General features: G+C 38.6%; 2 protein-coding genes, 1 long non-coding RNA gene, 1 other non-coding gene and 3 pseudogenes across 8 annotated transcripts; 2 read left to right on the top strand and 5 right to left on the bottom strand.

Moving 5' to 3' along the window:
- Window positions 1-1,886: 1,886 nt before the first annotated feature.
- On the bottom strand, window positions 1,887-1,993 carry LOC147950241 (small nucleolar RNA R71). The gene has a single exon (XR_015565115.1). It is a non-coding gene; the product is annotated as a small nucleolar RNA R71 (small nucleolar RNA).
- An 8,958-nt stretch (window positions 1,994-10,951) lies between these two features.
- LOC147950240 (uncharacterized) lies at window positions 10,952-12,546 on the bottom strand (annotated as a pseudogene).
- A 170-nt stretch (window positions 12,547-12,716) lies between these two features.
- LOC147950239 (uncharacterized) lies at window positions 12,717-18,661 on the bottom strand (annotated as a pseudogene).
- A 2,798-nt stretch (window positions 18,662-21,459) lies between these two features.
- On the top strand, window positions 21,460-23,877 carry LOC104699908 (uncharacterized). Of its 5 annotated transcripts, none has more exons than XR_015563642.1 (3): window positions 21,462-22,698; window positions 22,806-22,877; window positions 23,065-23,877. It is a non-coding gene; the product is annotated as an uncharacterized LOC104699908 (long non-coding RNA). The 5 variants fall into 5 exon arrangements; XR_015563641.1 differs by having other exon boundaries at window positions 22,810-22,902; window positions 23,065-23,740; XR_753466.3 differs by having other exon boundaries at window positions 22,806-22,902; window positions 23,065-23,740.
- A 9,942-nt stretch (window positions 23,878-33,819) lies between these two features.
- Window positions 33,820-36,863, bottom strand: LOC147950238 (uncharacterized). Its single transcript, XM_087512576.1, has 3 exons — window positions 36,413-36,863; window positions 34,325-34,631; window positions 33,820-34,057 (listed from the first exon to the last, which is right to left on the bottom strand). The coding sequence occupies exons 1-3, from the start codon at window positions 36,861-36,863 to the stop codon at window positions 33,820-33,822; spliced, it is 996 nt and encodes a 331-aa protein (XP_087368702.1).
- A 6,524-nt stretch (window positions 36,864-43,387) lies between these two features.
- LOC147950237 (uncharacterized) lies at window positions 43,388-45,634 on the bottom strand. Its single transcript, XM_087512571.1, has 3 exons — window positions 45,565-45,634; window positions 44,219-45,364; window positions 43,388-43,482 (listed from the first exon to the last, which is right to left on the bottom strand). Exons 1-3 carry the CDS (start codon window positions 45,632-45,634, stop codon window positions 43,388-43,390), a joined length of 1,311 nt encoding a protein of 436 aa, XP_087368697.1.
- A 9,676-nt stretch (window positions 45,635-55,310) lies between these two features.
- On the top strand, window positions 55,311-57,137 carry LOC147950236 (uncharacterized; annotated as a pseudogene).
- The last annotated feature ends 193 nt before the right edge of the window (window positions 57,138-57,330 follow it).

Here is a 57,330-nt window from a genome sequence, read left to right as displayed (position 1 = left end):
GGCCAACCGGTGGCCGAGTGAAGACCAGCGGCCATCCCAATCGGTCAAGAGCTGGCCAATGGAGTTCAGTAAGAGGAAGATCGTTTGGAGCAGCGGCCAAGAGCAGCGGCCAAACGGTCGCCGAGTGAAGAGTAGACGTGCACTGATCGTTTGGACCAGCGGCCAAAGCATGGCCGTGTGAGACCAGCGGTCAGGACCAGCGGCCAAAGCATGGCCGCGTGAGACCATCACCACACTTGTTTTAGTTTTGATCCGGGTTTCACCCGGTTCGAACTGGGTTGACCCGACTCCCTTTTATTTTGCTATAAATACTCTAACCATATTAAGGGGAGACTGATCTCTTATCTTATCTTTTGTTTAGCAGCCATTTAGGGTTCTTAAGCTTGTTTACACTTGGTTTGTTGAATGATTGAGTACTTCTAAGTTTTCTAATAGCAATTTCTATTCAAATCTCCTATTCTATAATCTCTAATTATGATTTCACAAAGATCAAACCTCTACCTTTGTGTGATCATAACCAAGAGTGAGTAGATCTTTTAGAACTTTGGGCTAGGTAGATTAGGGAGATAGATAATTGATCTTTGATGTCTAAGGCTTTATTTATGTATTTCCTATCTTGATTGGTGTTAATAATGCTAGATAGCCTTGAACAAGCTTGAATCTAGACAGTAGGATTTCCATGCATATAAGGTGTTTGATGAAATTCCTGAACCAAATTAATCAAGAGTTTTGCATTCCTAGCCAATGGAAATTGATGATTAGGGTGCTTAGTGGTATTTAGACTTGTGCTTAACGCATGCTTGCCTTGTGATTTCCTTTGGAAATTGTTGATTATCACTTGATTAGCATAGGAATCTCTATCATGGAAATGGATTGATTCACATAAATGTTCTTAGCCATAGGATTGTTCTTGTTTGTTGCTTAGACATCTAGGATTGGTTAGCTATCTCCCAAGTCAATAACCTTGCCCAAGGTTCACTTGTTTAATCTTGATTTTTAAAGCTTGTTGCTAGTTGTGTTCTGTTTCTTTGATTTTGCTTGTCTGAATTGTCTTGTTTTATTTCTTTGAATCAGTTTGTTAGTTAAGATTGTTACAAAAGAACCTTTTCCTGTTTAAGAATAGATTAAGCAGTTTTGTGTATTCTTAGTGAGTTGATTAATGCAAATTGTGGATTGATAATAATTGATAGCAAAAGTACTGCATCAATTTGGCGTTGTTGCCCATTTGCATTCAATTTGACCATTATGATTTCATCTTTGCCTGAGACTATTCATTTACTTTACATTGTTTGTCACTTGGTTTGCATTGGTGTTTTGTTTTCTCTTTTGCAAGGTGTATGAACTTGAGAAGTCAAGGCCAAGCCAACTTATTTGAGCCCGTTGAAGACATTCACCTTCTTGAACGAGAGAACCGCCGTTTAGCCCGCCAAGCTATGGAGAACAATCCTCCTCCTGCTGGTGGTCATAATGGAAATTATCAGCACAATGAAGACCAAGCTCCTCTCCATCCTCCAAGACAACCAAGAGTTATTGGAACTTATGATCAACCCAACATTCATGGGAAACGCCAAGGAATTAGAGCACCTCCTGTTGAGAACAATAACTATGAGATCAAGTCAAGTCTTATCAACATGGTGCAGAGCTCAAAGTTTCATGGTTTTCCTATGGAAGACCCTCTTGATCACTTGGATCAATTTGATATGATGTGTGGGACAGTGAAAATCAATGGAATCTCTGAAGATGCATTCAAGCTCCGCCTCTTTCCATTTTCTCTTGGAGATAGAGCTAGGACTTGGGAGAAGAACCTACCAGTGGGATCAGTCACATCTTGGGATCAATGCAAGAGAGCTTTCCTATCCAAGTTTTTCTCTACTACAAGAACAGCAAGGTTGAGGAATGAAATATCAAGCTTTGCTCAAAAGGGAAATGAGAGTTTTTGTGAAGCATGGGAGAGATTCAAGGGCTATACTATGCAATGTCCTCATCATGGTTTCTCCAAGGAGTCTCTTCTCAGCACATTATATAGAGGGCTGCTCCCAAAGATAAGGATGTTGCTTGACACAGCAAGTCAAGGTAACTTTCTTGGCCAAGATGTTGATGTTGGTATGACTTTGGTGGAGAATCTTGCTCAAAGTGATGGCAACTATGGGGAGGATTATGACAGAACTACAAGGGACTATACTGATATGAATAAGCAGCACCTCAAGGAGATTAAAGCTTTGAATGACAAGATGGATAAGACGATGATGGCAAATCAAAAGCAAGTCCACTTTGTCAATGAATGTGAACTTTATCAAGAAGGTATGGAAGCTTGTGTTGAAGGTCAAGCAGAAGTCAACTATGTAGGTGGCCAAGGGTATAACAAGTTCAATACCAATTACCGTAACCACCCTAACCTCTCTTACCACAACACCAATGTGGAGAACCCACAAGATCAGACTTATTCACCACAAAAAACTCCTGGTTTTCCTTCCCAACCCAGTTATCAGCCTCAACCTCAAGGGAACTACCAAGCAAAACCTCAAAGCTATTCCCAACCTCAACAACAAATGAATGCACCACATCCTCAAGGTCAAGTAGATGACACAACTGCTCTACTTAGACAACTCCTTGAAGGACAAGGGAGAGGTGCCATTGAACTTGCTACACAAATGAAAGCCATGCACAACAAGGTTGAAAATGTCTATGGTGAGTTAAATGCCAAGATTGAGAGGTTGCAAACACAGGTCCAGGGACAAACTTCTTCCTCTTCAACAAGACAAATGGGTTCTCTACCAGGAAAACCAGAACCAAACCCAAAGGAGTTTTGCAATGCCATCTTCAAGGAAGAAGTGAACAGGGTTACTAGTATGAGTTTCAAAAAATCAAAAATGGATAGCCATGCTGATGAGAATGAAAGGTCTATTGAAGTGATCTCTGCTCTCCTATATGGTTCTGCTGTTGAGAGTTTGGTGGTTGCTAAAGTTGAGAAAACTGAGAAAGGATCAAGGGGTAAGGAGATAGTTGCCGAGGAGGTTGAAAGAAAGATGAACCAAGTGTTGCTCTTCCTCTTTATAGTCCTCCAATTCCATTTCCACAAAGGGTCCTTACAAAGGCCAAAAAGAAAGTGCTCTCAAGTTTCAAAGCTAATATGAATAGAGTTGGAGCACCTTTGCCTTATGTGGATAGCTTGTCTCAAGTTCGTAGCCATATAGAGTTCATCAAAGCTATTCTAGCAAACAGAGAGAAGGTGGAAGAAATCATGGGAATTTTTGATTCACCAAGTGAACAACAACCCAGACCAAAAACACTTCCCAAGTTTGAAGATCCAGGCAGATTTACTATATCTTGCTCACTTGGTGCTTTACAACTTGATGATGCCTTATGTGATTCAGGATCAAGTGTTAATGTGATGCCACTTGAGATGGTAAAGAGTCTTGGGATCAAAGACATGAAGCGTCCCTCTTCTTCCATCATGTTTGGACATGATTCCTCAAACTCTCCACTTGGTTTGATTGAGAACTATCCACTCAAGGTTGGTGATTGCACAGTTCCAACAGAGTTCATGGTAGTTGAGATGAAAGAAACCAACAGGCTCCCTCTCATACTAGGAACTTCCTTTCTCAACACTGTGGGGGCAAGCATTGATTTCCCAAATAAGAGAGTAACTCTTCTTCATGTCAATCCCAACACATCCTATCCTATCAAACCTCCCTCTACAATGTATTGTGGAACAATCACTAGTGAAGAAGTGGCAACTAAGGAAGCCCATAGAGACTTGAATGATCAACATCAAGAGCTCCAAGTTGATAAAGTGGGGATTAAAGAGACTACAAAGCTTGATGAAGACATTTTGGATGGTGAGTGTTTAGACTCTTTATTTGATGACCTCAAAGGAGATTCTAGAGAAGGGGATTTGGGTCAAGCAAATAAAGTTGTTGACAAGAAGAAGAGGAAGAAGAAACAAAACCACCCTCCCACCATTGTTTCATCTCCTATGACTTTGTGTTTGCATCCTTTGGGGCTTGTTGATGGAGCAATAGAGTACAAAGTGAAGCACAAAGGTCCTTCTTCACCCTTTGCAAGTGTCAAAGCCAAGCTAGATCCCAAGTATTATTATGACAAAGATAAGCTTCATGAACTTCTCTCAGGTGTCATTACTATCAACCTCCACTCTCCTTCCAGCAATTCAACAGGATCTCAAGGAAGCACTAAAGCTCCTCCTATCACTCCACTCCCTAAGGTTCACAACTAGGGCCAAGGTATGGTCCTAACTTTCCATTGTATATATCATTTGAGTCTTGTTTTCTTTATTTTGTTAGTCTTTCTCTTGGACTTTTCTCACACAGGGACTGTGTGAATTAAGTTTGGGGGAGGGACTAACCATCTAACATTGTGTTTTGTTTTGATTTTCATTTTGTGTGTTGCATTGTTAATAGCTATGTTTTGAGAAAAATCAAAAAAAATTTGAAAAATTCAAAAACCAAAAAAATGCATGTAGCCTTGCATATTCATTCTTGTGTTTAGGATTGAGTCTAGAAGCATTTAGTATGCATTTGCATTTGGGGATAATGATGAAATTGCCTTGTAAAGGTAGAGTTTTAGGATTGAACCCACATCCCTCATTTATAGTTCATTGGTGCTTGTTTAATCTTTGCGAAAAAATGAAGAATCTAGGCTTAAAAGCATTGTGTCACTTGAAAGCATTTTCTTCTAGTGTAAAGCGTGCTATCATTGCTGCATCTCTATATTATCTGGACTTTAATTTGATCTTTAAATTATCTTGCATATGGACTATGAATGCTTGCTCATGGAACTTTCATTTGGGTTAACTATCCCTATTTGCCACTCTATTTTGTTTAACCCAATCTCTTGCCATACCTTTGAACCCCAGCTTTTTCTTTCAAGCCTTGTGAAATATTGAGAGTATTGAGAATGACAAAGAACTGGCTCTTGTTTTAGCTAGGTTTGGAATCTTTATAGCTAGCTAATACGACTGGTTTTGAAAGAAATAGGTGGTTAGAATGTTGATTTGGGTTCAAGTTTGGGAACAAGAGAGATTAAGAAGGGAAATAAAGGTTTACTTGGTCAAAAGAAAAGAAAAGTCTCTAAGGTTAAGTTTGGTTATAAGCTCTAAGTCTCAAGGAAAAGGGATAGAAAGTATTGTTATAATCTCCTAGAATCAAAAAAGAAAAGAGTAAAGGAAAATCAAATAAGATTGGGAGTATAGCAAAGAAAGAATAAGAAAGAAAAGGAGCTAGTGTTTAAAACAAAGAACAGCCTTAGAGATATACAAAAAGAATAAGACCTGAAGTTACAAAAAAGGGTTTAAGAGATCAAAGTTGAGTTTTTGGGTTTGAAAACAAAAAAAAAGAGAAAGAAAGTTGAAAAAAGGGTAGAAAAGCTTCTAGGTGGGTAGAACATCAAGAGCTAAGCTTTGTATGCCCAAATTATTCTCAGTCTTAGATAGGTTTCATGACTGTCTAGCATTCCTCTTTGTTTGAGAGTTAACCACCTAAAAGCACCATTTCCAACCACTTTATAAACAGCCTTTCCCTTAAACCAATTGAGCTTGATTTATTTTCCATTTGCAAGATCACACCAAGCACTTTAATGAATGTGAAAGAGATGTTCAATAGGATTGCAAGTCTTTGCCAATAGATAGAAGATGAACTAGAGTGGTGCATTGTGTTAAGCATAGAAAAATATTTGTAAGGACTTTGATTGATCTTAGCACCATTGAACTGCATCTAAGGACTTTGGTTTGAATCCTTTATTTCATACCTTTAGGATCTCAGTCCCATTTTTAAACCTCTCTCTCTCACTTTTTGTTTGGTCCTTGCTTGAGGACTAGCATGTTATAAGTTTGGGAGAGTTGATATCTTCTGTTTTTATGTAATTTTAGAGCTTCATTCTTCATTGTTTTGTGCATATTCATGAGCATTTAGGTTGTTTAGGTTGCATTTTGCATCAAGTTTGTTATCTCAGATGATGGAGTAGAGATGTACAAGGAAAGTGTGCTTTGGAGCCAAATAAGTCAATAATTAGCAATATAATGGAAGACACACATTTGGATGCACACAAGATGATTGATGATTCGGAACCAGTTTGCAGTCCCTCAAAGATCGACTCGTATAAAGACCTTTCCTTGGGATTTAGCTCCAGCGTTCTTCATCTACGTTATTGGAAATTGAGTAAGCTTTGCAATGGAGGTGATTTCAGGTCAATAAGATGTGCGTGTAAAGAGTTATACCTGTTTGAGTGAACGTATATACAGCCAGAGTGAAGACAGGAGCCACACGCGGCCAAGAGCAGCGGCCAAACGGTGGCCAAGTGAAGAGTAGACGTGCACTGATCGTTTGGACCAGCGGCCAAAGCATGGCCGTGTGAGACCATCACCACACTTGTTTTAGTTTTGATCCGGGTTTGACCCGGTTTGAACTGGGTTGACCCGGCTCCCTTTATTTTCCTATAAATACTCTAACCCTATTAAGGGGAGACTGATCTCTTATCTTATCTTTTGTTTAGCAGCCATTTAGGGTTCTTAAGCTTGTTTACTCTTGGTTTGCTGAATGATTGAGTACTTCTAAGTTTTTTAATAGCAATTTCTATTCAAATCTCCTATTCTATAATCTCTAATTATGATTTCACAAAGATGAAACCTCTACCTTTGTGTGATCATGACCATGAGTGAGTAGATATTTTAGAACTTTAGGCTAGGTAGATTAGGGAGATAGATGATTGATCTTTGATGTCTAAGGCTTTATTTATGTATTTCCTATCTTGATTGGTGCTAATAATGCTAGATAGCCTTGAACAAGCTTGAATCTTGACAGTAGGATTTCCATGCCCATAAGGTGTTTGATGAAATTCCTGAACCAAATTAATCAAGAGCTTTGCATTCCTAGCCAATGTAAATTAATGATTAGGGTGCTTAGTGGTATTTAGACTTGTTCTTAATGCATGCTTGCCTTGTGATTGCCTTTGGAAATTATTGATTATCACTTGATTAGCATAGGAATCTCTATCATGGAAATGGATTGATTTGCATAAATGTTCTTAGCCATAGGATTGTTCTTGTTTGTTGCTTAGACATCTAGGATTGGTTAGCTATCTCTCAAGTCAATAACCTTGCCCAAGGTTCACTTGTTTAATCTTGATTTTTAAAGCTTGTGTTCTAAGACATGAGTCTCAAAAAGACAGCCAAAAATGGGGCGTTGCTGCTGGCACCAAGATCTAAAGAGTTGCTGCTTATCTGGATTATTAATCCCACATATGTTCCAACAAAACATCAGCATTACAAAAAGTGTTAAAATGGTAACTAATGGCGGAAGGAAAACCTTCCCGCATATATAGAGCCATTATTGCGTTTGGCCCTAAGCTTCTTTTTCTGAATTTTGGATAAGATGGTGGTGAATCCTCCTTGGGATTCATCTGGCGGCTTTTCCTCAATAACTTCCTCCCTTTGCGGAGGATCAGCCCTCTCACCTTCGGTTGAGGTTTCAACTGTCGTCGGGTCAGGATCTTTGATAGGACTGCTTGGTTGGTTAGGATGCTCACATGACATCTATCACCAATTGTTGTAAGCAAAGAAGAGGAAGCCTCGATTGAGGTTCTCTGTACCCACTTTTGAGAGACATGTTTCACCTGGAACTCCTCAGGTTTGCTCAAATGTTGGGGAACCTGGATAGTGACCACCGCAAGATCTTTCTCCTTCCCTTTTCTCCATGGGCAGATAGCCTCTGAGTGAAAAGCGTTCTTGCAGCAAGAGCATAGTGGAGGGGCGTTAGTGCAATGCTTGGAAGTGTGTCCCACTTTGTCACAAAGAGGACAGATTGGGGGGTAATTGGGGGCAGGAGACTGCAACTCTCCTTGTTTCTCCCGATTCGAATTGTGAAGGGTTTGTGAAGGTCGATCTCGGTGAAGACCTTAGCCACTTCAAAATTCGTCATTTGCTTTGTTTCCTTGTGTAGGTTATTAGGTGTCCCACCAGGCTTGCAATTCTACTAAGAGCCGGCGGACAGTAGAATTTGTACGGAACATTGCCACTACAAGAAACCAGGGGCAACGGCCACTATAGTAATTGTCGCTAAATAGTCTGTAAATGAAAATTTACGACTATTTAGCGACTAATCACTGATGTAGTTAAACTTTTGTCGCTAATACATATAGTCGTTAAATAGTCGTTATATAGCGACTATTTAACGATGATATACTGTTGTCGTTAAATTGTCGTCGCACTGTCGTTATTTAGTAACCAAAATTGGCGACAATCTGCCGACAATTTAACGATTATATTAGCAGTAGTTGTGTATTAGTTGCTAAATTTAGCGACTAATTTGCGACTAAGTTACGACGTTTTTACATGAATAAAACTTGCAATACTTTAGTCTTAAATTAGTCGATTTTTCTGCGACTATTTACCTTCTATTTAACGACAATTTTCCGTCTAAATGACTTCTAAATAACGACTACTTTGTTTTAGAAAATAATGAAATTAACTGGTTCTTATTGTTTTGTAATCCTGATTTTAATACTGATTTATGAAATGAAAAATCTAATGAAAACACATTATAAACATAACCATCATTGTATTGAAACCAGAACATACACAAGTCCAAAATAGAATTCAAACCAAAAGCAAAGAAAGAAAAAGTTTATAACACATACAAACAGAAGAAAAGACCTTAGTTCATGAGTTAAGAAACAATATGAACCATATTGGAGTTGATCATGGAGTTGTTGATGGAACATTGTCCTCTTGGTGCATCACAAAACAAACATTTTTCTTTCTTTTTGTCATCTTTCCAGAATAACATACAATTGTTTATAGAAACATCAATTGTATGAAATGGGAGTCCTAAATTGCGCATCAATTTCTCTGTCTAGTAATGAGAACTTGTAGCCTGGTGTCCTTCTGGTAAATAATCACTCAACATTTCACATACTGAATCCACTAACTTTTCACTCATATTATAATCTGCCATATTTTGCATAACTCTAGCAGCTAAAGATAATTGTGAGTGACCTTCACGACAACCATCATATATTGAATTTTTTTCACCTTCGAACAAGTCATAAAAAAATTTTGAATGGTTAAGTATTGGTTCTTCTACACTCTGATAACCCCCATCCCATTGATAGTTATCATCAAAACCCACATTAGAAGGAAATGCATCATTCACCATATCCACATATGTATCTTCTACTACATTACCCACTTTCTCACTCCCAATAATAAATGTCGGATCAACAGTACTCGTTCCTATACCATATTAATTTCTTCCTCATGCTTATACCAAACATAATAATCTGGCATGAACCCATAACTAAAAATATGATTCCAAATTCTAGTCCCTAGAAAACGCTTCCCGTTTTTGCACTTACTACAAGGGCAAAAAAACTTACCCCCATTTTCTTGTGCAAAAGGCTGGCTATTTGCAAATTGCATGAACTGTTCCATCCCGGCTCTGAACTCTTATGTAAAATTTCCCGTCACCTCATCGATCCTCTTGTACATCCACTCCAGGAAATTACTATAATTGTAACTTCCTGACATTATTATAAAACTCTATGATCACGTTTTTTTTTGTTGTTTTGTGTTTCTGCGAGTGAGAAAAACGATTGGCGAGCCAGTTTACATAGGCATATTTAGCGACTAAAAAGTGACTATATCACGTAGTCACCAAATACTGGTACACCTACTCCGGAATGCTAAAAACGTGTTTAAACAACCTTTTAGCGACTATTTTGCGACAAAATTCCGACCCGCTGAAAATGTCGTAAAATGGTCGCCAAATTTACGACTACATTAACAACTACACAAATAGTTGCGGATTTGGCGACTGTTTGACGACAACATTCACAACTTATTTCGTCGCTTTTTAGTCGCTATTTAGCGACTAATTTAGGGACTAAATTGTTTTATCGCAAATAAGCGACTAATAAACGACTATAAAAGAATAGTCACAAAGCAGTCGCTAATTACACTACAATAAAAATGAACATTTATAGCATGGGATTTTCGCTATAATATGTTATTAATAGCGTTTTAGTAACTGATGTGTCATCCGGAGCTGTGGTAGAGGTCACCCTTACCATAGCACATTTCTAATGCAATGATATAAGTAGATAACATAATGTTTTCTGTATGCTGTTAATTATTATACTATAGCAATATATTTTTGGGTAATATTTTTTTTAATAACTTTTACTATGTTCTACGAAAGATCTCCATATAATGGCAAAGATTTTATGCTGTGATATATCTTATCATCTCATTTTTTTTTGCAAATATATCCTTATCGCTTTCTCAATTTTATTATTTAACAAGTCATTTGTAGTGCAATAATATATATTGATATAATAGCTTATGGATTTTGCCATACTTAATTTATTAATAGCTACGAATGTGCTGTAATATAGGTTTTGAGAGCTAATGTTTAGCGCTATAATATATGAAGATAACATTTTTTTTTGATGTTATATGTATTTTAATATAGCTATCTATTATTATAATTTGCATAATATTATTAATAAAATATAAATCCTTCACTACACAAGTCTGAATCCAAAATACCATATAACATAAGTCTGAAACCATAAAACATGTATGAATCCAAAAGAAGCAACATAAGTTTGAATCCAAAAGAAGCAACATAAGTCTGAAACCAATATAGCATAAATCATAAGTCTGAATCCCAAACACATAGTTCTTTAACATATTCTTAAACTAAACAAAAGTAGCTAGTTAGACTAGCTGGACCAAAGTTGCTTCACTCCCTACAAAGAAAATTTCTTTCATCATTAGTTTTGTAATAACATCTGCATAACATGTATACTCAACTCACAATCATCAATTTCTAACACTTAGCTTAGTTTCTACCAGTCAATAGACAACCAATTTATCTGTTGGGCAAGCGATAGGTGAACCAAGTGCATCTCTCATAAACTCGATCTCATCTGATGTCTTCTAGACTGCTGCATCATCCACCTTCACTTTTTCAATCCAAACACTAGTAGCATTAGGACCCAATGTAACAGAGTGGACCTTATGCTCCGGGTCAGTTTTATGAACACTTCCCTCAGCAACAATCCGCTTCTTTCCGCTAATATCCATCAGCGTACACTTCTGATTTTCCTTCATACCTCCACCTATGTTTTTCCTCTGACATGTTTACAATATAAACCATTTAATAAAGAGAGAATACTAACTATAATAAATTCATAACATGTGTTGTTATTTACCGGAGATCTCCGAAGAGGGGGCTGTGAAGTTAGTTCAATTTCAGTTGCAGGAGATTTTGAACCTTTTGTTAGAGACTTCTCTCCTGATGTAGGATCTGCTGCAAATGATTTCTCCTTTGATGTTGCTGCAGATTTTTTGACTTGATGTTGTAGACTTCGTCTTTGTTGCTGCAGATTTTTGACATGTTGCTGTAGTTGTATCAATATAGGACTTCTCACCTCTTTCTGTAGATTTTAGAACTGCTGATGCTGATTGTTCTCCTGACTGATCAATTGATGCAGATGAACTGGAGCTTTCTGACATGCTCCATCTGTGTTGGTGTTTTCAAATACAACTTTGCAATAAGGCCATGCAACAAAAGACAGTAAACAGTCCTCAAGGTATGCTACTTCCATCGTAGCCCTCCATATAAATGTCTCGGACTGATGCACCTCATCAACAAATACTTTAACAGCCTTTGGTCCGATTGGAAGTCCATTCACCAATGCCTTTGGATCTTTTGATAGCCAACGTCCTTCAGCAACAACTACATCATCATTCGAGTAGTTTGCATTTGTTCAATGAATCTTTCCTTGTACCCTGTCAAACACATTGTGACAATAACCTAAGTATGTTAACTGATACTAATCAAGTCATGACAAAGTAAACAAAAAACCCTTACCAGTGTTGCAATATCATCTTGCTGCAGCTCCTATTCAAGATTAACACACTTTTTGGCAGGCCAGACAATCATATGCCCAACAGCGTTCTCAATTGTGAAAATTTGATGGGCAGGTCTCCAAAAAGATGCTTCTGGTACAGTAGCAGTCTCAACAAGTACTTTACGAATGTGAGGGCCTAATGGACTGTTATTCACCATATCCTTTGGATCAGAAGAAATAATGCGTCCCTCAGCAACATTTGTATAATCACCAGCCCAATCAATCAAGACACACTTAGGTTGTGATCCTTTGTTCACACTCTACAAAATAGTTAGTAGAATAAAAACATGTCATATTCTAAGTAATTGTAAAGAAATTTGTATACTTACTTATAAATTACAATACACTCTTGCTGCTGAGTTTTCACCAGTCTCAGTTTCTTGTCTCTGTAACATATATAAAAAGTTATTAATTTGAACATATAATAATATAGCAGTTAACCAAACATAAAGAAAGCCTCTAGCTAACCTGGTTCTTTAGTTTGTCAATCTCATCTCGTAGCTTATGGACTGTTTGCTGGAGATGTATTTGATTCTCTTGCATTTCAGTAAAAATCTTATGCTTCATTTGGAAACAAGATAGCTTGGTTTTGTTCATGTTTCTACCCATTGCCCTCATTCGACCAGGATTATCAGGACCTAAAAGTTGGGTAAGAGCATCTCCTGGTCCATATGCTATACTTGATGGACTACCAGCAGACTTCATAAGTTCAGCTGCCTTTTTCTACAAATCATAATTTACATATATTTACATGCTAATATGTAACAACATTCATAATAAAATAAAAACTACAACTGATTTAAAAATAAGTTAATTTACAGATTTAAAAACAACTCAAAATCTTTTCAGCAGTGTATTCACTGGTGTCCCATCTTTTTTGGTACGTGACGTCACCCACACATCTAACCTTGTCACTTCATATGGGTCTGAACTATTTTGTTTCTATACCAAAAAACTGTCTTTATCGGTTGAAAGAATATTAAAACTTATGAGAAGTAGCAACATAGTTTTAGTATACTTACCAACTCTTCAGTTAGTCTAGCAATTCCTTTGCGACTTGTAGTATGAGGAATTTGTTTCTGTCTTCTTGCCTTGTAGCTATCGCTCACCACCTAACAAATTAAATGATTGTTAATATTGATATACTATCTCAGCAAAAACTTAACTGAAATTTAATACCTTAAATGCAGCACTTGTTTTGAGCTTGACAAATTTACACCAATCAGCTGGTTCCACATTCTTAGGCCGCAGCTTCATCCTTTCTTGGTGATTCTCAGCTTCCCTAATAGCCTTAACCAATATTGATTTCAATGACCTCCTTATACAATTCATCTGATGAAGCGCTGCAGTCTTTTGGTACTCCTAATCTAAATTCAAACCTGGCCTGCAATCAAATAAAGGACAAAAGTAGATTAAATTTATAAACTGAAATCCAGACATTATAACTTAATTAAATATCAATGTAAATAACCTATCACCTGGCCTGCTGGAAGGTATCTTCTTTTTCCTTGTGTTTTAGGATGCAAATCCTTTCTAATACCCATATATTCCAGATCCTTACGTGCCTGAAGACCATCCTTTGATTTCCCACAATGTAGCAAAGTAGATACAATACTTGCAGCCACATTTCTCTCCACATGCATTACGTCTAAGTTATGCCTTACCGGAAGATCCTAACCAACACATACAAGAACAAAACGAAAATTAAAAAAGGTTTAATTGATAAAATATGAAACAGAAATAATCACGATAGTAAATTATTAGCATACCTTCCAATAAGGTAGATTGAAAAAACTAGATCTTTTCTTCCATCTAAATAACTCATCCTCGTCTACTTCTATTTCCTCATCTTCATCCTCAGATGAATCAGTGGATAAATCCTCACTGTCATACATAATTCCAGTACAATCTGTACTTTTCCTCTTACGGACATATTTTTTCAGATTTTCAAAGTCATTCTTGAAATTTTTTAGATTTTGAGAAATTTCCTGGTCACTTAATATCCTTCCCTTTCTCCCATGTTCAGCTTTACCATCAAACTTGGATTGTAATGACTTCTTTCCTCTGAAACTATGTGTTGGTGGCAAACCCTTTCTATGACTCATGTAGACATGTTTTCGGCTGAACTTTAACCACATGCTGTTTGTATTTTTCCCACATAAAGGACAGCCCATTTGACCCTTTACTTTGCATCCTGCAAGATTCCCATAGGCCGGGAAATCACTAATCGTCCAAAGCAACATTGCCTTAAGAGTAAAAGTAGATTTGCTGAAGGCATCATATATCAACTCTCCATTGTTCCAGAGATGAATTAGATCCTCTATACATCAATGCTATTACCAGGTTGTTGTGGTCCAGGAATCAGTTGCGTAAGCATGATGTTCTCCTTCTTCATACACAAATCCGGTGGCAAATTGTAGTTTACTAGCAAAACAGGCCAGCAACTATACTTGGTGTTCTTTATATTGAATGGATTAAATCCATCTGTGGAAAGTCCAAGCCGCATGTTTCTTTCTTCAGCTGCAAAAGAAGGATACTTGTCGTTCATACGATTCCAAGTAACTGAATCTACAGGGTGTCGAAGTTTTCCATCACTGCTCTTGTTAGTGAAATGCCACCTTAAATCCTTGGCCATTCTCTCTGATCTGAACATTCTCTTCAGCCTTGGTATAATCGGAAAGTATCTTAATACTTTCTGTGGAACATCTTTGTTTACTTCACCAGTTTGCATGTTAGTCTTCCACCTGGAAGTCTTGCATTTAGGACACTTATCAAGCGTCTTGTACTTTTTTCTCAATAGACAACAATCATTGACGCATGCATGAATCTTCTGGTAACCCATGTCAAATGATTTCAGAAATTTCTTCACCTCGTACAGTGATGTGTGTAGCACATTATCCTTTGGTAACATCTTCGACAATGTTTCTAGCAGGTCATTGAAGCTCTTATCAGACCAACCATTCTGTGACATGATTCTGAATAGTGTTACTATAGCCGAGAGCTTACTATGGTTGACACAACTTGGATACAAGGGTGTTTCAGCATCTGCAAGTTTTGCAAGAAAATCATCTTCTTTCTTCTCTTCACCCTCTCCACTGTCACCTAAGTCAGCCATATTACCAAACTCGACAGCCATAAACTCATCAGCTGCTTCATATAACATAAAAATCTCATCATTCCACTTGCTGAATCTGCTGTCACTGTCACCTTCAACCGCTGAATTCAATTCTTCATGATGATACCATATACAGATTGTAGCTTATATGCCTCATCCATTCCCCTTATAACAAGATGATCAACTACAACAATTTTTCAGTGACGATCTATATTACGACAGTCAACGCAAGGACATATAATCAAATTCAACGTCTCCCAAAGATGCAGCCACATCTCTTACAAAATTTGAAGCCCCTCTTACATAAGCAGGATCAGCTCTTCATTTAAGAATGAAGAGAAAAAAAAAAATCCACAAACACCTTTTGAAAACTTTAACATCTATATATATAATTACATTTAATACCTCGAAAGATGCACCCAATCTTTATCCAGCATTATATGTTCTAAGCTTAATTCAAACCTTTAGTATCCTTAATATCTTTAGTATCCTTAATATCATATCATAACAGAGTTAATGAAAAAATCTTATAACAAAATAACTCCAGTATAAAACTAAATCGCATATATCAATATAGACAACAATCAAAAAGATATACCAGATCAGTACACTATGTCAAACACATATCAGACATTTTTTAAAACAATCACACCGAATAAAACAGAAACCAAAACAACACTACACCAATAGTTATTTTCAGCAACACTTTATACAATAGACCATTCAGACACAAACTATCATAAATAAACCACAATAACAAGACAAACACATTCACAGTAATGTTATAAATGAATTAGAAATCAAACACACAACATAACAAGGTAAGACATTGTACCAACCTGTCGTATGATTTCAGCAAAATAGTAGAGTTGCTTCAGCTATCCAATATTGAAATCAGCAAGACTTGCAAAAAAAGAATATTTGAATTACTCTATGATGAATAAGTTAGGTTGGTTCGGCATTCCATTGTATCAAACAGGTCTAAGAATGAAATCATGAATGTAAATTATAACCTAGCAATTAAATGCTACAGAAGCCTATGAATTAAATCTGTGATGTAGAGACTGAAAACTCCTTTATTGCACTCATCAACACTTGCAAAACATAAGTATTGAAAGAGTATAAGATTTATGAGGAAATCAAACAAATAAACAGATTTGAAACAATCACGGTAAACAAATAATCATCAAAACATGTTCTTAAATTAGATACACAACCTATATGTAAAAATGGTGGAGAAGCTTTACTCGGATAGACTAACTAAAACTCAGATCTTAAACTAATGTTCTTAATTCGGATACATAACCTAAAATTTTGTTCTTTTATTTGAAATTAATTTTCACATACTACGCTTACACAAAATCGCAAATCCTTTCACATACTACGCTTAAACAAAATCGCAAAGCCCTTATAATGAACAAATCAAAAGTACACAGATTGAGCAAATGTCTTGCATTTCCAAAACAACTATGAATTTATCCAATTTCTTGACGGAATCGAAACAAATAAACATATTTGAGCTTCAATCAAAACATATGGATGCAAATAAAAGAGGAAAACTATGAAATCACATAGAATCGTTGTTTACAATCAAAGGAAAAGAACCCATAGTAAAAGAAAGAAAGAAACAGTAAGAGGAAGCAAGACATGCCTTCGGTTCAAGATCAAATCCGAGATATACGAAATTAGGGTCGGCGACTAAAAGCTTGGTTGTCGCCGTTACTTTCACGGGTGTTTCCGGCGAGTTCAATTCTTGCCTGGTGAAGCAAATTGAGGGTCTGAGAGAGCGATTTGTGGGTTTGATTTGGTGGGTCTCACGAAAGCTTCGAGAGAGTTGAGACTTAGGGTTTGTCGTGAAAGTGACTTTCCTTTTGGGAAAAATAGTAAAGTGTAAAGTTTGTGAAATATTGGCTAAGTGTTTGGCGGACTAAGTGACTTTGCCGCTTAATAACAAAATTACTAACTCATCTACGATAGCATTGCAGTAAATTGTGCTAAAACGTAATGCTATCAATGCAAGTATTTCTTGTAGTGTTAGTGGGTAAATTGTCGCTAAATTTAACGACTACGCTTTTAGTCGCCGATCGTAGTCGGAAAAACCGTGTTTTCTTGTAGTGTGCGAAGTTTAATCCAGACAGGGGCTGTCTTATATGATGGCTTCTACGGTTGAACACCAGACATGGGCTGTCTTAAACGATGGCTTCGACGGTAGAACACCCGGAGTCCACTCTGCTACAAACATAGTCGAGCCATCAATGGACCAAATTCCTTCCTTCAGAACTCTCTGTTTAGCACTACTAGAAAACATAGAATTGCTGACTACAAAAACAGTCACTATACAGTCGCAAACTACCTAGTAGCGACTCATTGGCGACTGACGTCCGTAGTCGCTAAACAGAGCGTCCCTAAAATAATCAGTCGCTAAATAGTCGGTACGGAGCTACTATTTGGCGAACGATAGTTTTGGTCGTTGTTCCCTCGCCAAACAGTCGCTAAAAGTGGCGACAAAATTGCAACGCTTTAGTGACTGATTTCGTTACTCATTTGGGACTATTTTGGTCAATGATTTGTGTATGTTTTGATGACAGTTTTACGACTGTTTAATTATCGATTTATCAGGTTTGTTTTTTAAATCCGGTAAAATTGAATTACTTGATTTTGTAATACCAAAACTGATTTTAAAAACTATAACTAAAACATAACAAACATGAAATTAAACAAAGACACAAGTTTCAACATACATAAGTTCTAGAAAACATCCAAACAACCATTCATAAGTTCTACAAACAGTTTTAACATACATAAGTACAACCATTACAAAAGTTTTTAAGGTCATGAGGGAAGGAGGGATAGTGAAGGAACCTAACTTTGAACATCAGCAGGGATGGGGTCATTGGTTTGAGACTCGAGGAAGGCGACATTGGGTTAGTCTTGAGGAAGCTCACCAAGCGTTTGATCTTTGCTTGTTGCTCAGATGCAACCCGTAAAGCCTCAGCTGCAACCCGTGAAGCCTCAGCTTCACGCTCGGCTTGTAGAGCTGCTTGTTACTCTATTTTGTGGTTAGCTTCTTCAAGCTGTTGTTGCAGGCTTGTGAAAGAAGAAGAGTTTCCAAAGAACTTCCGCTTCCCGTTGATGTAACTCCCTAGGCTTCCAACTCCAAAGTATGTTCCTCTATCGCTTATGAAAGTAGACTGCATAACAAAACATAGATAAAGAGTTAACATAATTACTTAACAATGAAAAACTTAATAACTTATTAGAAAGAAGCAAATTACCTGAAGAAAGAGCTCATCATCCTCCTCGTGAGATAGCTCTGATCGACGTGAAGTACCTCATGAACCGCTTGTGCTTTCTTATCGACAAAGGTACCATCCTTTTTGGTATGGGTCCTGAAGAAAACTTCAGGAATAGTTAGCGGTCTTCCCAATTCTACTTCCTGAAATGGTAGACAATGAAAAGGTGAGGAAGTAACTTATTAAACAATGAAAAGGTAAAGAAGTAACTCACCATATCTTGTTCGATTTGTAAGTAAGACTTCGGCCCTGATACATGTTTGTGAGGACCAAGACCATTACGGTCAGACATTCGAGCTGCTGAAGTGGTTGCACTCTTTGCCATGGCTTCTTCGGTGTCCTACTAGTCACACATTTCTTTCCAAAGAGTACTCTCAATCCAAATCGGTTTTGCTTGATCTCGCTGACCTGCTGCCTTGGAAACCATGTCTTACATACGACTTTGACAAATGGTGTAGAACTTTTCTTCAACCACACTGGTAAGTGAGGGATCCCAGATGTGTGTTTTCTACAAAAGAAGAAGAGAGACAAGTGTTAGTGATCGAAAAACCAAAAAAAAACTATAAATACAGTAGTCAAATTGAAAGGAGTAGAAGTTTACTGTGAATTCCAAGAAGTATTTTTCTCTTCTTTGATTAGAAACACAACCCAACTGTAATATGGCCCATCAAACTTGTTTGTAAAAACCTTTGTAATCTTTCGGGTAAGTTTTGACTTGTCCTTACCAAACCTTCAAACACAAACATATCGGAAGTGAAAATCCTAAAAAATATATAATCAAACACAAACGGTTCGAAACACAAACACAAGTCAAAACTTCCAATCCAAATACTAATCAATCTAATCAAACACAAACACAAGATGTTCCAAACACAAACAAACCTAAAGATCCTAATTATAATCAACTAAGAAGTAAATCACCAGGTGGTCCAAGGCTATAAACAAGGAGAGAGGACTGGCTGGCTGGACAAGCATGTCATGTAAAGCAGCAAGTACATCAGCTGGGAGATTTGATTTCCTTAAACTGTCATCCTCAGAATCAGCTCCGTCTTCTTCTTCCTCATGTGAGTTTTACGCTTGAGAGCCATGATGCGATGCAGAGGCTGTTCGAGGTTGAGTATAGGGTCGAGGATGATTTGGGACTGGTTGAGTAGATTGTCGAGGTTGACTTGAGACTTGAGGAGACCTTCGAGGATGGTACATGACTGAAGGATGAGGAGACTCTCAAAGTTGACTTGAGAATTCTGGTGGATTCGTCACAGAAGCGAGAGGTTGAGGAAAAGGATGTCTGCTTGGAGTTACGTTGTAAGGCGATGGTCCAGAAAAGGATATCTGCATGGAGTTCCTGAACAGATTTGTCGGAAGTGGATAGTCCCTGTAAGAAGGTGTAGGTCTCACTGGAGGCTGGAGGATTGGGACAGGAATTCCTTGAGAATCAGTGTCCGGTAAGTGAGGGTTCGCCGGCGTGAAGTCATACTGGCTAAGAAGACTAGCGGGTCTTTGATTTGCCGTTTTTGAGGTTCGACCTCCTCATGTGAGTTTTGCGCTTGAGAGCTATGATGTGATGCAGAGGCTGTTCGAGGTTGAGTAAAGGGTCGAGGATGATTTGGGACTGGTTGAGTAGATTGTCGAGGTTGACTTGAGACTTGAGGAGACCTTCGAGGATGGTACATGACTGAAAGATGAGGAGACTCTCAAAGTTGACTTGAGAATTCTGATGGATTCGTCGCAGAAGCGAGAGGTTGAGGAAAAGGATGTCTGCTTGGAGTTACGTTGTAAGGCGATGGTCCAGAAAAGGATGTCTGCTTGGAGTTCCTGAACAGATTTGTCGGAAGTGGATAGTCCCTGTAAGAAGGTGTAGGTCTCACTGGAGGCTGGAGGATTGGGACAGGAATTCCTTGAGAATCAGTGTCCGGTAAGTGAGGGTTCGCCGGCGTGAAGTCATACTGGCTAGGAAGACTAGCGGGTCTTCGATTTGCCGTTTTTGAGTTTCGACTTGAGGGGTTTCTTCTTCCTCCTCCTCTTTTCTTTACTCCAGCAATCGAAATCGAGAGATGCAAGGGTTTGTCGATTGAGAGAAATTGAGATCTAGGGTTTTCAGGAATAAATGAAGAGAAATGAGAAGATTATGTGCTATGGTTTCTCGATTAAGAAGAGAAATGAGGGTTTGTCGATTGAGAAGAGATATGAGGAGATTAGGGTTTGTCAGTTTAGGAGAGAAATGAGATATTAGGGGCTAAGGTTTGTCGAATGATAAGAGAAATGAGGGATTAGGGTTTGCTCGGGGAAGAAGATGAATGAGGGTTTTGTGTTTTCGTTGTTTTGTTACGGCCCAAATTTTGTTTAAGGCCCAAATTAAAAAAAAAAAATAGTCACCAAAGAGTAGCTCTTTAGTCAAAACATTTGGCGACTGTTAAATTGGTCTCCAAAGTCGTCGCAAATTGACGACTACACTGCGACATTATGCATCAGTCTCGAATTAGCAACTACTCGGCGACTGTTTTATTTTAGTAGCCAATGAGTAGCAAAACAATCGCAATGTAGTCGCTAAATTTAGCGACTGTATTTTAAGTCGCATCTTGCAGTCGACAATTCCGTGGAGACATTTGGGATCTTGTAGCGAAAAGTATTTGGTGTGACGAGCTTCGTGATGGTGATGTCGTTATGCCATTTGCTCCAAATGAGGTTCACAATAGCTCGAATCTTACCAAATGATGGAGCTTTGCGATAAAATTGACCCACAACGAAGATTTTCCATAGAGGTTTGCTGTCTTCAATGACCTTAGTTGGGTTTTCTTACAAAGAGCTCACCTGAATCCAGAAGGAATGGAGAGCCACATTTCTTCAGAGCACAGGATCCACCGTAGGTACGCTCTGCCCAGGTTAAAGAACTAGTAAATTTGTATCATATAGTTACATTTTTTTGCTACAAACAAATTAGTAACAAATAATATCTACAAACTGTTACAAAATAGTGATAAAATTTAAATTAATAGATATTGTAGCTAATTAGTTATTAAATGTAGCTATATAATGACAAATAGTAACATATATAATTTGTAGCAAAATTGCTACATATTTTGTGACACAAAATATTGTAACATCGTAATAAACAACGCTAAATGTAGCAAGTTCATAGCAAAAATGACTTTGGAAACTAGAACCAACACTTAGGAAAAAAAATGTAACATTTCCCTTTGTTATACTGTTTGGACTTTGGAGACGGACAAACAAAAAAAAAGCTTAGACCCGAAAAACAACACTTCGCAGATCTCTCTCCTCTCTTTCACCATTTTCGCCGCCGTAACCTACGATTCGCCTTATCCATTCTACGCCATGGTCTTCTCATCTCTCCGGGCCGCCAACACTTCCTCCGGCCACTGAATCACCGTCGGAAGCTTCCTCGATGATTAAAACAACCGCATCGACATCTTCTCTTTCGATTCCGATTCGATGACCGTGAAGCCTCTCTCGAATCTCTCGTTCGAGCATCCTTATCTTCCAACGAAGCTAATGTTCAGTCATTCTTCTCTCTGTTATCCTTCATTCGGAGATCTACTTGATTCTTCTACCATTGAGCATTGAGCCTATCTCAGTTCTCAACAATAGCAAAACGAGCCTACTCTTCAGTGAGTTGTCTTATGTGTCTCTTGTCTATATTTGTCCTTTTTATGTCTCTTACCAACCTAGAACCTGAGTAGATATAACCTGTGAGATTCTTATTTACTCGTTTCTGTATGGAATGTGCTTGTGGCTAGTGAATGCTATTTGATATATCCGGTCATCTTTGTAGAAGAAATTGTTTTTTATATTTTTTCTATTGTTGAGATATCTCGATCTCCAATCTCATATTGAAATTTTTATCAAATCATGTGTTTCTAATAACTGATAATCTGAATTCATTGGATGTTGGAACAGAACATTCATAATTGGTCCTTGTTGCAAATAGTGTATCTGATTTTAACGAGAAGAGGCAAATTAAACATTAATTTTTGCTCCTTGTTAAACTTTTCTTAGATTGGCAAGTAAGAAAAATTTGCAGGTCTGCTAAAGCTTTGTAGTTTAGCTGTGCTTGTTTGTTTTTAGCTGCTAAAGTTGAAGAGATATTCGTTTCTCTCTCCGCAACCACTAGAAGAGTCTAAGCCTCTCTCACATGCGTCAAGAGAAGACATAACATTCCATGTGCGTTGATGAGCAGCTCCACTGTCCTAAAAGCTGGAATCAATCACAAAGTTATTAACTTTATAGTCTCTTATTTGTAATGTCCATTTCCTCTTCTAAACACACCACTTTAAATTTCATTTGACCTATGAGTTTTATGAATGATGTAACCTAAACACAACAACGATATTGCTCCCCCATGTAAGTGTTTTCTACGACTCTCTACTCTTTCCATGTATATATATTTTTGTTGTTGTTTCCCCATCTGTGTTGTTTAACTTTGTTCTTACAAATGTTTTTGGGTGTAGGAAGTTGCTACTTTTGGGACTGTAAGTCATCCTGTATTATCGTGAGGCTGAGTTTCTAATAAACTTGAGATGGTGAGTATTGATGGCTGCAAGAAAGGTATCTAACTTCTCTCAATGCGGTCTGATGTTCTTGATGTTTACTTGTTTAATTATTGGTCAAATTTCTAGTGATATTGTTCTTATACTAGAGGCTAAAGTTTTGAAAATTTCTGTTGGTCAAGTTCAGCTTATTTCAGTTTCCATTGGGTGGTATTCACAGGCAACTCAAGTGCACACGGTAGAGTTGGTGCCACCGCTGCCGTTTGCTGATTCAATCCTTGAGTTTGTGACTGCAGAGGTTCTTGAGTTAGCTGGAAACGCTAGCAGATATCTGAAAGTGAAGAGTATAACTCCATGGCATTTGCAGTTGGCCATGAGAGGATGTGGGAATGATAAGTTTAGGACATGATTCTGTCCACTAACACATAGGAATGATAAGTTTAGGACATGATTCTGGTCATGAATCATTTTTGTTTTCTCATATTTTATGACAACCCGTCCCGCGGACCCCACTAGCCCTCTGCTAGCTGCCCCAACGAACAGTCCGTGGACCCTGCTAGCCCCCAGCTTGTCCTGTGGGAAGGATGTTAAAGGGTGGGGACCAGGGTTTGAGGAACGCCTGGCGCACCAATAACCTACTGTGTATTTGGATGAATAGTTCCATTTGCCCAGTGAGGGGTTAGGATCGATGCCCTGCAAGGCCAGCTTGGGGTCCGTTGGGGCGGCTAGCAGTGAGGCTAGTGGGGTCCGCAGGACGGGTTGTCACATATTTAATTATCCACTAACACATATGTCTTCGTATTTCTTTTCACATTGATCGTTTTTCATATTTTCAGATACCTTATGATCATCTTCATTGTCAAATTTTCATGGTCATTGGCATTGTTATTTTCATCGTCCGCTTCTTCTTCCTCATCATCTTCTTTACTTTTTCGCATCCTCTTCATCTTCATCTATGTATGACATTCACTATTATGTGGTTAAAAACAAAGCAAGAAATTTAAAACCTTAACCAAACGTATAGTTCCATAAACTTATGAATTAGTTACTCGAAACAACGTCGTTCATTTGACCTTTCGAACTCGAAACTCAATTCTCTTTTACCATTTACTCCTACCAAATTGTAAATTATTTTCAGTACGTTTGGATGTTCGTTTGCTGCCTCCATGTACCTTGTAAGAATCTGAAAGTTAAGAATAAATTTTCTTGAACAAGTTGAAGAAACCAAAAACCTCGTCATGATATATATATAGATAGACACACACAAAGCCAGAAAAATCATTACATTATTTTCTCGTAAGATTTGTGCATTTCTTAAAGACCAGCATAGACACCAGCTACACTCTATTATTTTCAAAACAAGTTTTTAAAACTACAAAATTGCAAATTACTTGCAGAGAAAGTAACATTAACATGAACACATGTATAACTAATAAAACATATGTGTTGTCGTCCCTCCTTTCTTCTTTAAACCCAAAAATTATCCCAAACAACATCAATGAATGATGATGATGTTTGTCATCAATCCTTCTTCTTTTTTTAAACCCAAAAATCGTAGACTTTAAATTTTTTAATGGAGTTTGAATACTTATAATATTTTAAAATTTATATATAATTCAAATGTTTATCATGTTTGAAAAATACTTAGACTTATTTGAAAGTTTTAAAGTTTCAATATATTTATAATAGTTTCAAATTTTTAAAATTTTAAAAGTTTTTTGCTTAGAAAAATTAGAATATTATATTAAAACTTCTAAAAGTTTTAATTTGCTAAAACAAAGAACCGGATTAACCAAATAAAACTTTTAGATTTGGAAGCTTGATAAATCAAGATTCTTGCTCATTCGTAGTTTAAAGCATATATTACTCTTATTTATAATGGTTCTGAACCATTGTCTTAATTTTTTACGCGATGTGGGATATTGTACATACACTTATAAGTATATTAATATAATTTTTTTTCATAATTTCAAAAATGTTAAATACTGAAATCTCTGATGCCGATTGGTCTTTTAAAAAAACTTTTACCGTTTGGTTCTTCGTTATACTCTCTTTCTTTTTCTTCCTCGTCAACTTCTTCACATTCTTCCATTGAAAACCTTTTTTTTAGACTACTACACAACTTGTTAACCCATCAAAGCCAAGAACAAAATCATTTCTTTTCTCATAAAATTAATGAAATTCATGATTACGAGCATAGTAAACACATGCACCCAATTATTGACAATTTTATCTATATACTTATTTGGTTTTAGATCCACGCGTTTAGAAACTTCTCAAACCAAAATTCTTACTTGGTTTATAGTATTTTAAAAACATAATAAAATATACTAATAATTATTTATTTAATATGAATCATATGATTAATTATATTATATCATCAAATAATATCAACCGTATCATATTATCAAATAATCGTAACCGTATATAACAGTAACCGCTTGAACCATAACCGTATTTAAACAAAACCGTTTAACCGTTTGTTAAACGGTTAAGGTTAAAGTTACAAAAATTTCTAACCATAACCGATTGTTAATAAATCTTAACCGTGACAACCGTAACTCTGGTAATGCCTATGTATAGCTAATAAAACATGTGTGGTTGTCGTCCATCTTTCTTCTTTAAACCTCAAAATTTGACTCATACATCAAATTAAGGTCTTGCGATGTCAATCATTCTTCCTTAGACCCAAAAATAAAAAATTAATAAAAGAATATCAACTCATCTGTAAAATCATACACAAAAATATGTTTTACAGCTCATAAGAAATAAAAAGCACAAATGTAGAAAAATAAGATAATTTATGTTTTACATCAATATTTATAATATTTTAAAATTTTAAAATTTAAAACTTATAATATTTAACAACTTTTTAAAAGCTAAGAACTTTTAAAAATTTAAATATTATAATATTTTTTGAAACTTTTTAGAGTTTTAATTTGATCAAATAAAAAACTAGATCAAACCAAAAAAAACTTTTAAACTTGGACGCATGATAAATCAAGCTTTCCTGCTCATTCGTTGTTGGAAACATATTAATCTTATTTATACTGGTTTTGAACCATTGTCTAAAAAATTTTTAGCCGATGTGGGATATTGTACTTAGTTCTTTGATTTTCATAAATTTAAAATTTTCCTTTTTCTAAAAAATTCTGTAAATTTAAAAAATATTAATGAATAACATGTCAAATCATGATAGGTTGTTTAAAATAATTTTTAATATAGAATATGTCAAATTTCTATTGGTTGTTTAAAATCCTATGTGAATGGATTTAGGAGCTTATAGCTTCTACTTTTTATTAGTATAGATTAGAAGATAAATTGTGATAGCCACGTCACTTGGGTATAATAGGAGTCTTTTTCTTTTTTTTTTAAATCAAGTTTGGGATGTTGTGGAGATTTGTATACGTAATTTTGTGTATATTTCCTATATATTGTTTTACATGCTCTTTTGACTTTTTCTCTCATGAATTGTTTTTTTTTTTTTTTTTAGAGGTTTTTTATAGTGTTTGGTACTTTATTTCTTATTTTTTATTTTTAAAAGATAATAATATATTAACAATTTTGGATTTCTTTAATGGAATTAGTATACGTGATTTAAATCATATATATATATATATTTTTTGACAGCTAAATCATATTGTATTGTAATAATTGTGTAATAATTTTAACAAATCATACATGGGCCACGAACATAAACCATACAAATGAGAATGTTTACAAAAACTGGTAATGGGAGATGACGTAATGGGAGGTTTTTTTGTCATAAATGACCTAATATTAGCGTAATGGGAGGTTTTTTTGTCAAGTGCTTATCTCCTCCTTTACAGAACGGCGACATTTTTTTTCTTTCCAACATAACCGCAGCAGAGACACGCACTCCACCGTCGACATCGACGTCTCTGTCCCCTTTACCTGCGGGAATCAACCTCACTTAGATGAAGAAGACGAAGAAGAAATGAAAGAATTGGAGAGATGTGTAAGTCATTCGAAGCTCCAAATTGGAATGTAACAGTTAAAGGAATTTTAGTATGCTTCAAATCTTCTTCTTCTCTTCAATTCATTGCAGTATGCTTATTCGATTGAACCTTAGACAGCTCTTCAAGCCATTGCAGTATGCTTATTCGATTTCAATCTCATTAAGTCAAATTGATGTATAAGTTTTGTATAGCCATAAGGAAATTAGTGCGGAAATATAAAATATTGCAAAGAATTAATGAGATTCTGATATAAAATATTGATCTTTATTAAGAACAAAAGCAACAATACATTAAATTTATTGCTGTAATGAGATTTGTGTAGAATGGACTTGAACCACCGAAAAATGTGAAGATTTGAGGAGATTTCGATATAAAGTATTGATCTTTATGCGTTACATGTTTCAATTTTTTCTTTTGATTAATATATCTGATTCATTTGATATTTTGCAGTAAACATATTAGTCTTTTAATCTGGATCAGTTCCGACTTCCATGTGACGCTGTGAACTCTCAAATGAACTCTCAAATGAATTGTAACTATCTTTCAGTTATAAGCATGATAATATATGAATCTCGAATAATTCAAAAATGAAAATATTAATTAAATAAAACAATTTAAAAATATTACAATAATTTTTAAATATAGTATTAAGAAAAGAAGACGCATATGTTAATCTTTTTTTTGGGTTAACATATTAATCTTACATATTCCCAATTAGATAATTTGCCGAAGCTACCCTCTTCCGACTCAGAGCGTCTGCAACTGTGTTAGCCTTACCAGGGTGATAGGCTATCTCCAAATCATAATCCGCCACAAGTTCCATCCACCGCCTCTGTCTCAATTCAGCTCAGGCTGAGTGAATATATACTTCTGGCTCTTATGATCTGTAAACACATGTACCTTTGCACCATAAAGATAAGATCTTCAAATCTTCAGGGCAAAAACTACAGCAGCCATCTCCAAATCATGATTAGGATAGTTGCCCTCAGGCTTCCGCAACTGCCGCGAAGCATAGGCAATCACCTTCCCATGCTGCATCAACACACACCCCAAACCCACTCTAGATGCATCAGTATAAACCACATAGGGTTCTCCCTGCTCAGGCAAAGCCAACACTGGCGTAGTAGTCAACATCTCCTTAAGGATTTCAAAGCCCTCCTCACACTCCTGTGACCAAACAAACGGAACATCCTTCCCTGTCAACTTAGTCATAGGGCGTGCTCTACTTGCAAAACCCTGCACAAACCTCCTGTAATAACCTGCCAAACCAAGAAAACTCCCGATCTCTGTGGCATTATGCGGTCTAGGCCAATCCCTGATAACCTGAATCTTGTCCGGATCTACAGAGACCTCCTCTGCCGAAACAATGTGACCCTGAAAACCCATCTCACGCTGCCAAAAACTGCACTTGCTCAACTTGGCAAACTACTTCTGCTCCCGCAGCTTCTCCAGAACTGCCCTCAAATGAATTGTATGCTCCTCAGGACTCTTAGAATAAACCAGGATATCGTCGATGAAAATGATGACAGACACGTCCAGAAACTCCTGAAACACACTGTCCATCAATCTCATAAACGCTGCTGGCGCGTTAGTCAACCCGAAAGGCATCACCACAAACTCATAATGCCCATCCTTCTTCTTGACAAACAACACCGGCGCTCCCCACGGTGATACACTAGGACGGATGAATCCCTTACTCAACAAATCCTCTAGCTGCTTCTTCAGCTCTGCCATCTCTGCTGGAGCCATTCTGTAAGAAGCCTTGGATAACGGCGTCGTCCCCGGTTCCACGTCAATGGTAAAAGGATCCGACCGAGAGGGTGGTAATCCTTGCAAAGACTGGAACACATCCTCAAACTCCTCCACTACCGGAATACCGCTAACCGTAGACTTCCCCACTGACTCTGGCATAGATATAGTAACCAAATAAGCCTCACGGTCCTTCTCGATCATCTTCCCAGCCTGAATGGCTGAGATCACGAGACTCCCCGAAGTCGGTCTAATACCCTGAAAAACAAACTTCCCTACTGGACTCTCAAACTCCACTCTACCCTGATGGCAATCCAAATGCACCATATGCCGATGCAACCAATCCATCCCGAGAATAACATCGTACAACTCCACTGGATAAGCAAATCCGCTGGCCACGACTCTCGTGTGATCTGAATATCAACCCCTCTAGCTCGTCCAATAACTCTCAAGAACTTGCCTCCCGCAACTCTGACAACTCTTGTACGCTCCCCGGGATCCCCTCTGATTCCCGCGCTCTCTGCACACTCCGGAGTAATGAAGCTATGAGAAGCTCCAGAATCAAACATAACATGGGACTTAAACCCGCCCACCAACAAGGTCCCTACACAAACCTCATGTGTTGAGAACCTAATACTTTATCATAGGAAAAACATAAAATCTGAACCTACTAAAATTCACAAAGTTTAAGTACCAGAAATTATACCTGTGATCGCCCCGGCACTGGTTCCACCAGTCTCTACAGTCGTCTAAACCCGTGGCGCCTGCTCAATCCGTGCCACCTGTTGACCCCCAGGCTGCACCTGCTGCAACGCTGCCACTGCTACCGGTTGCAACTTGGGACACATGGGCCTGATATGCCCTGGCTCCCTGCAATGATAGCATACACGAGCCGCTGCCGTCGGAACACTTTTCTTGGGACAACTAGCAACCTTGTGATCGTTGCTCCCACAACTGAAGCAACTCGCACCACTCGGCCTCTGCGTAGCCTCCCACCTCCTCTTGGTTCCCTGTGCAGGCCTACCGCCCCTGCTAGAACCACCCTGCTGCTGAGCCCTACTAGGCTGAACTGCTGGACTAACCGCCACTGAATGTGCCCGGATATCCCCCTCAATTTCTGCTGCAGTCTCAACCAGCTCTGCACGCGCAGCATAACTCCGCCCTCTACAGTGAACTCTCAAATTATCACGTAGAGCCCTCAAGAACCTCCTGATCTGATCCTCCTCAGGCTCCATAGCCGACCCCCATAACAAAGAAGTCGACTAAACTCAAAGTCCAGCTCCCGCACTGACCGCGTTCCCTGAGATAACTGAAGGAACTGCACCTCCAACCGGTCCAATGCCTCTCTAGGAAAATACTTGCGGTTGAACTCCATGACGAAGTCAGCCCAAGTCATCTCCCGCTGCACTATCCTAGAAGCCACTGATCTCATGTTCTCCCACATCCGCAGCCACTGGCTGCCGCTCCTCCGCCACCACTGGTGGCACCACCTAAGCCTGAGCAGGTACCAAAGGTGGTAACCGCTCTAACACCTGTGCTAGCATAGCCGCAAAGTCAACTCCAGGGACTCTACCCACTGGGACTCCCACACCTGGAACCCTAGCATCACTGGCCACTGGAGCATCAACACCGCCCCCTCCGGCCACACTCACTGAATCCCTCGAAACATCCTGCGACTCGCCGACACCCTCAACTGTCACACTCTGGTCCTCGGTCTCACTAACCTTCGAGACTCTGCCCCTACCACGACCACATCCGTGTCCACGACCACGTCCCCGTCCATGACCACGACCAGCAACAGTACCATCTCTAGCCATCTGCAGTACCATGAACAGAAGACTAACCAAACAATTACTATTATAACACAGAAACATAAACTCACCGTGGAATCACACTATAGGCTCGAAGAGGATGTTCTAGGACTCCATGCCACACACAATTGACTAACTCACATAATCAATCAAGACATGCAATCACAAACATCACAACAGAAACCTAGTGAACCCAAAGCTAGAACCGTAAGGGCTCTGATACCAAACTGAAACGATCCGACCCGTTTTTTTTTAAAATAATAGATAAGAAATAATAATATAAGAATAAATAAACTACAACTAGTGGTCCCATACCCACTAGGCACCTAACCACAATCACAATCAACAGCGGAATAACAATACTAATAATAACCAATATTATAACATAATCCATATCCAATAACCAAACATCAGAAAACATGAAACCAGCAACCTAGCAATGTTTCTAATGACTCAACTCTAGCAACCTTGCAATGCGAGACAACATCCAATCGAGTCCCTAGAACATCTTCCTCTTCATTGCCTTGATTCCACAATCACACTTTGCCTTTACCTGCACCACAAACACGCATTGCAATGCATGAGTATTTTATAAACACTCAGTAAGGCAATCCTCCCATCTATTGGGCTATACACACAAGCAATAGAGTCATCTCTAACCATCAAACAACAATAAACAAACTACAAACGACAAACCAGGACTCTGCATCGACCGACACCAACATGCATCGACCGACACCACATGGGGATGCATCGACTGACACAGAAGCTGCATCGACCGATGCAAGTGTAACTTGTATCGACCGACACAGAAGCTGCATCGACCGATGCAAGTGTAACTTGTATCGACCGACACCCAGTCTGCATCGACCGACGCATGCTCGACATAACACGAAACCCTAGAGTTTTACGCGTCGTCCTCGCACTTGCATCGACCGATGCAAGATATGCATTGACCGATGCAATGCCGAGCATCTTGTTTTCCCCGAAGCTTCTCGCCGGATCTTCGTTCTTGCAACCACAAAACTCGATCCCAAGCCACAAGAAAGCTTCCTAACGTCCAAAGCAACGATCTAACAAGTCTAACATCACACAACAAGCAGATTAAAGAGTTCTCTAGCTTAGATAAGCCATGGTCCTGCACTTACCTTTGCCAAGACGATTCTTAACCTTAAACTAATAAGAAAACACTTCCAGGAAGCTCCTAGAACGATCCCAGCTACAGATCTCTACAGGAACAGCCTCAAATCCACAGAAAACACCAATAACACCAAGAACGCACTTTCTCTCTTTCGCTTCTCTCAAAAACGGCTAAAGTTGCCTAACGAGACAAAAAGTCGAGTTAAGGGTTTCCTTCACCCAAAACGCAACATTTAACTTAACTCGTCCGCAGAAAACTGAACCTGCATCGACTGATGTACTTTCTGCATCGACCGATGCAATCTCTAAACCGGGTTTTCGGTTCGCGGATGTTACACTGTCACTCTCGTTGTCTCCGTCGTCTCCATCGCTCTCCTTATCTCTATCGACAACACACTCTCGAACTTCGAACTCAGGATCATCTGGATCACTCTGTTGAACATGCTTTGATATAGGCATTGAAATCGATAAACCCAGAAAACCCAATTTCTCGAGAACCCAGAAATCCCCAATTTCTTGTGAACCTTAATTTTCTCTTAACTCTCGAAATCGTATCTAAAGAAGGGTTTAATGAGGCTTAACAATGTCGTTTAGTCTCATGTTTATTACGAAGAAGAAAAAAACAAAACGACGTTGTTTTGTTACGAGTTGTGGGTAATTAAAGGGATAAACCTGATTATATGGTACAGTAAACATGATTTATAGTTAACTGGGTTTAAGTCACAAAATTATCGGGTTCGATTGGAGGTGTAGGAATTAGTATAAAAACGTAAGTCTATAGAGTATTATTAAGAACATACCTATTTTTGGTATTTTATGAAAAATCATAAAATTTATGTGTAGAAGTTGAAAATGAAAATAGTACAGGGAAAATAATGCGGCAACCTAAAAAATAATTATGAGAAAAAGTATTTGACTTCGGATAAATACTATTTATGTATGGGTAATGTTATACTTTTTTAAAAGGTCATATTTATCCTTAGAAATTATCAATGTCGGTTAAAAAGTTCTTTTTTTTTTGTTGACTGAGTTTTTTAACTACTTTGTCATCGTCGAAGTTTTTTTTACTACTTCCAAAACAATTTTAACAAAAAAAAAAGTGATCCAAAACAATTATATTAACTACTTTTTGTTTCCAACTGTTCGAAACTTGTTTCGTCCCAAGAAACTACCTTACAAGAAAATAATAGTTTTCCCCTTATTGAATAAGTTACAAGAAAATAATAGTTTTCCCCTTATTGAATAAGTTACAAGAAAATATTAATAGGAATAGATAATTGTTAAAAAATAATATTAATCTTTTGTTATTAAAAAGTATGTGTACACCGAAACAGAAACACATTGAGGAAAAACGTTTTTTCTTTTTCTTGAGCTTAGAAAGCCCACTTCTTAGGGCAATAACTGAAAAAGTCTTAGTTCTCCACAAGACCCACAACTTTCTTACGAAGCATAAACATTAGATAATCCTTTTTTTTTGTGCAAAAAACATTAGATAATCCATAAAACTCTTTTAAGAAATGACCAAAAAAATCAAGGTAAAAAAAGCCAAAAATTTATATTTTCAACTAAAATAACAGTTATTTGAGGACACAGCAGTGCAATTTCGTTCAAAACTGATTGAAGTTGATGGCCGTCCATGGCAGTTGCAACTAAGGAAACAGAACATGTTATCTGCCTAACTTTGTATAAGAACATGACCAAAATCCACCACGACACTAGTCACAATCCAAACCTATAACACAGTATTGTCTTTACTTGAATATATTTCTAAAACCAAGATCAAGTCCTCTGTCTCATCATTTAAGTTCATGTTGCGCTCTGCATTTGAAGACTGCCTTTATTGCGTACGCTCACGGCAATCGAGTTCATGTTGCGCTCTGCATTTGTCTTTCTCTATGGTGGTTTCTTTCGTCTCATATTACCGTGCTTTGTTGTGTGTGCTTGCTTGTTGTTGTTTTGTTTTCTTTTTGCATTGTAGTTTTTTGATCTTTTTTTGCTACCTGTATTTCTATGTAAACTTCTGTCACAAACGAAAATTGGTATAAAACTTAACCTTTTACCAAAAAAAAAGTCCTCTGTCTCGATTTGTCTCCACTTTTAGTCTTTGATCTTTCTGCTCTACAACTGTGGGAGTTAGGCACACCAGTAATCTCCAGGTCAAAAAACATGTTTTTTATCTCTATATTAAAAAAAAAAAAATCGATGATATTAACTCTTATTTCCATCGCAAATTCTAATATGTTTTATTTTTTTGAATAAAATGTAAAATTTATTCAATAAAATGTAGTTTTTACATCAAGTGCAGCATGTTGTTAATTCTTTTGTTGATAAATAACTAGAATTTGTTTTAAAAGCTGGTGCCTTTAGCGTGATCCTAACCACTGCTCCATATAACATGTGAACCTCCCTCCAGCTTGAAGCGAGAGCAACCTGTTCCAGACCTGTCTGTCTAGATTTCTGATGAGCTGAGCGATACTGGTGTCTCTCCATGGCGACGTCTATTTCGCTCTTGCTAGAGCGAGTAAATCGAGGCCTGGAAAGCATAGTGGAGTAGAAACAGAGTAGCAGACCCAGCGAAGTGTCTACTAGAAGATGCAGATTACTGTCCCAGTCCGTAAAAAACATGGTCATAAGTAACTTAGAAACTAGACCTGTCCAAACCGCTGAGGAGTAAGAACACTCGAAAAAAAGATGGTTTCAGCTTTCTGGTGATGTAGAGCAAAGAGAACAGGAGGCGTCTACCTGTAAGTTCCAGGACAGCATGCGATCGCCCGTTGTCAAGCGGTTTAGTGTTGCTAACCACACTATGAAGGAGAACTTAGGAGTGCCCTGGTGAAACCAGATACTAGCTGCCCATGGTTGCCTCTGTCGGGATATCCGTGTTTGCTCCCAAGTTTCTTTTGTACTAAGTTTAGTTTTAAACTGATTTCCTTTTCCCCGCCAAAGTACCACGTCCTCTGTTTCCAATAGTCCTCTGTTTCGTATTGTCATGAGAACTGCTTCTAACTGATTCAGGTGGTCTGCTCGATGGTGTCGTTGGCGATGAGTGAGTGCCTCCGCAATAGTGGCATGGAGACCAATCCCCATATGAATTGTACCCCTGGACCCTGCAATATAAACAGCCCTGTAACATCCGCGAACTGAAATCCCGTTTTAGGGATTGCATCGGTCGATGCAGTGGGTGCATCGGTCGATGCAGGTTTAGTTTTCTGCGGACCAGTTAAGTTAAACGCTGCGTTTTGGGTGAAGGAAACCCTTAACTCGACTTTTTGTCTCATTAGGCGAGTTGGCCGTTTTTGAGAGAAACGAAAGAGAGAAAGTGCGTTCTTGGTGTTCTTGGTGTTTTCTGGAGATTTGAGGCTGTTCCTGTGGAGATCTGTAGCTGGGATTATTGTAGGAACTTCCTAGAAGTTTTGTCTTGCGTGTTTAAGGTTCAGAATCGTCTTGGCAAAGGTAAGTGGAGGACCATAACTTATCTAAGCTAGGGAACTCTTTAATCTGCTTGTTGTGTGTTGTTAGACTTGTTAGATTGATAATTGGGACGTTAGGAAGCTTTCTTGTGGCTTGGGATCAAGTCTTGTGGTTGCAGGAACGAAGATCCGGCGAGAAACTTCGGGGAAAACACGATGCTCGGCATTGCATCGGTCGATGCATATCTTGCGTCGGTCGATGCAAATGCGAGGACGGCGCGTAAAACTCTAGGATTTTCGTGTTATGTCGAGCATGCGTCGGTCGATGCAGCTTCTGTGTCGGTCGATGCATCCCCATGTGGTGTCAGTCGATGCATGTTGGTGTCAGTCGATGCAGTGTCCTGGTTTGTCGTTTGTTGTTTGTTGATTGTTGTTTGATGGTTAGAGATGACTCTATTGCTTGTGTGTATAGCCCAGTAGATGGGAGGATTGCCTTACTGAATGTTTTTAAAATACTCATGCATTTCAATTTGTGTTTTTGATGCAGGTAAAGGCAAAGTGTGATCGTGGAATCAAGGCAATGAAGAGGAGGATGTTCTAGTGGTTCACTTTGTTGTCTGGCTTCTGTTAGGTTGCTAGAGTTGAGTCCTAGAATGTTGTTTAGGATTGCTGGTTCTCTGGTTTATGCTGTTTGGATCATTAGTTTATGACTTGGTTTTAATATTGGTTATTAATTATTATTTATTGGATTATTGATTGGTTATTGGTATCTGTGATTTCCGCTGTTGGTTGCGTTTCTGGTTAGGTGGCTAGTGGGTATGGGACCACTAGTTGTAGTTTATTTATTACTATTATTTTTTATATATTATTTATTTATTAAAAAAAAACGGGTCGGGTCGTTTCAAGCCCAGTGGCGACAAATTATCATGCCAAAAGGAGATACATTCTCCATTCTTAACCTCATACCAAACAAAATCCACGGCTAAGGCTCGGTATTTGAGTAGCTTTCTCCACATCCAGGAATCGGAAGTAGTGTTATCTTTGATAGAACAGAACGAACCCTTGTGGAGTATGTAAGTTCGAAGCCATTCCACCCATAAGGAGTTAGACGCCAACATTATCCATATGAGTTTTAAACAACTCACCATATTTGTTTCTTTCAAAGAACGCTAACCCAATCCACCTTCTTCCTTCGGTAAACAGACATCAGTCCATGAGACTTTTCTTTTTGGTATTAAGAGAGGGACCCGACCACAAAAATGCATAACACATACTGTCTATCTCCTTTGTACAAGCTGTTGGCAAGCGGAAAGCTGACATCCAAAAGTTTGTGAGGCTTTGAATGACTGAACTGATGAGCTGTAGACGCTCCGCAAAGGACAAATAGCGCCCTGTCCAGCTGCTGAATTTTTCTCTGATGCGCTCTAGTAGCGGTGTATAGTCGGAAGTTGTCATACACTAGGTTAAGAGGGGCAAACCCAGATAACGAACTAGTAGAGTTCCTGATGCGAATGGGAATGAGCGAAGGATCGCATCTTGTTCAGTATCTGTGACTCCGGCCATGTACAGTGTAGACTTCTCTAGACTAATATTCAGTCCTGAGACGCCTGCAAAGTCATGAAAAGTCTGAAGAATACCCTCAATTGACGTCTTGGTCCCATCAGTAAACACCAATAAGTCATCAGCAAAACACAAGTGTGTAAGACTGATATTCTTATATCGCGGGTGGTAACCGACTCTTCTCTCCTTGGCTGCTTTATCAAGCAATGCGGAAAAGACTTGCATGCACATCACAAAGAGATAGGGAGATAAAGAACAGCCTTGTCTCAACCCTCTTTCCCTGTGAAAAATTCCAGACAACTCACCATTCACTTGAACTGAGAAGGAAGCAGTGGTAATACAAAGCTCAATCCACTTGATAAATTGCATAGGGAAGTGGCAATCCGCTTCAGCAACTCCTACTAGGTCAAGCTAATGGAGCTATGGAAAAAAGTAATAAGCTCACAGAGATTAATAACAAGATGGACTGCGCATATAGTGACCTTAATACCAAGATTGAAGCTTTAACTTGCAGATGCTTCTCCTAGAGAGCAAGAGTGAATCTTCTTCTTCTAGACAACTCAATGGGACATAAATTGACAATCTAAAGGAGTTTGCCACTGCCAAAGCTATCTCTCTCAAAGAACTACCTTCAACGCTCACTAAGGACAGTGACAACCAACTTGGGGAGGATTTTCTTCAACAAGAGGAGCAGAATGAGAAGAGAACTGAGCTTGAGACAACACTCGACCATACACTCGACCATGCACACGGTCGAGTGCCTGGTCGAGTCATTGCTCAAAAATCTAGCAAGCCAGTTCGGTTTATTCCTCCTCCCTATCAGCCACATTTGCCATTTCCAGGACGGTTTAAAGAGCAAATGCTGAAAAAGTACAAGGCTTCTATTGATAAGAAAGCATTGATGGTCTTGAGTCATGAACCTTTGTTACAAGATGTTGAAATGAAAGAGAAGCCAAAAGTTAAAGAGCTTGAGCAGAAGAGGAAAACTATTGATGGGCATATCTTCATGATTGAAGAGAAAGGTCATGAAACTGAGTCTGAAATCTTTGAGGGTGTGAATGGGGTAGAAACAGAGAACTCGACCTACTGCTTGACCTACCACTCAACCAAGAACCTTAGGTCACTCGACCGAGTGGTACCAAATCACCTAGAATGCCCAGACTTCAACCCCAAGCTTCACCAACAACAAGAGCCAAGAAATCCTTCCTCTGATGGTTTGTCTGAGCTTCAAACTATCAACATTCTACATGATTCAGTGAGGAAGTTAACAACTAAGGATGAGGAGATAAGTGGGCATATCAAGCAGCTCCGTGGTAAAGTCAAAAGTCCCTCTCCAAAGAAAACAAGGCAAGGTCTGAGCATTATTAGTAGACACAACTCTTTTAGCATTGACCCAGGAATAATAGGAGCAATGCAATCTTTAAGAACTGAGGGGACTTCATCACCTCTATATGATCCTTCCAAACCATAAGAAGTATGCAAAGTCAAGATTAGATACTTTAAACAAGCTCACTTGGGAGGAAGTCCCAAAGGTATCCTTGTACATATTGGTTTAAGTTTCTTGTTATTTTGATCTTGTTTTCTTTAGTGTTATGGATGGTCAGGTAATAAGAATGGAGTTTAAGCACTTGGTGATATTCCAATAAATGAATTCCACCCTCAGCCCATCCCAAGTAATACTCCAAATTTATTTGTATATACCGTTGCATTTCTTGTTTTTATGTTGTTTCTTGATTCTTGAATCCTTTTCCAAATTTTCTTACACAAGGGACTGTGTAATTTAAGTTTGGGGGAGGGTTTGAGATGACATTTGACATTGCTTTCTATTTTCTTATTTCAAATTTTTAGCATAATCATATTAGTACTTTCATTTCATCTATGGCATAGAAAAACCAAAAAATTTGAAATTTTTTCACAAAAATCTTTAAAAAATAGAGTGTTCATGTAGTTTGCATTGCATATTAGGATCTTGTTAGCATGTTTCATATAGGACTTTTTCATAATTTGCATTAGGGATCAATGATGAGTTTAGCCTTGTTAATACTGTTTGAATTCACTAAACTAGGATCAATGCCCAAGTTAATAGTACTTTGATGCTAGTTGAGTGGTTAGAAACATAAGATTGAACCAAGTCTAGAACTCTTACATTGCATTCTGTCTAAACTAAAGCATGTTGTCATTTGAAGTCATTTCCTATTTATAAGAACCTAATATTGATTTTTAAATATCAGTTTGTGCAATGCTTTCAACTCATGGATACTTTATACATATTTGGATCATCTTTCCCATTTTTACCACTCTTGTTGATCCAAGTAGCTGATTTCATCATTGAATCAGTTTTCCCCCACCCATAACCAACCTTTCTTTCAAGCCATGTTTATTCTTCTGTGTGTGAGGCGTATTTTGGGATTGAGCTTGGTAGAAAGTGTTAGGTTTGAACTGACAAGAATAGATAGGACTAGGTGGTTTAATTTCTGGGTTTGGGACTTGGTGTATTCTAAAAGAAAAGAAAAGAGTGAAAAGAGAAAGAAAAGGTAAATTCCTTAGGAGGGAAGTGTTTTAAAGTAAATTCAAGCTCTAAGTGAAAGAATGGGGTGTAGTAAAAGTTTCAAATAAGGTTCTGGTCAAAGAAAAGAAAGAAAGAAAAGAAGAGTCTAATAAAAAGCTTTATGACTTGGGAAACAAGTAAGAAAGAGAACCTTAGCATTTAAGAAAGAAATCCCAATTCCACTTTAGAAATCAGTAAGAAACCTCTCCTAGCACTGAAAAACAAAAGGAAAAAAGGGAAAAAGAGAAAAGATGAAGCTAAAGGGTAGAAATAGGACATTATGAGATTAGAATGATAGGAACAAACACTTGGGTATCTTTGGGTAGACAAGGTTCTGTATGTGTCTAAGTAATCTTACCTTTAGCCTTCTTCTAAAGCTCAATCCACTTTTTGTGAGAGAAACCCTGTTATTGATAAGCCCCACTCAATAGAGAGACCATTTTTGTCTCTAAACCCTTATTACCAAGCCAAATTAGTTTAAACATTGCATAATCTGATTCATGTTCTTGTTTAATGAATGTTAAAGGAAATGACTGATCTGAATGCATGTGGAAGTCTAACGCTTGAATCAGTTAAGGTTGTAAAAGGCTTGTATAAAATCTTGAAGTATAGCTCATTCACCTTTCATCATAGTACTAGTAACTTGGACATTGATTCTAGCTAGTCTATTAACATGTTTAAGGTTATGAGATCCCACCTTCAACCCTCTCTTCCTTCTTATGTCTTCTTTGTTTGCTTGAGGGCAAGCAAAGACTAAGTTTGGGGGAGTTGATGTACATATATTTTACCATGTTTAACCATAGTTTATCCTTCTCTTTTGCATTTTTTTTAGTAGTAATTCCTTAGGTTTTATAGCCATTTCTGTCCAAATTTGCACTTAGAATGTTTAGAAGCATGCATTGCATACATTTGTTCATTTGGAGTATTATTAGGTGTTATGGAGTTTTAAAAGGCTAAGTAAGGACTTGGGGCTATTTATGGAGCTAAACAATAGGACTAGAAGCATCAAGATCGTAGAAGGAAGCAGTCCACCATGCCACTCGACTAGACACACGGTCGGGCACTAACGAGCTCCTCAAAGATTGATTCGAATTAAGATCTTCTTTTTAGATTCAGCTTCCGCACCCTTCACCAAAGTTGTAGACCATCGAGTTACCTTTGCAATGCTGGTGGTCTAAGGTCAATCCGAGTTGTATTTCAAGATTTATCCCTGTTTTACTGAACAGATATTGTCCCAGATCGAAGACTAGAGCTACTTGACGGACCAACCACTCGACCAATGCACTCGAACCGCCACTCGACCGTGTGTAACTCGTGGACTCGACCGTGTGATACTAAGGGATTCAACCGTTTGTAAGAAAGGGAATGGACCACTCGACCAAGCCACTCGACCGCTTGTGGTCGAGTACATCAAGTCGACTTTCTATTTTGTCAGCTAGCCAAATCAGGGCTTCCTTCCCTCACTATATATACCCCTTGTACCTTGTGGCTGCAAAGAGGAGGAAAAAAAAACTTTTTAGGAGTTCTACTAGTTTTTCCCCTTTGGGGATTTATTTACTTTATTGCATCATTATCTACTTTTGTTCTTGCTTTTTCCAGAATTTTCTTAGTTTGTAATCTTTAGAACTTTCAGTGTGTTGAGAATCTGGGTTTGATACTTTGTATTGAATTAAAGATATCTCTCTTATCTATCTTATCATGTTAGTTTCATCATTTTCTGGGTTTATGTTTATTATCATCATGATCTGTTCATCTGAGTAGTGAGTTAGGATTCTGGAGATGGATTAGGCTGGTTTAGGGCTATGGTTGTTTAGATTAGTTAAGCTTGTTTGATAATATATCTCTTCTGGGTTAGATGTGCTCTAAGCTGTTCTTATATCTGAGAGGGTAAGAATAGATCTTAAGCTTTTTTTTTTTTTTTTGAACAATCAGTTGTTAGATAAAGCTAATACTGGAGATTATCATGCTTATCCCAAGAGATTGGTTGTATAAGGTGGTTTTTGACAAATAATGGTCTGGACCTTAATGCCTGTTCAGTATGGTTTCACCAATGAGAGTTGGGTTAGGATGTTACTGTAACTTGATCACTTCTGTCATGAGAGTGGATTAGTGAGATATTAAGATCATTGTCTAGAGATAACTCACGTTTGATTGAGATTTGTTAACTAGTTTAGATAGCCACAGCTTGAACACCAGCCCATGAATCCATCTCTAGGAGCCTACTTTGTTATTTGATTGTTTGTTATTGCATCTAGTCTTGTTCCATTGCATTTTGTTCTGTATTAAGCTTGGAATTTCTTATGTTCTTCTGTTCAGAACCACTCGACCCCCCCCCCCCCACTCGACCTAGTGCATACTCAAGCCCAGTTTACTTCCTTCTTTATGTTCTGTTTCATTTCAGTTTGCTTTTGAAATTCATTTGTTAGTAATTTGCTATTGCTTAGCATAGTTTATTGCACTTTGATAACTCTCTAATTTACATGTTTTAAGCATCCCTTTTTGTCCATATTATGCATTGTTTTCACCATAACCTTAGCATTTTTAGGTCATTTACTGTAGGAATCCACATTTAGGCCATTTAGGGTGTTGCATTATTGCATTTGCATATTTTGGATGAAAACAGGTGCTTAAGAGCCGAAAATGGAGAGAAACAAGGTCAAATCCGAGCATGTACCCGAAAGAGCTATGGAGCAGGAAGAACAGTCCGAACACCAACCTGATCGAAGAGGATCTAAGAGCAGGAAGAACAATCCGAGGACCTATTCGAAGAGCAACCCGAGCTCATTCTCGTGCACCCCACTGAGCAGACCCTCGGGTAGGATTGGGAAGCTAGGGTTAATGGGTTTCCATATATAAACCCCCCCCCCCTCTTTTTCCTCTTGCCCTAGCACGCCGCAGACCCTCAGAACAGAGAGCGAGAGCTTCTAGGAGAGAAACTGAGCAATTCAAACTCTTTCTACTACTTTGTTAGGATTTATTTTACATTTCTTTTGCTATTCTTTTTAGATTTCGGTTATGTACTCTTCTACTCTACTTTTATTTTCAATACAATGCAATTTTCATTTATCTATGCTTTTGTGTTTCCTGCAATGAGATCTTAGTAGTGAAACAAAGTTTCTAAGGATGGGATAGATTATTTTGTGTTATTGATCGGTTAGGATGTCTTAGTTTGGATGTTTGTGTTTTATAAATTCCCTTCTAGATTGGTGTTCTTAATGCTATCAACAGACCGAGAGGTTGAGATTAGATCTAGGGCGTTTTACCATCGAGAAGTGTAGATGAAATGCTTGAATCAATTAATGCTAGAGATTTACTCACTTAGCCTAAGAGATTAGATGAGTAAGGGGTTTATTGACAATAATGAATTAGTTTGTATTGCCTGCTTGGTCATGTTTCTCCAACGAGAGTTGGGTAGGGAAGTGATTAAGGTTGATTGCTTCTATCACGAGAGTGTTTTAATAAGATTTTAGAGATTCATTGTCTAGGGAATATTTGCTTGAGGCATGTAGGACATCCATATCGGTCAGGAACATTTAGGAGTCGATTACCCCATCCTTAGGAGCTTTCGTATTTAGATTGTTTACATTTTATTCATAACTCGATCCCTTACCCGAACAGGTACACGATCACCTGCTTCGAGTATACCTTCGAGCTGTTCTTACTTGTCTTGCTTACTCGACCACCCCACCCGATCATGTACTCGAATGCTTGCATTGAGTGCTTAGGTCGCGTGGTTCTTTTTTATTTGCTTTCTTTTATTTATTTTAGGATTGTTAGATCAAACCCATTTATTGCTTTGCCTGACTTGCTTGTTTATGATCGCATCTTATCTGCTAGCATAACAACCATTTGGATTGATAACACTTTCTACTACAATTGCATAGGGAATTGATACCCTGGGTGAAAATCCTACTATCAATTTGGCGCCGTTGCCATTTGGTTGCATTTAAATTTGCAACGTCTAAGATTTCAGCACTTGCTAGATCAAGTTCTATTTTCCATTTTTGTTCGGTACTGACTTGTTTGCATTCGTGTTTGTTTGATTTGCATTTGAGGTACAACCCGAGTACTGTAACAACCCGTCCCGTGGACCCCACTAGCCTCACTACTAGCCCACTAGCCTCACTGCTAGCCACCCCAACGGACCCCAAGCTGGCCATGCAGGGCATCGATCCTAACCCATCCCTGTGGATATCCCAATCCACCAGTAGGTTATTGGTGCGCCAGGCTTGGGGTCTGTTTGGGCGGCTAGCAGTGAGGCTAGTGGGCTAGCAGCGAGGCTAGTGGGGTCCACGGGACGGGTTGTTACATAAACACAAAAGCTAAAATCCCAAAAGGGTAAAAACTAGGTTCTCTTCTGCTCTAGCTCCTTTGTCTGCTTCTCTTGAATGCTCCACTCTCCTTCAGCATTTCTCCATGCTCCATTGGGTCCTAAATCACCTGTTTATGCAAGAAACAATGCAATGCAATGCAATATCTACTCTAATGCATAAACAGCCCTAAAACTACTCAAATGATGACCTAACAAGCTAGTAAATCATGCAAAATGTGTAAATAAACTAAGGTAAGACAAGGTAAAAATATATGAACATCAAAGTCCAGCAACCGCAACCAACAACAATTGAGGAGGTCATGAATAATCAGAATGGTCCACCAGCTCCTCAAGAGAGGACCAACATAGGAGCAGGAGATGCTCCATCTACTCATACTCAAAGACATGGCATTGTGCCACCTGCAGTTATTTTCCTTTTCTTTGAATATAATGTTAAATTAGAGTCAAGAAAAATAAACGCTTTTACAATGCATAACCAGAGTCTTTTTGTATGCTAAACTGTTTCTAAATCTAGGATGTTACAATATTAGTAGAATCTTGCAGCGAACCATGCCTAAATGGTATCAAACCCAGCGTTCCCAATCGTGCTTAAACGGTTGCGAACGTTTTTGTCGATCAATTTAACAAGTTTTTCCACCGTAGAGGAAGGTCACCATAGCACAGCATATCCCTCCCTCCAAATATAATGCAGGGTATTCTGATTAGTGTAAACAATAAGAAACCTTGTTGTCTTGTCAAGCTTATTTTTGTCCACTAGAGCCACGATTTCTCTCCAATTTGCAGTATACTTGTTCAAGAGCAGTCCCACAGTGAGCTACTTCCACACATTTTGAGAAAAAGGACCTTGGAAAAACAGGTGATCACTTGTTTCCATGGGATGGTTACAGAGTTTGCAAGAAGGATTGACATTGGAGCTCCACTTTTGCATTATATCGCCCGTGGAGTGCCTGTTTTTCATCACCATCCATGACATAAAATCATATTTGGGAGTAGAGTAAGGAAACCATACCGCTTTGTAGTGAGGCATATCTGGTCTAGCAACTCGAATGAGAGACCAAGTCTCCTTAGTTTGAAAGCTTCGATGATAGACATTGTCTCTCCTTTTCCAAAGCGCAACATCTCGCTCTGCATTTCGGAGCAGTTTGCTTTTCTGTATCTCCTCCTCAGCTTGGTTTAAAAGTGTTTGTCTATGCCTCCGCTGCCGTGGCATGGCCATAACTTCTGCAACTGTGCTCGCTTTTGTGATACCAAGAGAGGTGATTCCTCTATCTCCAAAAATGTCATATAGACATCCCATAGGACACCATTTATCAAACCAAAAAGAAGTAGATTCACCATTATTTACCTTCACCGGATGAAACTGAATAGCTAAACTCCTGTATTTCAAAATTTTATTCCACATCCAAGAGCCAGTTGGAGAAATCAGCTTCTCTGCCCACAAAAAGCCGGATCGTATGAGATACTTTTTAACCCAATCCACCCATAATGAATCCTGAGCAGAAAGAACTCTCCATATTGGCTTTAAAACACTTACTTTGTTTGCTTCCTCTATATACCACAGACCTAAGCCTCCTTCCCTCTTAGGTAAGAATACCTCAGTCCATGCCACCTTTGCTTTCTTGGGATTCAGAGATGGACCAGACCATAAAAAATCAGAGCATAGCTTGTCTATATCCCTTATACAAGCTTTAGGTAGTCGAAAAGCAGCAATCCAGAAATTTGTTAAGCTAAAAATCATAGAGCTTAACAGTTGTAGCCGGCCTGCAAAAGAGAGCGTCCTAGCTGTCCAGGAGCTTACTTGCAAACGTATCTTTTCTATAAGTGGAAGGTAGTCTGCAGCAGACATTCTTTTGGGGAGAAGAGGTAATTCTAGATATCGAACCGGTAAGTCACCAGATGCAAAAGGGAACTGTTCAAGGATCTCTACTCTCAGATCCTGAGATATATCTGCCATGAACAAGGTCGATTTCTCAAGACTTATCTTTAACCCTGATTGATTAGCAAAATCATCAAAAACCTCCAAGACTCCCTGAATAGATCGCTTGGTCCCATCAGCAAACACCACGAGATCATCCGCAAAGCATAAGTGAGTAAGGTTGAGCAGTTTACATTTGGGATGGAAATTAAACTTTTTGTCTTAAACTGCTTTGTCACGCTTGCGAGATAGTACATTCATGCAGATAACAAACAAGTAGGGACTAAGAAAGCAGCCTTATCGCAAACCTCTCTTACTGCCAAAATAATAGGCCAATTCTCCATTTACTTGAACTGAGAAGGAGGCAGACGTTATGCAAGTTTGAATCCAGAGGACAAATTGTTCAGGGAAGTCAAGTGCCTGTAAGGTTTTGAGTAGGAACCCCCATTGCACTGAATCGAATGCTTTGGAGATGTCAATTTTCATTGCACAACGGGAGAGAGAAATTCTTTATGATAATCCTTAACGAGCTCCGTAGCAAGGAGGACATTCTCCATCAGTAATCTATTTTTTATAAAAGCAGATTGATTGGAAGAGATGAACTTGGGGAGAATGAGCTTGAGTCTAGTAGCAAGGAGCTTTGATATTACTTTGTACACAACATTGCAGCATGAGATTGCCCTGTAATCTTTCATTATCTGTGCTTCTGTTTTCTTCGGTATTAGAGCTAAGATGGTTGAATTAATACTCTTAGGGAGGAAACTTGTTCGGAAAAACAACTGAATAGCTACTACAAAGTCATCCCCCACGATGGACCATGATTCTTTGAAGAACTCCACATTGAACCCATCTGGATCGGGAGATCTGTTTGTACGCATAGAAAGCATAACCTTTTGAATTTCCTCCCTAGAGACCTCTCGTGTAAGAAGGGACTTATCATGTTCTTCACATTTGAAGTCCAAAATGTCCGCCAAGTTCTTCGTGGAACATTCAACATACTCTGCAGGGGAATGAGTGAGGAACTCTTGAAAGTATCTCACCGCTTCATCTTTAATATGAGTGTGATCTGTAACTACTCTCCCATCCTCACATTGAATCTCCTTTATGTTATTTCTTTGCTCCTGTAGTTTTACATAAGCATAGAAAGCTTTATTGTTTTGATCACCAATCTTTAGCCAGTTAAGTTTGGCTTTTTGTTGCATGAAACACTCTTCAATATCAGTCAATTTTCGCCATTTAGCATACCCCTCAGCCTCTCCATGTATCGCCTGTGGGGACGGATTAGTCATAGTTCTTCCCTCCAAATCACAGAGGGCTGCATATGCCTCCTTGGTGCGTATTGATGTAGTACTTTTACTTCAATTAAATTATCAATCCACAATCTGCATTAATCAACTCACTAAGAATGCACAAAGATGCTCAATCTAAACTTAAAAAGGAATTGGTTTATTGTAACAGTCTTAACTAAGCAAGGCAAACAAATTGTAAAATGCTCAACAAATAAACCTAAGGAGAATCTAAGGGTTAAGATAATTGATTAGGAGTGAGATAAGAGATAGATTATGGAGTATCAAACAACTTACACTAAGCAAGATCCTTAGACCATAGAACACTAAGCAAGATTAACACATTTCATTGATATTAATCCCTTTAGTAATCAATCAATCATCAACTTCTTCCAAAGGAAATTAAATGATCAATAAGCATTACAATCAATTCTATCTAGCCACTAAGCACCCTAGTCAACATTTTCCAAAGGTAAGGAATGCAAAGCACTTAAAAGTTTTGGTTCAGGAATTTCATCAAACACCTTGTGGGCTTGAAATTCCTAAAGTCTAGAATCAACATGATCTAGGCTGATCTAGCTTTATTAGCAACCAATAAGCAAGGATCTAAGGCAATATAAACATAAACTCCATAACCCAACTCCTAAATCATCCTAATCTACCAAAACCCAAAGACTCTAAGAGACTACTACGGGGACAAGTGTGGACTTAGGCGGCTACGGGGACAGCTTGACCGATTGGCAAGGTCGATGGTGTAAACCGGTCACCTTCTGGCCGATGGGCCTGGCCACGGGTAGCTCATGTCCGTGGCGTGGAGGATTCGATCGGCCGTGGTTTGGCCGCTGGTCCCGGCCACGGGTAGCTCTTGTCCGTGTCACTTCTCCAACTCCACTCTTCTTGCTTCTTTGCACCAAAATAAGTCCAAATGCTCCAAATGTAGTGAGATTACTCCAAGAACCTGAGAAATAAGACACTAGATGCATATGCTCCTAAAACAACTAGAATGACAAGATTATGCAACAAAACTACCAAAAAACAAGGCATAAAACCCAACAAAAACACAAGATATCACGTATAGTGATATGGCCTACCACTACCAATTGCTTTCCCATTCCTCAAAGATGAGGTTTGAGCCCCTTTAGTGATTTGGAAAAGCGATATATCGCAGAAGTGGAGTTAAACAGAGGTGGAGAACCTCTCCATCGTTCTGCTAGTAACGAGTGAAAGTTTGGATGTTGCGTAACAGCATTAATAAACTTAAATGGCTTCTTCACTGGTTGTTCCACCGCAGTAATATAAAACCGACATCTTAAGTGATATGAACACCCTCCAGGCTCAAAAACTGAACCTGATAGACCATATCGCTGCACCCACTCCTGATTAACTAACACCCGATCCACTTTCTTACAAATGACCCCATCCTGACGCTTGTTACACCATGTGAAACGTTGACCCTAATAGCTCATATCAACGAGTCCAGAGAAGTTAACAAGATCCTGAAAGTCCCTCATTCCTGCTGGAATAAATGGAGAAGAGTCATATAGAGATTGGTCCTCATTCTCCAATATTTCATTGAAATCCCCACAAATCAGCCAAGCTTTATGGCGGAAAAGCGGAGATGAGAGATGGTGGCGTAGATCACTCCAAAGTTCTTTGCGCTCTGCAGCCAGGTTCGAAGCATAAACAAAAGTAGCAAAAAAATCCTGCTTCCACTCAATACATATTGCAACTGTAATCAGCTGAGAAGTCTTGAAAAACTGGTGTAATACATACATTATTCTTCCAAACTACCTAATTTCTCCCCAACCTATGCTCCTCATAGTTCGACATGAAATACCAGTTAGTAAACACTGAATCAACAACTCTATCAGCTCAAGGTTCTTTTACTTTTGTTTCAATCAAACAACCAAAATCAAAACTACTATGAGCCATCCACTCGCGTACCACCATATGTTTCTTCCGCCTATTAAACCCTTTGATATTCCAGAAAAACCCAGACATCAGAGATTTTTGAATGTTTTACGAGTTGGCAGATGACTAGGAGGAGGCCTAGTACTCTGTGAAACAGATTGCGGGATAAACTTATGTCCCTCCTTTGAAGCACGTGAAATAGAGGGTTGGATCACCACCCCCATTTGTAGTACATCAGAAACAGTGCCCCCGTGATCAGCCAGAGTCACAAGAGCCTCATTTCCGTCAGTTGCAGGTATTTTGTCGTCACTAGTACTCTGTCCTGATTCAGGAATGACATCATCCCCCTTCTCCCCATTCTCACTTAGACAGGAAAAAGAGTTTGAGAGCTGCGAGATATCGTCCAGAACCGTAACTAACCGTTTATGTGGACTACGAACCCCCTTAGTCGGAGTACACCATTCCTGCTTCTTATCCACTGCATTCACGACCGTAGGAGAAGACCCCTCATGAGCTACTTTGATCACTGCCTGCGGTTCTGCCAGAATAGCCTCCTCAGAACTACTTTGGCTAACATCCATCGTTTTAGCAGTCACAATCTCCCCTCCCTTCCCTTTGGCCAAGCAATCTGAGTTTGTGTGACCCCATTTACAACATTCAATGCAACGTGGAGGTAACCAAGGATAGACAAATTCTACAACAGTATCACCTCCCTTTCCTGATTTGAAAGACATATGTTTAGGCAGGTTCTTTGTTAAGTCCACCTCTAAAAAAACCTTGGCCTCCTCAAAAGACCTACATGCCTCTGTATCTGGATGCAACTTCTAAGGCAATCCTAGAGGACTAGTGATAGCACTTAACACTTTACATGAAAAATACTTTGGTGGAATATTTTCACTACAACCCAAAAGGGGACTTTTGTTAGTGCCTCTTGTGTTGTATCAACAAGCGGACTCCATTTTGTAAGCACCATTGGAACTCCACACAGGTTCCACATACCATGCCTTAAGACCCGCTCACGAGTACGTACATCCTTAATCTGAAATCTTACAGTATAGTGATCCACCACAAACACTTCTATCTTAATAGTATGATCCCCAAGTTTCCAAATCTTGTTCACAAGAGCATGAATACCACCAACAAACGGAGCCTTTGCTAAGAATTTTCCAACAAGAAAATCCTCCCATAATGGTTGAGCATCCTCAAAAACACTGTCTGGTATCTGAACTGTGGGCATACCATCAACATCCTCAATCTCCAAATCCACCTTCTCCATTCCCTTCTAGTCCTTAACCATTGAAACCCACGATTTCTTCTGTTGAGTGGGAAGCTCTACCACTGTAGTACTATCAACCATCTTCTCTTTCCCCTCATTTACCTTGTCTCCCAACCCCTCTGTTACCAACAAATCCTGACTACTCTCACCATCCTGTCGCACCTCCTCAAGACTCACCGACGTGTTGAGACCGTGACGATCCAACGGTAGCTCCCCCTCCTCAAGCTCAAGAGTCCCCTTAGAGCCGTCAATCGAGAGAGAATCAGCAGCCATCGGCGGGATAGCCTCCGGCGGCATCAGAACTTGCGTAAGAAGCAAAAACCTTAGATCGCCTTTTTTAACCCCCAAAGCAAAACGCACTGTTTACAACTGTTTAGTTCACAAAAGCATATGTTCTCCCAACCCTTGCAAAATTGGCAGAAAAGGGTAGTTTATTCTGTTAAGACATGAATAGCTTGAAGATATCTCTAAAATGTATATATAAGATTGTTCAACTTGATCAATTTTAGTGACCTGCTTAATTAGTTTGAAATTTTGATCAGGCACACTCTCCCAGCTGGCCAGCACCTTCTTAACTCCATCCACCCACCTACTGGCTCACACAAAACAATAATGTTTCCAGTAATACCAAAATAGAAACATGCAGTTCTGTGAAGTAAAGTCGAGTTTAAATTAGATGCCAACAGAGGAAACCTGGTGAAAGAGGGTGCTCCCAATGCATAAAGTAACTCCGAACGATAAGCACCATGTAATGTACCATCGAGAAAAACGGTCAAAATCAACTCAGACTATTTTCCGAACGCTTTTTCATACCTAAACTATGATAACCTGCATTTATCTACCTAAACTGACTAATAGTTAAAATCTACTACTTAAACTTTATAAATTTAGCCGATTTCAATATTTTTGTAAACGGTGTTAGTTAACCGTTTAACGGCACTGACTCAGACGCCAACAAGAAAATCACATGGCATATAGATTTGATAACAACGTCGTTTTATAGCAAAAAAAAAAAGGTGTTGTAGGTAGGAATCGAACCGACGTGGCATAGTAAATCAAATAGACGCCAACAAGACAATCGAATACATAAACGTTATTGAACTTTATGAACAAAGATGTATAATATTGTCTTTAGTCTTTCTTCTTCTTCCTCCTTCAGACATGGAAAGAGAACAACGATCAGAAGCAACTAAGCATGTTGGTAATGTTTTTTTTTTTTTTTACCTATCGATATGCCACGTGGTTGCCCTGTTGGTGTCTCAGTCAGCGCCGTTAAACCGGTTAACTAACACCATTTATGAAAATGTTGAAATTCGCTAAATTTATAAAGTTTAGGTAGAAAATTTGAATTATTAGTCAGTTTAGGTTGATAAATGCAGAGTATCATAGATTGGTTATAAAAAACGTTTGACAAATAGTCTGAGTTGATTTTTGCCATTTTCCCGTGTACCATCGTCCATTTAGTAGGTTTTAGTATTATATTTGTACTAAATAAAATTCAGACCAAAATTTTGGATATTTTTTATTTTTTTATCAGGTTGAAGGGACACGACACCTACGAATATTTTAGTGGCTTCTAGTTGTAAAATACTAGTTTGAGTATAACATATGAAACAATTTTTTCTTCCACGGTGGTAAAAACCTTTTAATTAACGCATAATTATGACCACAGTTATTAACTTACTACAACTATTGGAGGGGCAAGGGGTGAAAAAGAAAGAAAAGAGAGGCTAGTCCAAGAACTTAAACCCCACTCAATGAACAGAGACGTGACTTCTCCGACCGATGACACCATCTTTTCTAATTTGGGAAATGATAAAGAAGGTCCCCTTCCCTTACATCTTGTGATGCATGTGCATGGACCTGTTTTTAGCTTATAATCCGACGGTTCTTATTTTTTATCTAACACTCTACGACATTGGCTTAATGCCGTCCGATTCCACCTCACGCCAATGTATGGCATCGCCAGTACTAGTACTTCGACTTCTTCTGTAACATCCCCAATTTTATCGAATGGAAGTTGGGCCAATTTTGTTAGTTCAGCCCATTAGCAACCTAAATGAGCAAAACACAAAACACAAGGATTTATGTGTGTCGAAGTATGAGCGTAATACATGGATGTGTATCTCCTTCATGAGCCGTCAAAGGGAACGTCCATCAAAAACCCTAAGAACATAGCAACTAGATCCTTGTGTCTTGAGCAGAAGTGGACGTGTTCTTGTTGTGTTCTTATTGGGAAGAGAGAGGAGGAGAAAAGAGGGTCGTGAGGAGAAGAGAAGAGAGAGAGAACATGGGATATGTAGAGAGGGGAGAGAAGTACGTCACAGATGTTGTGGAACACTGGTGGGGTATGTTTGTTCATGTCATAACTGTGGAAAGCCTCGGTGGTGGTGGAGGAGCAACGCCGGAGTAACTGGAAGGTGGAGAAAAGAAGAATAAGAAAGAGTTAAGAATGAAATAAGAACAGTTTGAAGAGGCGACTTTGGAGGCTCGTCGGACGCCGGATTTGACATCGGTTTATCAATCTAAAATAACCACTGCGTTCACTATCAATCCATGAGCTCGTAACAACTGACAGAAGTCCGATCGGAGTTATATTCAAGAAGTTATGTTCGTTGCTTCCTGCGCAAGAAATATCTGTAACAGTCCGAACCTGCAACCCTAAAAATCATGTTCGAGGTTATCTCCTTGGAACAGCGGTCGGTGGTCCAAAACATACCTGATCGAGCTGAGATTTTGTGCAGAGCGTCACGGTACTACAGCCTAAATATTCAACGGTGGGATTGTGATTTTAACGGTTAGTTAAGGTTTTACCCTTGTGTTTCTAAGGCTCGTATGTATAGAATAAATGGTGACATTATATGTTTGGTTTGGCAACGAGGTTGGATGGAGCTGGTGTGCTTTAACATTGGGTTTGACATGGGAAAGGAGAATTGTGTTTTAACATTTAAATGGCAAAAGTGAGGGTGGTAATCGCGGAAACACAATGATTATTTTCTAAGTTGTTCTTCATGAATTGCTTGTATAGGCTTGGAAACTGTGTGATTGGATATGTCTGTTGATTGATATTGTATGCTTTGATATGATGATTAGATGTATGATTATAATGAATGATGAGTAGATGTGTAACATGATGATCATTGTGTGGTGATATGAAATGAGATTGTGTGTTGGGGACACAAACATGGGATTTGTTTTGTGTCTCGTGATGGGCGGAACATGGGATTTGTTTCATGCCTGGTAATTGTATGAACCTGGGATTGGTTTTGTACATGGTGCTTGGATGAAAATGGGATTTGTTTAGCGATATTGATGATTATATATATGAATGACTACGATGATATGAGAAATGTGATTTAAATGATATTATGATTATATGCTAGGTTGAATATTATGTGAAACCGTTATGCTTGTTGGATGTATGTCAAGATGTGGAGTCTGATTCTATGCTACGCATTGATTGTTGAATGTGATTAGAATGTCGTCATTGTGTTCACCTTTTTATCTTTTCCCTCAGGTTAAAGGCTTTGTGAGTTGTGAAGAGTTTTAAGGCTTTGTGAGTTGTGAAGAGTTTTATGATAGAAGAATTTTATTTTTAAAAAAGAAGCATTTTGGCGGGACCATTTGAATAACACGTTGTCTTGGCTGATAAGGCAGGACGGGTGTTACATCTTCTTTTTATATACGACTGAAGTCTCTCCCATAGTTCACTCCTTTACCAAACAAAAGAACAAAAGAAAAAAAAAAAGCTACACGTCTCTCTCTCTTTGAGAAATGGTGAACACAGATGGCCTAAACACCTGCCACCACAACTTACAGAATGTTCCTGAGAACAATCCTGGTAATTTTCATTTCCCTTCATACATAGTAATGCTCTTTACAATCAAGAACTTAACTATGAGGTTTTGTTTCAGCTATATGAAAAACACTACAAGAAAACATGCCATTTGCGACGACCGTTTGTGACTGATTGTTTAGTCGCAAATATTTGCGACGGTTTTGCGACTCTTTTAATACCGATTAACGACCATACAAAATACGGAAGTAAAATCGTCGCAAATTTACGACGAAACAATAAAGTCACAAAAACGTCTCACCTTTGCGACCGAATATATACTCTTTTGTAACTGATATTATTTCGTCGCAAAACAAGATGCATTTTGTGACTACTTTGCAACTGCAATTTTGGTACGTGAGAGCCATCGCAAATAAGTCGCAAAATAGAGACTTATTTGCAACGACTTTTTGGAGTATCATTTAGTAGCAAAGTCGTCGCTGCATGACGGCAAAAAACGTTGAGAATGTGGAAGATATTGTACTCAACTTTTGCGACTACATTGAAAACAATCGCAAAAGAGTCGCACCATGTCGGCAAAAAACGTGCTTAAAGTGTGTTAGGTGAACTGAAATTTTGTGACTCTTTCTATAATAGTCGCAAAACAGTGGCAAAATTTCTCTTATATATATGCCACCACTTCTTCTTTCATTTACATCGACTATTATAGAAAGAAACAAAAAAAAAACGTGAGAAAGAGAAAAAAAAAATCGAGAGGAAGAAAAAAAAAAGAGAGAAAAAAAAAATAATAATAATGTGGAACAATCCTTCAAGAGCATGGATGTACAATCGGATCGATCCGTTCACTAATCATATATCATCGGATTATTCGGCGGGTGTGGAAGAGTTTATCGATTTTGCCTGTAGCCATGCACAAAATAGCAGAGGTAGGTTTTACTGCCCTTGTGTAGTATGTCACAATTCGAAGTCTTTGAAAGCTGCCTCTGTTTCGAATCATTTGCTAAGTAGGGGGTTTATGCCTAACTATTATGTATGGTATGAACATGGTGAAGATTATGATATTGTTGGGGAGGGAACTAGTAGTCATTATGCTAATAATACAGATTATGCTAGTGCTAGTGAACCAATAGGATTGGATGGGGAGAATATATATGCTGGGATGGTGAATGATGCATTTCATGGTTCTGTACCATATAACGAGTATCATGAACATGAAAGTGGAAATGATCATGTTCATGAACAACCCACCCAAGAAGCAAAACGGTTTTATGATATGCTAGCTGCTGCAAACACGCCACTGTATGATGGATGTCGGGAAGGGCAGTCGCAGTTATCGTTGGCAGCTCGGTTCATGAACAATAAGGTCGACTACAATTTGTCTGAAAATTGTATGGATTCATGGACAGGACTGTTTACGGAGTATTTACCAGAGGGTAATCAGGCAACCGGTTCATACTATGAGACGGAGACTTTGATGCGAAAGCTAGGATTACCGTGTCGTACATATGATGTATGTATAGATAATTGTATGCTCTTTTGGAAAGATGATGAGAAGTTGGAGCATTGCAAGTTCTGCGGGAAACCAAGGTATAAGGCTAGTGAAGGAAGAACAAGAATACCGTTCAGTAAGATGTGGTATTTACCGATTGCGGAAAGGCTGAAGAGAATGTACCAATCTGAGAAGACTGCAGCTTTTATGAGATGGCACGCTGAGCACAGCTCTGAGGACGGATTAATGTGTCATCCTCCAGATGCGGCTGAGTGGAAGAATTTTCAGCAATTGCATCCCTCATTTGCAGCAGAACCGCGCAATGTTTATCTTGGATTATGTACAGATGGTTTCAATCCTTTTGGGATGTCGAAACACCATTCATTATGGCCAGTGATATTGACTCCATACAACTTGCCTCCTGGGATGTGCATGAACACAGAGTATTTGTTTCTGACGATTTTGAATTCAGGACCGAATCATCCACGAGCTAGTCTTGACGTTTTTCTCCAACCATTGGTCGATGAGTTAACAGAGTTATGGTATAATGGAGTGGAGGCATATGATGTGTCCTTAGATCAAAATTTCAACCTTAAAGCTGTCTTTTTGTGGACTATCAGCGATTTCCCAGCATATGGCATGTTGTCAGGATGGACAACACACAGAAGATTAGCTTGCCCAATTTTTATGGACGATACAAATGCATTTCAATTGCCAGATGGTAGGAAGATATGTTGGTTTGATTGCCACAGGAGATTTCTTCCTGCTAATCATCCAATGCGAAAGGATAAAAAACACTTTCTCAAAGGCAAACACGCAGTGAACGACTATCCACCGCAATATTTGACGGGTGAACAGGTCTTACATGAGCGTATAAGAAATGCCGAGCCGCCAAAGACTTCTGACTGCGGAGGAAATGGGCATGAAAATAAAGTGGATGGTTATGGAAGTTGGCATAATTGGCACAAAGAAAGCATCTTGTGGAAGCTCCCGTATTGGACCGATCTTAACTTACGACACAATCTTGATGTGATGCATATTGAGAAAAATATTCTCGATAATCTCATGTAGACTGTTATGAATGTGAAAGACAGATCAAAAGACAATGTGAGGTCCCGATTGGATGTTGCAAGATTTTGTGATCGAAGTCAATTGCATGTTGATGCTGGTGGGAGAGCTCCTTTTCCTACTTGGAGATTGAGTGCGAAAGGGAAAAAAAGCCTACTTCAATGGGTCAAAGAAGATGTTAAATTTCCAGATGGGTATGTAGCTGATTTAGCTAGTTGTGCAGACATCAAGGATGGAAATTTTTCAGGAATGAAAAGCCACGATTGCCATGTCTTTATGGAACGATTGCTTCCATTTGTGTTTGCAGAGTTGTTACTACATGACGTCCATCTTGCAATATCAGGTAAAAATTTGATATATATATATATATAGCAATTTAATTTTATATATATGTCAAATTAATTAATGATTTTATTTATATATTGTAGGGATTGGATCATTTTTCCGTGACTTATGCAGTCGATCATTAGAGATAAGTCATGTCCAAGTCCTGCAAGCGAATATTGTGATGATTTTGTGCAATTTGGAGAAAATATTCCCACCTTCGTTCTTTGATGTCATGGAGCACCTTCCTGTACACCTACCATACGAAGCCGAACTTGGTGGTCCAGTCCAGTATTGGTGGATGTATCCCTTCGAAAGGTTTTTCAAACGTTTGAAAGGGAAGACGAAGAACAAAAGATATCCAGCGGGATCAATCGTTCAATCATATATTAATGATGAGATATCATACTTCTCAGAACACTACTTTGCTTCAACCATTTCTACAGCTAGTAGAAGGAGGTATTTCATACTTACATTATAATATATAATGGTCTTTTAAATTAACATGTAAGGCTACTTAAAGTTTTAAATATTTTTCAGGTCTTTGCGATATGATGCGGGTGAGGTTCCTGTATATCTAGTACCCGTACCAGATATATTCACTCAAGTCGGTCGTCCTAGTGGCCAAGTTACAGAGTTTTGGCTGTCTGATAATGATATAGGATCAAGATTTGCAGATCCTACAAGGATGGACTGATGGAGAATCACCAACTGGCCGTACGGCACTCTTTGTGGATTCCGACGAGATGGTCGATGAACAAAGATAACAATGGATCGTTAGACGCCACACAACTGATGGATTGAAGCTGTGATAAGTCTGGATGCTCGAGAACACAAGGAATCACACACAAGGTTCTAGGGCGGCTGTGAGTTCTCTTGTAAGAAAACTA

The sequence above is a fragment of the Camelina sativa genome, chromosome 1, assembly GCF_030686135.1.
Source record: "Camelina sativa cultivar CO46 ecotype springtype chromosome 1, ASM3068613v1".
In the NCBI taxonomy this organism is placed as follows: Eukaryota; Viridiplantae; Streptophyta; class Magnoliopsida; order Brassicales; family Brassicaceae; genus Camelina; species Camelina sativa.
Note: the sequence above shows the minus strand (reverse complement) of the source record. Positions and strands in the feature narration are given on the sequence as shown.

What these genes read in the sequence shown, in the direction of transcription:
- LOC147950238 (XM_087512576.1), bottom strand. Translation starts at nt 36,863, where the DNA reads ATGCAATTTATCAAGTGGATTGAGCTTTGTATTACCACTGCTTCCTTC. An exon ending in TCTACTAGTTCGTTATCTGG is followed by an intron (nt 34,632 to 36,412) that starts GTTTGCCCCTCT and finishes TTTATATTGCAG; the next exon opens with GGTCCAGGGGTACAATTCAT. An exon ending in AAGTTCTCCTTCATAGTGTG is followed by an intron (nt 34,058 to 34,324) that starts GTTAGCAACACT and finishes TATGCTTTCCAG; the next exon opens with GCCTCGATTTACTCGCTCTA.
- LOC147950237 (XM_087512571.1), bottom strand. Translation starts at nt 45,634, where the DNA reads ATGGAGAATTGGCCTATTATTTTGGCAGTAAGAGAGGTTTGCGATAAG. An exon ending in TGCTTTCTTAGTCCCTACTT is followed by an intron (nt 45,365 to 45,564) that starts GTTTGTTATCTG and finishes CTAATCAATCAG; the next exon opens with GGTTAAAGATAAGTCTTGAG. An exon ending in TGATCACCTGTTTTTCCAAG is followed by an intron (nt 43,483 to 44,218) that starts GTCCTTTTTCTC and finishes TTGCATAAACAG; the next exon opens with GTGATTTAGGACCCAATGGA.